Source organism: Lissotriton helveticus (assembly GCF_964261635.1).
Source record: "Lissotriton helveticus chromosome 1_1 unlocalized genomic scaffold, aLisHel1.1 SUPER_1_unloc_17, whole genome shotgun sequence".
Lineage (NCBI taxonomy): Eukaryota > Metazoa > Chordata > Amphibia > Caudata > Salamandridae > Lissotriton > Lissotriton helveticus.
Window position 1 is genome coordinate 2,004,277 of NW_027611656.1, and position 72,089 is coordinate 2,076,365.

Below are 72,089 nucleotides of genomic sequence, written 5' to 3' on the forward strand. Positions count from 1 at the left end.
GGAGGGTAAGACTATCACACTTGTGTCTATCTATGTCCCCCCGGCGCTGCAGGTGGACACGTTTCATGATTTGGGCCGGATGATCCTAACTCTACCCGTCGGCACCACGGTGCTGGGTGGGGATTTTAACGCAGTCATGGACGGGGAGCTAGATAGGCTCCCCTCCCGTTTGTTGTTGCCCTGTCGTAGGTGGTTGCCCGACTTTATTCCTGCGTTGGGGCTGGTAGACTGTTGGCGTCTCAGACACCAGAGCGCTATTGAGTACACTCACGCCTCAGCGGCGCATCACTCCCTTTCAAGGATTGATCACGTATTATTGCCAGCGGCGCAGGCGGCCATTGTTCGGGACGCAGCTCACTTGGCACGGGGGGTCTCAGACCACTCGCCGATCTGGCCGAGACGTCTTGGGCCTCTCTATCCTGTTCAGAGGTCACCCATCGCAGGACCCACCTACACTCGACTGAGGAGTCGTGGGTTTCTCCTGCATTTGCGGTCGAGATGGCGTCGAGAGATCTTGAAAAGCCTCCGCCGAGATCTTTGAAATCCGCTTGACAGGTCCAGTCGAATCGTATTGACAAGTACGCCGTTTCCAAGGGGTCCCCAGTTGATGCGAAACGAACCCCGTCAGGAGGTGCGGAAGGGGATCCGGACAGTGATGACCCCACCATGAAGGGCTTAATGGCTGCTATCACTGGGGTTCAATCTTCCTTGGGCAAGATGGACACAAAACTGGACACTGTCACTATTGAGGTGGGTATAATCAGGGCTGACCTCACCAAAACTACTGAGAAGGTCAAGAACCTTGAGATCAAGACGGGGAGTCTCCTCGAGGATGTTTCGGAGCTCCAGAAGGAAGTGCGTGATCTCCAGGCGGCCCGACTGAAATTAGATGAGAAGCTCGATGAGTATGAGGGCCGGGCGCGCCGCAACAATGTCTGTATCCTGGGGGTTCCGGAGCAGTCCGAGGGGGCGACCCCAGACCTATTTGTTGAGGATCTCATCCTAAACCTTCTCAAGCCTAAGGGCCTCAGCAATTTCTTCACCGTAGAGAGGGCACACAGGATCCCCGGCGGCCGTCCGAAGGTTGGGGCGCCTCCGCGTCCCATCATTGCACGGGTCCTGAATTTTCGGGACCTGGACGCTGTCCTGCAAACGGCGAGGTCCACGGGCCTGTTGGCCTACGAGAATGCTTCGTTGCTATTTTTCTGAACTTTACTCAGTCGGTTCAGAGACAACGGCAAGGGTTTCTGTCTATCAAACGGCGACTGAGGGACCGTGACATCAAGTACTCTATGATGTATCCGGCTCGTTTGAGGATTGAACACGATGGAAAAACTTGTTTTTTTTACACTCCTGAGGTGGCTGCGGACTGGCTGGATCGAATTGAGGGGTCGGGCCCGATCGGATAGTGAGGAACAGTGACTTGTTTTAGACTGTATCGGTGGCGCAGAGGGGTCTGGTGGGGGTTGTCCTAATTCCCCCCCCCCTGGACTATTTTTGTTCACGACTCTTTTTCGTGCCTTTACCGGATGGGGGGGACAGTGGTTGGTTTGGGGTGGTGGGGCAGGGCGGCCTGTTGTAAGGTCCTTCTCTGTTTTTCTACCTTTAGATAACTGTAGTTAGTTGGGGGCGACAGGCACACTGCGAGTTGGGGATGTGCATTAGCTGCATGCATGGGTGCAGGGCAGGGGGTTGGGGGTTTTTGCGTTTTGATTTGTTTGTTTTGTATGGCCAGGGATTGCTATGGGTGCACTTGGATCTCCTGTTTTTTTAATGATTTATGGCTTCCATTAGACAGGGCCTGGGGTTCTCTGCCCTCAGCTGGAATGTGAATGGTTTGGGTGACAAGATAAAGCGAACCATGGTGAGTCAGCTCATTAGACGACACATGCCAGACGTTGTATTGTTGCAAGAGACGCATCTCATGGAAAGGCGATGTATGGCGTTGCACAGGGGTGGTTACAAACTTGTCGCCCATGCTGGCTTTACATCTGGCTCTAGGGGTGTGGGCATCTTAGTGAGCAACTCCTTTCCCTTTGCGGTCCGTTCGACCTGGTCTGATAATCGCGGCCATTATGAGCTATATCGGGTCTTTGGGAGGGTAAGACTATCACACTTGTGTCTATCTATGTCCCCCCGGCGCTGCAGGTGGACACGTTTCGTGATTTGGGCCGGATGATCCTAACTCTACCCGTCGGCACCACGGTGCTGGGTGGGGATTTTAACGCAGTCATGGACGGGGAGCTAGATAGGCTCCCCTCCCGTTTGTTGTTGCCCTGTCGTAGGTGGTTGCCCGACTTTATTCCTGCGTTGGGGCTGGTAGACTGTTGGCGTCTCAGACACCAGAGCGCTATTGAGTACACTCACGCCTCAGCGGCGCATCACTCCCTTTCAAGGATTGATCACGTGTTATTGCCAGCGGCGCAGGCGGCCATTGTTCGGGACGCAGCTCACTTGGCACGGGGGGTCTCAGACCACTCGCCGATCTGGCCGAGACGTCTTGGGCCTCTCTATCTTGTTCAGAGGTCACCCATCGCAGGACCCACCTACACTCGACTGAGGAGTGGTGGGTTTCTCCTGCATTTGCGGTCGAGATGGCGTCGAGAGATCTTGAAAAGCCTCCGCCGAGATCTTTGAAATCCGCTTGACAGGTCCAGTCGAATCGTATTGACAAGTATGCCGTTTCCAAGGGGTCCCCAGTTGATGCGAAACGAACCCCGTCAGGAGGTGCGGAAGGGGATCCGGACAGTGATGACCCCACCATGAAGGGCTTAATGGCTGCTATCACTTGGGTTCAATCTTCCTTGGGCAAGATGGACACAAAACTGGACACTGTCACTATTGAGGTGGGTATAATCAGGGCTGACCTCACCAAAACTACTGAGAAGGTCAAGAACCTTGAGATCAAGACGGGGAGTCTCCTCGAGGATGTTTCGGAGCTCCAGAAGGAAGTGCGTGATCTCCAGGCGGCCCGACTGAAATTAGATGAGAAGCTCGATGAGTATGAGGGCCGGGCGCGCCGCAACAATGTCTGTATCCTGGGGGTTCCGGAGCAGTCCGAGGGGGCGACCCCAGACCTATTTGTTGAGGATCTCATCCTAAACCTTCTCAAGCCTAAGGGCCTCAGCAATTTCTTCACCGTAGAGAGGGCACACAGGATCCCCGGCGGCCGTCCGAAGGTTGGGGCGCCTCCGCGTCCCATCATTGCACGGGTCCTGAATTTTCGGGACCTGGACGCTGTCCTGCAAACGGCGAGGTCCACGGGCCTGTTGGCCTACGAGAATGCTTCGTTGCTATTTTTCTGAACTTTACTCAGTCGGTTCAGAGACAACGGCAAGGGTTTCTGTCTATCAAACGGCGACTGAGGGACCGTGACATCAAGTACTCTATGATGTATCCGGCTCGTTTGAGGATTGAACACGATGGAAAAACTTGTTTTTTTTACACTCCTGAGGTGGCTGCGGACTGGCTGGATCGAATTGAGGGGTCGGGCCCGATCGGATAGTGAGGAACAGTGACTTGTTTTAGACTGTATCGGTGGCGCAGAGGGGTCTGGTGGGGGTTGTCCTAATTCCCCCCCCCTGGACTATTTTTGTTCACGACTCTTTTTCGTGCCTTTACCGGATGGGGGGGACAGTGGTTGGTTTGGGGTGGTGGGGCAGGGCGGCCTGTTGTAAGGTCCTTCTCTGTTTTTCTACCTTTAGATAACTGTAGTTAGTTGGGGGCGACAGGCACACTGCGAGTTGGGGATGTGCATTAGCTGCATGCATGGGTGCAGGGCAGGGGGTTGGGGGTTTTTGCGTTTTGATTTGTTTGTTTTGTATGGCCAGGGATTGCTATGGGTGCACTTGGATCTCCTGTTTTTTTAATGATTTATGGCTTCCATTAGACAGGGCCTGGGGTTCTCTGCCCTCAGCTGGAATGTGAATGGTTTGGGTGACAAGATAAAGCGAACCATGGTGAGTCAGCTCATTAGACGACACATGCCAGACGTTGTATTGTTGCAAGAGACGCATCTCATGGAAAGGCGATGTATGGCGTTGCACAGGGGTGGTTACAAACTTGTCGCCCATGCTGGCTTTACATCTGGCTCTAGGGGTGTGGGCATCTTAGTGAGGAACTCCTTTCCCTTTGCGGTCCGTTCGACCTGGTCTGATAATCGCGGCCATTATGAGCTATATCGGGTCTTTGGGAGGGTAAGACTATCACACTTGTGTCTATCTATGTCCCCCCGGCGCTGCAGGTGGACACGTTTCGTGATTTGGGCCGGATGATCCTAACTCTACCCGTCGGCACCACGGTGCTGGGTGGGGATTTTAACGCAGTCATGGACGGGGAGCTAGATAGGCTCCCCTCCCGTTTGTTGTTGCCCTGTCGTAGGTGGTTGCCCGACTTTATTCCTGCGTTGGGGCTGGTAGACTGTTGGCGTCTCAGACACCAGAGCGCTATTGAGTACACTCACGCCTCAGCGGCGCATCACTCCCTTTCAAGGATTGATCACGTGTTATTGCCAGCGGCGCAGGCGGCCATTGTTCGGGACGCAGCTCACTTGGCACGGGGGTCTCAGACCACTCGCCGATCTGGCCGAGACGTCTTGGGCCTCTCTATCTTGTTCAGAGGTCACCCATCGCAGGACCCACCTACACTCGACTGAGGAGTGGTGGGTTTCTCCTGCATTTGCGGTCGAGATGGCGTCGAGAGATCTTGAAAAGCCTCCGCCGAGATCTTTGAAATCCGCTTGACAGGTCCAGTCGAATCGTATTGACAAGTACGCCGTTTCCAAGGGGTCCCCAGTTGATGCGAAACGAACCCCGTCAGGAGGTGCGGAAGGGGATCCGGACAGTGATGACCCCACCATGAAGGGCTTAATGGCTGCTATCACTGGGGTTCAATCTTCCTTGGGCAAGATGGACACAAAACTGGACACTGTCACTATTGAGGTGGGTATAATCAGGGCTGACCTCACCAAAACTACTGAGAAGGTCAAGAACCTTGAGATCAAGACGGGGAGTCTCCTCGAGGATGTTTCGGAGCTCCAGAAGGAAGTGCGTGATCTCCAGGCGGCCCGACTGAAATTCGATGAGAAGCTCGATGAGTATGAGGGCCGGGCGCGCCGCAACAATGTCTGTATCCTGGGGGTTCCGGAGCAGTCCGAGGGGGCGACCCCAGACCTATTTGTTGAGGATCTCATCCTAAACCTTCTCAAGCCTAAGGGCCTCAGCAATTTCTTCACCGTAGAGAGGGCACACAGGATCCCCGGCGGCCGTCCGAAGGTTGGGGCGCCTCCGCGTCCCATCATTGCACGGGTCCTGAATTTTCGGGACCTGGACGCTGTCCTGCAAACGGCGAGGTCCACGGGCCTGTTGGCCTACGAGAATGCTTCGTTGCTATTTTTCTGAACTTTACTCAGTCGGTTCAGAGACAACGGCAAGGGTTTCTGTCTATCAAACGGCGACTGAGGGACCGTGACATCAAGTACTCTATGATGTATCCGGCTCGTTTGAGGATTGAACACGATGGAAAAACTTGTTTTTTTTACACTCCTGAGGTGGCTGCGGACTGGCTGGATCGAATTGAGGGGTCGGGCCCGATCGGATAGTGAGGAACAGTGACTTGTTTTAGACTGTATCGGTGGCGCAGAGGGGTCTGGTGGGGGTTGTCCTAATTCCCCCCCCCCTGGACTATTTTTGTTCACGACTCTTTTTCGTGCCTTTACCGGATGGGGGGGACAGTGGTTGGTTTGGGGTGGTGGGGCAGGGCGGCCTGTTGTAAGGTCCTTCTCTGTTTTTCTACCTTTAGATAACTGTAGTTAGTTGGGGGCGACAGGCACACTGCGAGTTGGGGATGTGCATTAGCTGCATGCATGGGTGCAGGGCAGGGGGTTGGGGGTTTTTGCGTTTTGATTTGTTTGTTTTGTATGGCCAGGGATTGCTATGGGTGCACTTGGATCTCCTGTTTTTTTAATGATTTATGGCTTCCATTAGACAGGGCCTGGGGTTCTCTGCCCTCAGCTGGAATGTGAATGGTTTGGGTGACAAGATAAAGCGAACCATGGTGAGTCAGCTCATTAGACGACACATGCCAGACGTTGTATTGTTGCAAGAGACGCATCTCATGGAAAGGCGATGTATGGCGTTGCACAGGGGTGGTTACAAACTTGTCGCCCATGCTGGCTTTACATCTGGCTCTAGGGGTGTGGGCATCTTAGTGAGGAACTCCTTTCCCTTTGCGGTCCGTTCGACCTGGTCTGATAATCGCGGCCATTATGAGCTATATCGGGTCTTTGGGAGGGTAAGACTATCACACTTGTGTCTACCTATGTCCCCCCGGCGCTGCAGGTGGACACGTTTCGTGATTTGGGCCGGATGATCCTAACTCTACCCGTCGGCACCACGGTGCTGGGTGGGGATTTTAACGCAGTCATGGACGGGGAGCTAGATAGGCTCCCCTCCCGTTTGTTGTTGCCCTGTCGTAGGTGGTTGCCCGACTTTATTCCTGCGTTGGGGATGGTAGACTGTTGGCGTCTCAGACACCAGAGCGCTATTGAGTACACTCACGCCTCAGCGGCGCATCACTCCCTTTCAAGGATTGATCACGTGTTATTGCCAGCGGCGCAGGCGGCCATTGTTCGGGACGCAGCTCACTTGGCACGGGGGGTCTCAGACCACTCGCCGATCTGGCTTCGGCTGTGTATGGGACATGGTGATGTTGGAAGGATAGCCCCTATAAATGCATGGCGTCTGAAAGACCCTGTGGTAAAAAAGGAGCTGGTGCGGATTACAGATAGTTATTTCTGTGAAAATGAGGGATCAGTCACTTCGAGGTGCTCCCTTTAGGAAGCGTATATGACAGTCGTGAGAGGGGCGGTCCTCTCCCTTGTATCTGGGCAGAAAAAGAAGAGGGCGGAGTTGGATAGAGTGGAGGCGGAGCTCTTGGCCTTGGGTTGAGCTCCTGAGAGAACTAGGGGAGGTACTGGGGACCACTTTGCCGCTAGATCCCAAATTGGTCTATTGGGTATGACTAACAATGTGGACCTTGCCCGCCCACAGTTGATCTTTCTAGTTTTGGCTCTAGTGGTTGCCAAAAGGGATGTAGCACGGAGCTGGGGGGTGGCCACGTTGCAGCAGCTGGAGGAATGGAGACGAGGCATGGATCTCTACATGGCGGCTGAAATGCCCTAAAAAGTTTGGAAGAGTGTGGGGCAGATGGCGTACATATCATGGCTTGGATGGAGGGCTTTGAGCTGGCAGGGGCGCAGAGGTATTCTACAGGGGACAAGAGAGAGGGTGCCAAGAGCCTTTGTGATATTATGGGGGTGGATCAGGGATAAAATCGACGGGGGCTAGATGGGGCAGTGGAGAGTGGATTGTTCGTACCGATGAATCAAGGGGGGAAGGGGACGGAAGAGTGGGGTGTGTTGATTAATGCTGACATGCTGTTTGTGTTCATGTACAATAAAATGCAAATAAAAAGAATAAAACAAAACAAAAAAAAAGTAATGTGAAGCAGCGCATAGCACTGCTTCGCATTACTTCACACATTGGGACCTGCCAAGGGGGTGCATAGGCATTCCCGTGCAACCACCCAAGATTTCTCATGCTAAACCCATTTTACCAAATTCAGTGGATTGGGTTTAGCGTGAGAAAACTGCACCATTTTATACAAGACACAAGGAAGGAGAAATTAATTAATTTCTCCTTCCTTCTCTGACTTTGCATGCGTGCTGCACTGCGCAACATGCATACAAAGTGGGAAAAGCCTTCCTTCATGTCTGACATAGTATTTTGTACAGGAAGAGTGTCCTTCCTATACAAAACCGATGCTGGACTCACACACACACACCCTAGCGCTCTGGTGCTAAGGTGAGAGGGCAACAGAAAAGGTTTGGGTCCTATCTCTGACTAGCTTGGACCACTCCAATATTCCAAACAAAGAGTTGGCTAGTCAGGTTTTACTTGTTTTTTTATTTATTTTAACACACCCAGCCTGAAAGTACTGAGCGGTCAGTGTTTTGTTTCTAATTTATTTTCTTTAATTTCAAAAAATTTTAACATTTCTTTTTTGTATGTCATGAAAACAGACAGTCATCAAACAATAAAGAATGCATTCAGAAAACAATGTGCGCAATATATACAAGTGGTCAATATATACATCATCAATACAAAAGTTTCAAACACACCAAAAATTACATAGCAATAAGCAAATTAAATAAATGCGATGCCTAGATAAAGTTTTTTAACAAAAATAGGCACCAGTCCTTCAGATTTTATAACAGAAGACAAGCGGACAACACATTTCATGGAAACTGCCTGCCAGTCTTACTGAGCCAGTGATTAGATATTGTTATGGTTACACAACTAGGGACAGAGAGTGTGGTTTAATTTAAGTCTCTAGTGGCACCCTTCTTCTTTCTCCCTGGCTCGGGGTCAACGCGTTTTGAACCACAAAACGATTGAGGGTTCTCCTCAGGACACGGACTGGATATAGCCGTAGCTGTAAATAATCATAATGAAATCTGGTGTGAGTATTGGTTGCAAACACGATCTAATAGACTCAGAGACTCGAAAACAGGTGTTTATAACTACCTGAATGTAGTGTTCATAGTCACGATGTGTATGGGCAGCAGCCTCACAGGGCACTCATTATCTGCAAAGAAAATGATAGAGAATGGCCTATCACTACCGAGAACCATTGGCATCATGGGGAGCCATGGCTGGCTTGTTAAGAAGCATACCTGGTTCCTTTTGTGGCATCCATGATATTAATATGGAATGGGAGTGGAGAGGTTGCGTCGTGCCAAGTATCTGCAAGTGAATAAGTACAGCCGCGTATGAATCTATATTACCATAACACTGTATAGATGGAACACAACACTGCTGGTAGGCAGAAGGACATACCTGTTTTTAATACGAATGGTCGCGATGAGGGGCAATCTGACCGGTCGGTCCAGCAGTATTTTCAAAAGCGCTATTAATAAATTGAAGGGAAAGTATTTTAGTGAAGCGCAGAAACGCGCAAACACCCACCCCTAATCATCAGAATGGAGTGCAGTTAGGCGCGAGCGCACCATCGAGGTGGCGTGCTAGGGGGCTTGTACTTACTCGTAAAACGAGCGTTCTCCTCCACAAGGATCCCTCCGGCGTCTTGCATGCAAGTGACGGTTCAGGTAGTTTAGAGGCGATGGGCGGCCATATTGACTGGGCGTGACTGAGTGCAATGAATGCTGGTATTCGTAGTTCAATATCATCTCATATACGCTAAAAGAGTGGTGCGGTTAAAAAGAGGGCTGCCCTGCACGGACCAAGCGGAAAAGCGATCACAGACAAACTTAATATAGTGGACTCATATATTCGAGAAGGAATTCATTATTGCAGATTGCTTACTTCAGACAGTTCATTGAGCCCTGAGGTGGTTGTGTCAAATTTCAATATTAAGTAAGCTTCTTTTTGGGACAGTCGTATCTCAGGATCACCACTTCCGCCTTTGATTACTGACAGCACTGTCCATTTCAGATCGTTGGCAGAATGCTTGTATTGTAAGAAATGCGACACTAGTGGTGCTGTGAGGACTTTGTTGTTGATCCGGGAGCGGTGTTGTATGATCCTTTGTCGGACCTCTTGTGTTGTCTTCCCGATGTACACTTTGTCACATGGACACTGGATTGCATACACTGCGCTTTTAGTTTTACAGTTGGTGTGCTCTTCATGGCGCCAAAATCTTTTTCCATCGGAGAACAATGAACCTTCCATAGTGAGATTGCAGACGGAACATGTCCCACATTTTCGGTGTCCCTTTACAGGAGTCATACCGAAGATGGTGCTCTGGGTGTCCTTTTTCTTTTGGGGACGGGTCAATGTAATCAACTGTCCTATGCTGTGGTTCTTCTTGAGGGCGAATAGTGATGAACCCACCTCGGGCATGATTTCTTCCACCAGGTGCCAATTTTTTCGGATAATCTTCTGCAGGGGGTGGGTGTGAGGTCCAAACGTGGAAACACAAACCATTCGCTGTGTGGGCGATCTCTGCCTCTTTTCCAGTAGATGTTCCCTTGGGGTCCATCTGGCCCTTTTCATGGAATGCTGCAGCAGCTTGCGAGGATATCCTCTCTCTTGTAGTTTCTTTGTCAGCGCTTCACCATGTAGGTCAAAGTCTTGCACTCTTGAACAATTCCGTCTCACCCTCAGGAATTGCCCATAGGGCAGATTATTTTTAAGACTCCTGGGGTGGTAGCTCGTAAAGTGGAGAGCATTATTTTTGTCCGTTTTTTTCTGCAAAAGGGTACATGCCAGTCCATCTGGTGTTGTCTTGACTTCGACGTCCAAGAACGGTAAGGCTTTGGCATCATAGCAGAGACTGAACTTGATGCCTGGACTTCGGTTGTTGAGCCACCCGTGGAATTCCTCCAGGAGCTGTGGTGTACCACTCCAGATACACCACACGTCGTCTATATATCTTAGCCACTGGTGGATGTGGTCTTGATATGGGTTGTTGTTGTATACATATTTTTCTTCATATTGGCCCATGTATAGAATCGCCATTTCAGGAGCAAAAGGGCAGCCCATTGCTGAGCCCTTGATTTGTAAGAACATTTCCTCCTCAAACGTGAAAAAGTTTATTTTTAGCGCTAGAGATGCGAACGCGACAATCAAGTCGGTAGGCACTCGATGTGGGCGAGGCCTTTTCTCTAAGGAAATTTCGATGACATCGAGTCCATTCTGTTGCGGAATTTGGGTGTACAAGGATGATACATCCATCGTGACCATCAACTGTTTATTTGGATCAAATTGCCGCCCTTCCACTTTGTTAATGAAATCCATTGTGTCCCTAAGGTATGATGGAACCTCAACTACCAGTGGTTTGAGGAACACGTCAACGAACTGAGAGATTGGTTCAAGGACCGAATCGCACCCGGACACGATGGGCCGTCCGGGAGGTTTTGTGGCGTCCTTATGTACTTTCGGTAGTATAAGTGGGGGACCCGGGGGTACTTTTTTACGAGGTATTCAGCTTCTTTGGGATCAAGTATCCCTTTTTCCTTGCGTCATGGACAAGTGTGGAGATTTCTTGTGTAATCTGGGAAGTGGGGTCTTGTGTGATTTGGCGATACCATTCCTGGGTTTACACGTGACTTCTACCTTCAGCTCTGTAGAGTTCCTTAGACCATAGAACAACAGCTCCTCCCTTATCTGCCGGTCTTATGATGGCATCTTGCTGGTTCTTCAATTCACGAATGGCTTCCTTCTAATCTTTTGTTAAGTTTGTAGGAACGAACTGACGTTGTCTTTCAAGTTGATTCAAAGACGACATGACCACACGCTCGAAGGTGATGATATTTTTGGAAGTGTTATGGTTGGGGGGGCAGACGTAGATTTGTTCCTCAGGCCAGAGGCCTCAGTTTGTAATTGATTTGGTGAATCCTTGAAGAACCATCTCAGGTGCACCTTTCTGAAGAATTCCAAAACTTCTAGCTTGATCTTAGTGAGGTCAGTGGCTGTCCCCGGTACAAATGACAGGCCAAATTCCAGTACTTCTTTTTCAGCTTTCGATAGTATCTTGTTGGACGGGTTGATAATGGGAGATTTGCTTATGACTTGTAATGATGTTTCCGTGTTGTCATTTCCCATTGGGGTTTGAATCTGGTACGCTTCTGCTGTTGGCCCTGTCCTAAAAAAGGCCTTTTATGGGGATTTCTGTTTGAAGGACCTTCTCCAGCGTCTGAATCTTCAGTGGATTCTGATGACGAAGTCTCCGAAAATGTTAGGAACTTCTTTCTTGACCGCCCCTGATAGGTGTTCAGATGCCTAGTAGAGTCAGAGCGTGTATAGAAGTCCTCTTTGAGATATAGGTAAACCGTCTCAAGGTTAAAGTTCTTCAGGTCTTTTTCGAATTTGGAAGTTTTGAAATTTATTGTGTGGTCCTTAAACGTGGACAGTTCCTTTTCAATTTTGTCCAGAAGAATTTTGGCTTCAGTTTCGGTGTGATTGTCTTTAATAGCTTGGAGTTGTTGTTCAATCTCTTTTTTGCATATTCGTTAGGCCGTTTCGACGGTATGGACCATCAGGTCTCTGCTGCATTTGGTACTTAAGCAGCTAAACCCCTTTCTGTATAACGGATCATCCGTAAAGATGAACGGGATGTTCTTGATCTGCAATCCCCAGGGTATTGTGCCAGCTTTTAGGTTGGCGAGTAAAAAGTGCCCATGAAGTTCAGTTCGGACATGTTTCTTTTGGAGTGTGTGTTTGATGCAGTGCCGCTGTAATCAGTGCCGGTGCAAGGGAAAGGGAAGGAGAGAGCCATATCTTTGAAAATATGGTGCTCTCCTGTTCCCTTCCTGTTGCGCCACGCAGCGCAGCCTTGCGGGGGGAGGGCTGCGCTGCATTGTATGAAGATTTGGTAAATCTCCCCCAAAATGTCTTTTACTACTAGTTAAACATTGTGAATTCTCATTCCATTATGTTTCAATTTAGTAATTTTAAATATCTTTACATCCAACAGAAAACAAGCCTTGAATGTATGAATTGACCATCAATAATGAAGCGAATGCTGTAAATCTTCAATAATAGCACAAATATTGAGCTACAGTATTCAGGAAAACATCAGCGCAGTCGGCGACAGAGGAACCTGCACACAAACTGACAGATCCTGGGTGAAGCATCAAGGGCAGTTCAGTGATTGCAAGAGGCTGAGCTGTGCACCTCTATGCCACAAGACGAAGAAATGACCTTAGGAAAATCAAGGCAACAACAATAACAAACCACCTCCTGTATAAACAAGTGTCAAATACTAACTTTGATCAATGTATCGGTATGATGTGATTACCGCAGTGCTCTATTTTGTAAAATGAAGACAAGCCATCATTCTGTGCTCTAGGTGAATTGTAAACTCTTTCTGGCCAAACCACAGTAACCAGAGAAGAGCACAACAGAGCGGAACCAGACAACTGACTGGTAAAGGAAAGACGAGTTCTTCTATCTACAATACAACAGACTGTCCTAATTTGCACCGGCCAGAAGGAAGATACATCTTTATCCGCAAGCGTGCATAGCCATAATCCAATCTAAAGGCACAATCACCTACAAAGACACCTAATACATATTAGGAGTGTGGCAAATATTTGGTGGGTATTGCATTTTATTGTTAAAACAGAAATCAAACGTGCTAAATACTGCACACATATAAAGTGTGTGAGAAAAACACCAGTGCTTGATCAGCGATGTCGGCCCATCAGGAAATGCAGTCATGGGATGTAGACAAATATATACCCGACCCACAGAGACTAACCAAGAAAGAAGAATCATACACATGCAGCGAGAGCTTTAGTTTGTCATCACTAATCAAGCTTCCTCAGCACACGTACACAGGACAAAAACAATTCAAGTGCATTGAATGTGTTAAGTGCTTTAGTCAGTTATCAACCCTACAGATACATCAGCGTACACACACGGGGGAAAAGCCATTCAAGTGCAGTGAATGTGCAAAGTGCTTTAGTCAGTTATCACACCTTCAAAGACATAATCAAACACACACAATGGAAAATTCATTTAAATGCAGTGAATGTGTGAAGAGCTTTAGTCGATTATCAAAGCTACGAAGTCATCAGCGAACACACACGGGGGAAAAACCCTATCATTGTAGTGAATGTGACCGTAGTTTTAGTGACTCTTCAGAAATAAGGTATCATCAGCTAACTCACACAGGAGAAAAACCATTCAAGTGCAATGCATGTCTAAATAGCTTTAGTCGATTATCAGTGCTACAAAGTCATCAGCGAACACACACAGGGAAAAAACCATTCAAGTGCAGTGAATGTGCAAAGTGCTTTAGTCGGTTATCAGACCTAAAAAGTCATCAGCGAATACACAAGGGGGAAAAACCCTATCATTGTAGTGAATGTGACAGTAGTTTTCACGTCTCTTCAGCATTAAGGTGTCATGAGCGAACTCACACAGTAGAAAAACCATTCAAGTGCAATGAATGTCTAAAGAGCTTTGGTCAATTATCAGTGCTACAAAGTCATTTACGAACACACACAGGGGAAAAACCATTCAACTGCAGTGAATGTGGGAAGAGCTTTCGTCACTTATCAAACCTCCAAACACATCAGCGAACACACACAGGGGAAAAACCATTCAACTGCAGTGAATGTGGAAAGAGCTTTCGTCACTTATCAAACCTCCAAACACATCAGCGAACACACACAGGGGAAAAACCCTATCATTGTAGTGAATGTGACAGTAGTTTTCGCAGCTCTTCAGCATTAAAGATTCATCAGCGAACTCACACCGGAGAAAAACCATTCAAGTGCAATGAATGTCTAAAGAGCTTTAGCCGATTATCACATCTACAAAGTCATCAGCAAACACACACAGGGGAAAAACCCTATCATTGTAGTGAATGTGACAATAGTTTTCGCAGCTCTTCAGCATTAAGGTACCATCAGCGAACTCACACAGGAGAACAACCATTCAAGTGCAATGAATGTCTAAAGAGCTTTAGTAAATTATCAGTGCTACAAAGTCATCTACGAACACACACAGGGGAAAAACCATTCAACTGCAGTGAATGTGGGAAGAGCTTTAGTCACTTATCAAACCTCCAAACACATCAGCGAACACACACAGGGGAAAAACCCTATCATTGTAGTGAATGTAACAGTACTTTTTGCGGCTCTTCAGCATTAAGGATTCATCAGCGAACTCACACAGGAGAAAAACCATTCAAGTGCAATGAATGTGTCAAGAGCTTTAGTCAATTATCAAACCTCCAAACACATCAGCGAACACACACAGGGGAAAAACCCTATCATTGTAGTGAATGTGACAGTAGTTTTTGCAGCTCTTCAGCATTAAGGTATCATCAGCGAACTCACACAGAAGAAAAACCATTCAAGTGCAATGAATGTCTAAAGAGCTTTAGTCAATTATCAAACCTCCAAACACATCAGCGAACACACACAGGGGAAAAACCCTATAATTGTAGTGAATGTGACAGTAGTTTTCGCAGCTCTTCAGCATTATGGTATCATCAGCGAACTCACACAGAAGAAAAACCATTCAAGTGCAATGAATGTCTAAAGAGCTTTAGTCAATTATCAAACCTCCAAATACATCAGCGAACACACACAGGGGAAAAACCCTATCATTGTAGTGAATGTGACAGTAGTTTTTGCAGCTCTTCAGCATTAAGGTATCATCAGCGAACTCACACAGAAGAAAAACCATTCAAGTGCAATGAATGTCTAAAGAGCTTTAGTCAATTATCAAACCTCCAAACACATCAGCGAACACACACAGGGGAAAAACCCTATAATTGTAGTGAATGTAACAGTAGTTTTTGCGGCTCTTCAGCATTAAGGATTCATCAGCGAACACACACAGGGGAAAAACCATTCAACTGCAGTGAATGTGGGAAGAGCTTTAGTCACTTATCAAACCTCCAAACACATCTGCGAACACACACAGGGGAAAAACCCTATAATTGTAGTGAATGTAACAGTAGTTTTCGCTGCTCTTCAGCATTAAGGATTCATCAGCGAACACACACAGGAGAAAAAAACATTCAAGTGCTGTGAATGTGCAAAGTGCTTTAGTCAGTTATCACACCTTCAAAGTCATCAGCGAACACACACGGGGGAAAAACTATTCTGCGGCAGTGAATGTGGGAAGAGCTTTAGTCACTTATCAAACCTCCAAACACATCAGCGAACACAGAGACTCCGCAAAGAACTTAAGAACATCAAAAATAATACTGACCCATCTGAGGACATAGACAAGAGCAGAACAGTGCAGTTACTGTGAGAGGAATGAATTACGGAAAAAGATTCAATTCAAATTATGTGGGACATTGAAATGCCAGGTGATAGAAGACCGGACTAGCAGTAAAGAAGGAAAACAGATAACAGTATTTACAGAATTATAAATGTGTTTGTTTTCAGTGATTGTTCACTTCCGTACACATAGCAAAGCAGCATGATGTACCAGGATACACAGTGGGAGGCTAGCACAATGTGGACTAAAAGAAAAGAAAAATTGTTAATTTTTATTTGGTGAAGAAGAGATACAAAGAAAAACATTCAATCGCACCTGACCACACATCTGTAAAAGCAACACTGAACAATACTGGGACTAACAACGATATTTTCAGCTAACTTGTCGGATTAGTGATAACACCTATAAACCAAACACACCCAGAGTGGACATGTTGTCAGGGCTCTGGAGATGGGAAACTTCATTGGTAAAATGTAGATATTACTATTAACAAATGCCACAGCAGCATATATAATGAACTAAAGTGAAGCACAGGTGTTCAAGAAATAACCTGCTTTGAGATATAAAAGAGCATATACCTTGTTTTTAAGTAATGTTTGCTGCATCTTTTACACTCTGTTATCGGTTGATGGATCAGCTCGTGCCTCGGGCCTTATAACTAAGTGTGACCCGTGGCTCCTCACCGACATGGCTCACCCTATTCATTTTGTAACTTGCCAAACTCTACTTTTTACCAGAATTGAGCCATTGTAAGCAGTCGACTCTGTTTGAAGAATGTGGTGAAATAGCGAAATCCCACATCAAAAGTATATATGTGACTGGACAATCAGTTGCACTCCCAGCAACTTGTCTTCCACACTGATTGTCCCTTGGTCTCAAATGTTCTGAAGGATTTGTCGTATGAATGCCAGAAGTGGCAGTGACATTCATGAAGCTAACGCTAACAGGAGTGTGTGGAAGATAGAGAGGGTGAGAGATAAAGAGAGCGAGAGAGACAAAGAAAGGGGGAGAAAAAGAAAGAGTAAAGGAAGGAGGGGGAACGGCAGGTAATATGTATTCACCTAAAAATAGAAGAAGCAGCCGAATACATGTCAATGTGTGACATCACCAGAGAAACAGGGTGAATACCTGTGAATTTATAGAATTATTTTTAATACCTATAGACCAATGTCATGCAAATAAACAGGGAACAAGTAAGGAAAATAGTGAGGGAGCCCATTATCATATGCAAATCACAATGACATCACATGTAGTGATGTCACAAGAAGTGATGTCAGGCCCTCATAATAATTTTCACGTGAAAGGTTGACGGCATGTTTTAAAAACAAAAAACAAGAAACATAAAATAATGTAAAAATAAGATTTGGTTTCAGTTTTTATTCATCATGTGTTTTTCCCACTATCAGTTTGTAACTAAACTCGGAATTGACTGAAAGTGTAAATATTTTTAAACAGATATGTGGAACTTGGAAATAAAAATTTTAAACAGTTTTCAGTGAATAAATAAAATGTGCTTTTAATTTGCGTTTGTTTCCTGACATTATTCTTTATCCAGCCCCCAAGCCCCAAACTGTTTCACATTTACAATGTATTAAGCAATAGAAGGGCTAATTTTGTCAAGTTCTCTGTTCCTCTCTTACACCACTCACACAAACAAACACTCAGAGGCCTGTGTCTGCAGTACTGGGGCACAAAGTAACAATTACCAGTTGCAGGCTAAGGGTCTAGGTGGAACTAAGTCCCGTTTCTAGATAATAGTAGGGGGGCCCCTTCAAACTGTGGCTACCCCAGACTTGTGCCATGCTGACTAAGCAATAGTGACTTTGAGTAATTTATAATGAATTGAAGTGAGAGAAAGAGAAGAAGAGAGCGAGGTGCAGGATATATTAAAGAAAATGAAAAAAAGAGACACAAGACTTTACCCTGTTCTGTGTACTAGCACTTTACGTAAACAAGCTCTGCTGTGCGTTGTGAACAGGCTGTCACCCCCCTTTGTATGTAAATGAGCTTCTGTGACCAAACACCCCAGGTTCCCATCTCTTCTAGCGTGGATGATAATGTGAGCACTGTAGGGTAATCGCAAAGAAGAGCTTTATTGAGAAACAATCGGCTTCCAGGTCACACAGCTGTGGTTATGTAGTTCTTTATTCGTTTTTTTTAAATTTACTTTAATTTGCAGCAATTCTCCTGGTTACTTTTTCTCAGTACTACGCTTCAGGTCGCTCATAGCTCTCCATCAGTTAAACGTGCGGTTTGATGTAGGATTTGTTGTTAGTGTCCCTAGACCATGTCCCAATCCATTTGTCCTTGATTTGTCGGCATGGATTTTGTCCACACACTGGTCTACGACGGGCCTTCTCAAGGTAGAAGGCGCTGTAAGAGGAATAATAAATCAGACATATATGAAATTGTATGTAAACAAATATGTGCCTTTCAGTTATCAGGCATCACCAGACTCACGTCTACACATGTAATTGAGCACCAGACTAAAGTGACTCCTCACTATATAAATATGTGCCATCAGTAATCGGGCTGATGGTTCCACTGATACGCATAGCAAATAAAGTTTCTGAGATTGCGCTCATTCGCCTAAATTTTAATTGCTGAAGTTTCACGCAGTTTCGCTGATGTGTACAGCTTATAAGGCTTGTGGATATTGCACACTGTAAGCAGATCACTGAAGTTCACCCTTAAGTAGTAACTAGGTCAAAACATAGTACATACATAACGCAAAATGTCACTGCCCCTCTTCTTTTTGACATCTCCAGGAGTTCCTCCTCTCTCATGGCTGAAGTGAAAGAACGTTTTCACACATTATGCTCGTGTCTGTGGCACTTCCTTAAGCACAGAGAGGAGAGCCCCATTGTTAATGCATTGTTTGGGCTCTGAGGGACAAGAATTCTTTGAACACCTTCCAGAACTCTCTGATAATGACTCTGCAACTCTTGATGAATATGAGATCTGCTTCAAAAAGTTGGACTTGCACCACCTCCCCAAAGTGAGTACTGTCCTTGAACGATATTACTTTGGGAAAAGGATGCAAAGCCAGGTTGAGTAGGTCGAACAGTACATGACTACCTTGCGCAAATTGGCTTCCACGTGCAATTTTGGTGCAGCTTTAGTGGAGCGGTTAAAAACTCAGTTCATGTTGGAATGCGCCCTCGACAAAACGAGAGACGCCCTGTGGCAAAAATACACGCCATCACTTCAAGAAGTGCTGACCATCACCAAAAGTCACGAGCATTCAAAAGGGTGTGTTGATATTATGCACAAAGACAGTTCAGGTGATAAAAAGGAGAATATTAATGTCAAGGTGCTGGTGGATAGATTAGTTGAACCCAAATTTAGCACCACTTCAAAGCTCTTTAACACAAAGAATTTTCAGAGGAAGTGCTTCAGGTGTGACAACTCTAGCCCTATGGCCAACTTTAACCTGTTGCGTGCATCAGACGGCCCCGGCCATCCGACGTCACAGTGGGAATGTGCGGAGGATGGCCGGGGGCCATCCGAACCGCGCCCACTCATTAATATAGCTGCACCGCGGCAAAATTCACGCTGCAGTCAACAGGTTAAAGACTGCCCAGGCTGGAAGGCCGTGTGCAAAACTTGTGAGAGAAAAGTTCACGTCTCAAAGAGCTGCAGAACGAGCAACAAGCATAAAAAATTAGGAAAGTTGATCTTTATTAAGAAGATTTGGAAGGAATCAATACTCTCCCAGTCACAGGAAATGCTAGTGATGGCCCTCAGGAGCTAGTTTTGACCAATGATGCTCCAGTGAGCATGCTCTTCAACTCTGGGGCCAAGATAACTCTAGTCCCAAAAACATGTTATGAGCGTAATCTGCTGGGCAAAGTCACCCTGTTGAAGCCAGACATTAGACCAATAAGTTAAGGTGGGGTGACTATTGAGCTGCTGGGTTATTTCTGGGGCACGTTTGACTACAAAGGGAGAGTCATCCCTGGTAAAATCTATGTCTTGATGAAAGGGGAGTCGCTCATAAGTTGGTCCCATCAACGTGATCTACATATCTGTCTTGATCCCAATGAGATCTGTCTGCCTAAAAGAATTACCACCAGTTAGGGTTGTTAGTAATGCTAATCGAGACTTGATCAAGGAATTCCCTGAAGTCTTTGCTAGTGAACTGGTTTGTCTCAAAAACTATGTACATTTGATAAAGGTCAAATCTAAACCTGTTCCAAAAACAGTTAAAGTCAGTCATACACCTATGTAAGTAAGGGGGAGCATCATTCAAGAAGTTGAAGCAACAGAGTGGGTCTCTCCTGTTGTTATGGCCTGCAAAGCAATGGGGAGGCCAGGTTCTGTGTCAGCTCGAGGGAGCTCAACAAAGCAAGGCATTTTTCTTCCTTGAACCTGACCTCTGCCTATCACCAGGCCAGCCTTCACTCCTCTTCAGAACATTCAGAATATTCACTCCTCTTCCCAGGACCTCACCTCTTGTGTAACACCCTTTGGTACCTTTAGATTTCCAAGAATGACTTTTAGACTGACTTCTGCAGCCTCAGTTTTTTCAGAGGGCAATGAAGGGCATTCTTGGAGCCCTTCAGGATGTCAAGGTGTACCCAGATGATGTGCTCATCTTTGGTGTGGATTTTGAGGAGCATAATGGGAGGCTGAGGTCAGTATTAAAGAAGTTATGTGAAGCTGACCCCACCATTTGGGCTGACAAGTGCGAATTTGGTGTCAAAGAAAGAGAGTACTTAGGGTATTTTGTGTCCGCTGCAGGCATCAAACCCAAAGACTCATTGCTAAACACCCTTTGTAATTTGTGCACCTCTTTGAACAAAGGAGAGTTTGTAAAGTTTCTGGGCATAGCTGAATTTGATCACAAGTTCGTTCTGAACTTTGGAGGGAAAAGCTCTTGTTTGAGGTCTCTCCTCTAGAAGGGAAGTACATTTGTTTGGTCCAAGTGCTGTGAGGAAGAGTTTGAGTGCATTAAGAAACATCTGAATGAAACACCTTGTCTATGAAGTTTTGACCCCAAAGGTATCTTATCTCATGACTGAGGCTAGCTTGAAGGGGTTAGGAGCAGTTCTTTTGCAGAAGGTTGATGTGGAGGTTAAAAGATTCTTTTCTTCTCTATGCCCTTGAGGGGTGCTGAATACAACTGTTCTGTTGTAGAGAAAGAAGCTTGGGGTGTTTTCTGGGTGGTGCACAAGCTGAGAAAGGTTTTGTGGGGGAAAAGGTTCAGAATTCTTACTGACCACAAACCTCTTAAGGAGGTCTTCTCCAAGAAAGGCATTGACTTTGTCTCCCATGGGATACGGAAGTGGGTTGTGGCTCTACAGTTCTGGCAGACTGTCTGTAAAGACTCGGGGTGAGGAGTGTGAAACGAAAGATGATGTTGAGTGGTTTAGAGGTGAAGAACTGGAAGAAGAAATTAATGTGTGTGATTAGTGAAGGGTTGATTTCCGAAAGAGAGTGGAGGGAACATCACATGATCGATTTACACTTGTAGAAAGTCCTGACCATGGTCATAGGTGGTTGGTGTGAGAAGGACTGTGAAGAGGTCCTCTAAGGCTTTTGGCGAGTTAGGGAGGATCTGGCAGTGGGGGGGTGGTCCCCTGATGCGTGATAGAAGGTTGGTTGTACCCCTTGAATTAAGAGATAAGCTAGTAAATGGGCATTGCCATTACAAAGGAAAGGATCAAGTAAGGATATTGGTGGTCTGCCATAGATGTACATGTAGAGAGGTTGGTGCGTGAATGTGCTGAATGTGTGCGTTGTGACACAATATTGAAGTGCAGGACGCAACCCATGGTTATTAGGGAACAGGCTACTGGTCGTGGTGGACATTTCTATGGATATTTTGGGACCTGTGAAGTTAAAGACTCTGGAACGTTATTTGAACATGTGTATTGATATGTTTTCCCATTGGCCTGATATCAAGGTGGTTCAATCCATAGAGTCTGGTGAAGTGATTGAGTTTCTAGAAGAGTTATTTGAACGTAAGTGTTTCTAGTTAACACTCATGTCAGACAATGGTGTTCAGTTCACAACCTTAGTCATGGAAGAGTTTCTGAGTTCCAGAGGGATCAAGCATAAGAACACGTCCCTGTACCATCCACAAAGCAATGGTGTGGTGGAAAGGTTTGTCAAGGTTGTTAAAGAGACTCTGCAGCAAGCTGTTACCTGTGGTGAACGTTGGAAGTTAGCCATGAGGAAGAAGGTTCACGAGTATAGGTTCACTTCTTATTCGTACACTGGTGAAACTCCCTCTTGTTGTTTATTTAAAGGATGGGTTCCCATCATGGAAGTCACTCTGTTGTGGGTAATGACCAAAAGGACCTTAGTGGATGAAAATGTGGGTTTTAGAACTGGGGGAAATGGCTTGTACCTTTCCCCAAATAGGGACCCTTGCTTCTAGTCAGAGTAAGGGGGCTACACTCCTAAAATAACCCCTGCTCAACCCTGTGTTAGCTTGGCATGAAATGAAATATCACTATTTGTAAAGCGCACAGCTACCTCCGAAGTGGTGTCCTGGCACAGGGGGCGCCGGGAAGATTAAGCGAGCTATTGCCCAGAGTACGTTTCTCAAGCAGCGTGACGTGGCTTTGCCCCCTGAGATTGTGAGGCCCCCAGTGGATCCCTGCAGTGACCCTCAGCCCCGGTGTGATCCCCGGAGGGATCCACCGTCGCTCCCCGAGCAGGAGGCGAAATAGACATTGAAACTGAACAGAGTCCTGACCTATTTTGGAGGCAGCACCGGATGACAAATGTTGAAAGCGGCAATGAGAGTGGATTTTTATTGAAAAAAAATAGACATTGAAACTGAACAGAGTCCTGACCTATATTGGGGCAGCACCGGATGACAAATGTTGAAAGCGGCAATGAGAGTGGATTTTTATTGAAAAGTAATGGATACATGTGTCACATTTCATAAAACGTACGTTCCGTTCCCCGATTGATATTGCTCTAGCTATCTCTGTGGTATTCCGTTTTGTTGTCTCTATATTTATATTAGATCCTTCTCCCCTCTCTTTGCTTATTGGGAAACATGGTGCTAACTAGAGGAAATTAAACTAAGGCCCCTGGTAGTGTGGGTAAACTGTTAGGTCCCATGGATGATTTTATCACCAAGGCTAACACATTCATCGACCAAAGTATCTCTTTGATGAGGGAAAGGGTTTCCTTGGACTTGGCGTTTGCTAAAAGATCTTCCATGGGTAATTTGGCAGATGCTAGAACCCCCGCCCCTGGTAATAATGAAGGGCAGAGGGTTCTTTGTGAGGGTAGGCGCAGTCTGCCTAACAATGTGGACTTGTCGGCCTCCCAGCTTTCTGACTCACAGATAAGCTCAGATCTTGAAAGAACACCTGACCTATTACCCCAAACCCTTCCACAAATGACATCAGATGAAAGAATGCAGGCAAGGGGGAGGAGGGAGGGCGCAATAAGGAAAAGAAAGAACGATCCGAAAAATCCCATCCCTAATGCGACCGATAATACCCCTAGTACTCCACAGAATCCACCCCCTAGAGCAGAACAGTTAGTAGTTCCTGCGATGGTCCATCACCTCGATCACGACACGCCTACCCCTATTAACCTGGAATCGCCTATTCTTCTAACCTGCAGTAAGAAATTAATAGATAGCAACAATTCCCAGCTGCTAAATAAGATCGCTGAGCTTTTAAAACTCTCCTTTCAACCAGTAGAAGCAAAGTTAGCGTTATCCAAGCTTGTTAAGCTCCCACAGTACAATCAACCGTCAGGGGCTCAAAAATCAGGGGGAAATAATCACAACAAACAACCCTCCCTTAAGCCTGCAAACACCCTCTTGAAACCCGCAATTATTCAAAAGAATGTATCTCTAGCAGTAACATCTACTTTAACGAACAGTAAGAGCACAGTGAACCCATCTACCAATTCAGCCACGACTCTGTCACAGGGAAATGCCCTGTCAACAACAACACCAGTATTGAAGGCAGTGGCATCAAATAAAGCTACATCTAAAAACCCTGTGATTCAAAGTGTAGCCTCTAATTCCCCGGTCCCAGTTTCTAACAGAGACGCTCCCAGAGGACCTGCCGAGATTAGATTTCCAGTTGACTTGCCACCGGACGCTTCACCTTACGTAGTGGTAATGACTGGTGTGCCTGAGCTAGTGGACCACAAGGCTGAACCTATGTGGTCCTTGAAGAACAAGGCTCAACACTGGCTAAATTCTAATCGTCCCATTCATCCTACTTGGCATGGAAGGATTCTGACTGTATGTAGGACCCCATGGGTGGGAAAAGGTAGAAAAACGATCCCAGGAGATTGCATCGTGATTACTTTTGAAGATCCCCGAGTAGTAGATTATATCTGCTCTTGGGACCACACGAGTGCAAACGGAGGTATAGGTATTAAACCACTCTCTTTTTTCTACCCTTCAAGACAACCCAACAGCCTTTTTCATAATTATGATCCTCCCTGGGTTGCACCACCCCCTCGTCAGTTTGAATTCTCTAACACAAGACAATTTGGGGGCCCTTGTTATCGTGACTATGATAATTCTTGGCATTTAGTGGGTTCACGTTATCAGGGAGGAGGTTGGGAAGAATGGGGTCCACACACGCTGAGGACGACTCATAGAGAACCGCCCCGCTGGGACCCTTGGTATAGCATCCCGTTGAGAAATAGATTTAGCGGCCTTGAATTGGTCGACTGACCACCAATGGAAACTGAATCTATTAACTCTAATATTCCTCAGTCGACTCCTAAAATAAGAACACCTCCGGTAACAAATGAAGCTGCAGTAATAAAAGTTGACATACTGCCTATACCTATCTTCTTTTGGAACGTGGCGGGTTTACGTCCAAAGATAGAGGATGGGACGGCCTTGCATTTTTTAGAGCCATGTAAAATAATTTGCCTCCAAGAGACATGGTCCACAACAGAGCTTCCTCTCTTGGGGTACAAAACATATTTTATCCCAGCTGTTCGTAGCTCAATAGGGAGACCGAAAGGAGGGCTAATAACATACATTGCAAACACCTTGAATCACCTAAAAGTGTTCAATGTCCGCTCCGACCCAAATTTTCAAATTCTCTCCCTTTCCTTTACGAATAAGGAGTCTATCCTCTTGGTCAACTCCTATAATAACTTAGAGGATGACCAATTTCTGATTCTTTTACGTAATGTTCAGGAGAGATTAATTCAACTCTATCGGTTGAAGGATGGACAAGGGGCAAATCATCTTCTATGGGGAGGAGATTTTAACGCCCATCCATGCCCACAGGCTAAATCAAACTGCTGCGGGATAGTGGATGAATTTGATGCTCCATTAGTACACTTTGCTCACACTAAGGTGGGGAATGCTATGAACAATCTGCTCTCTGACTTGGATCTTGTAATAGCCAACAGTTCAAGTTCAGATCAAAATGCCCTCCATTCGACCTATGTGGGCAGGGGACATCAAACGACAGTTGATTACATCTTCCTGTCACCTGGATTGTTACATATAGCTAGAGCTTTCCAGGTGATCGCCAATTCACTTAGTGACCATTTTGCGCTGAGGATGGACCTCCACTTAATTGATTACAGGCCCCAAAATACAGCAATAGCAAAAACTCTTGCCCAGAATAAACTAGATCTGGGCAAACACAATGGCTACACATTAAAATGGGGAAAAATTAATCCAAATGAAATTATAAAAAAACTGGTTGATGTGGCATATACCAATATAATTAAATGTTTAGATTTATCGGTAAACCATGAAGAAGTCCTAAACAATTTTAGTCAAATATTAGAGAAAATCAAGGGATTACTCACCGCAAAACCTACATCTAAGAACCCTATTAAGAAAGGTTGGTTCAATCATAGTTGCACCATAGCCCTTACCAAATTAAAATCCGCCCTACATAATAAAACCAGAGACGCGGGACAGATCCAACTCCTTAGGCGTCAATACGGAAGGGAACGTAAACTGAGAACTCAAGAACTGAAACAGAAACTCTGGGAAGACCTGCACACGAGTGCTGTTTCTAAAAACAGTGAGGCCTTTTGGCGAACTGTTAGATCTCCCTATCTCACTGATAATAATAGCCCTAAGATCGAAGTGGCTATAGATGAAGAAACATGGGTGGCCCACTTCACCAACATTTTCAAAAACAATTCAACTATAGCCGGGTCAATTAACATACTTCCAACAGTAGAATATCCAATCCCGCTGCATTTTGACATTTCCGATTTACTAGTGGCTTTAGAAACAAGTAAGAATGGGAAAGCCCCAGGACCAGATGGGGTCCCAGTGGACCTTTTTAAACACAACTTGGACCTCTGGGCCCCTATTCTTACTAGAGTGTGTACAGCAGCTGCAAATGTGGGACTGCTAAATTCCTGGACCAAGTCCATCATGGTCCCCATTTTTAAAAAAGGGGACCGCCAGGATGTGAAATGCTACCGCCCCATCTCATTGCTGGACTCACTGGGCAAGGTTGTCGGGAGAGTAATACTTGAGCGACTTCAGCAATGGACGGAGGAGAGGGGCATTATTTCCGATCTCCAGTTCGGTTTTCGAGAGGGGTTCGGAACGGTAGAGCAGGCCCTTAACCTCAGTCTGATTCTGGGCAAATATACACAGGCAAAGAAGAACATGGTTTATATGGTCTATGTAGACCTGTCCGCAGCTTTTGATTGCGTTTCGCATGCAAAACTATGGACGGTCTTAAGGCAAATGGGAGTGGATCCCCCCCTTTTAGATTTTTTGAGGGAACTTTACTCTAGAGCTTCGGCAAGAGTGCGATTTGGCCTGAACGGGGAGTTGACGGCATCTTTTGGAGTAGAGCGTGGAGTCAGGCAGGGGTGTGTCCTGGCCCCCTTTCTCTTCTCATTGTACACCAACGGTTTGGCATGAGAGATGTTGAGGGGGCCCAGGACCTCCCACGTGTAAAACAACGCTTGATTCCCCGCCCTGCTCTATGCGGACGATGCCGTCATTCTCGCGCGTACTCCGCAAGAACTACATAATTCTCTGAATAGATACACGGCTTTCATGGGCGGTCTGGACTTACAAGTGAACGTCAAAAAAACGTTTGTCATGATAACAGGTACTATGAAAAAATGAGTTAAAGACATCTATCTCGATAACCAAAAACTCGAGGTAACTGCCCAGTACCCATACCTTGGAATTATGATAGACGAGAGACTGTCATGGAGGCCAGCAGTAGAGGCAAGATGCCATCTGTTTAGAAGATCCATAGCGGCTCTGATGAGCTTCTCCCAGAGATTGGGGAGGAGGGCACCAGCGGAGCTACTGAAAATCTACAGTGCCAAGTGCCAGGCCATTGCCTTGTATGGAGCGGGCGTTTGGGGCCACATAGATACCAGTGCCCTCCAGGTAGCAGAAAACACTTTCCTAAGATTTCTTTTAGCCACCCCGAGAGGCACTTCAATCTATACTTCTCATCTGGAATTAGGAATCCCTTACCTTGTGGATTTGCTCAAGATCCAACCATTGATGCTGTGGCGCCGCGTTTGGACCTCGGTCAAAAACGCGCTGACACAGTCGATCGTAGCTGATACAATGGCTCTTGATCAGTCCTCAAAAGTAAAGTGGCTTTGCTACATTAGAAATTTCCTTAAATGTAAATGTAAATGTAGTATACTTGTAAAGCGCACAGCTGCCCCAGCAACGGGGCGTCCCGGCGCTGTATAACTCTGGGGAACCCGTCCTGGCTTTCCCTGTGGGATGGTCCCTTGCTGGGAGTCCCCAAGGTGGAGCCAGGCATCCCCGGAATTGGTGGGGCTGTTGTGGAGATTAGGCAAGCTAATGCCCAGAGTTGCCGAGTGGAACCCCTGATTAGAGTAAGCACCGAAGCGAGAATTATCGAGTCCGCTGACCAAGGTCCACGACCCTGCCGCGTCGGGAATTGAACCCTGGTCCCAGGCTGACTTCTGCCCTCGGGCCTGCCGCCTCTAACCAGTGAGCCACACTACTCCACGCTAAAGACCTCGGTCTTGAGAAATACTATTTCCAACCTGAGACCATTGTTGACCTTCCTAAGAGAGCCCTAAAGCAACTAGCCCTCAGACACTTGGAGACATTGAGATTGACTTCTGAGTCGTCAAAACCTTCGGTTCTTCATGCGAACCCGGTACAGACCACACATTGTATCCAGTCATACCTAACACTTCAGTTTACTACTTACGAGGGAATGTTAATGACAAGATTCAGATTGGATATTTTTTTAGACTGGTAGCATTCCCCGTTAGTAACAGTTGGGACTCAATTCTCCCTCTATGTCCCTGTGATGGGGAATCAAACCATTCTAACTACATGTTATCATGTTCTGTTTATTCCATCATCCACATAGGAAAATGTGGCTACTACCTATACTGAGGCGCTGGGGACTTAGACAATGTCATCCTGCAATGCTTCGCCTCCAGATGCTGGAATCTGAATTTGTTTGTTACATTGTTCTTAACTTTTTGAAATGCATTAAGAAGCACAGGAAAAACCTGTAAAAATCACTTTGGAATTAGTTTTAGCCCAATTAACTGAAATGATTTGATATCCTTTAAAAAAAATTTATAAATTGTTTATGTATGAATTTCTTTGGAACTTACTTTTGTAACTTGTATTTCTGTGCAAATATTCAAATTGTATTTTTAAATGTTCCTTTTATGGTTTTCCTTTGCGAAAAGCCGAATAAAGAAATGTATATATATTGCCCAGAGTCACATGATGCTGGGCTAACCAGGGATCAACTGTGAACCCGGTAGTCCTGAGTTAGGCATCCTGGCCTCTACGTGTGTAGCAAAGGAGGGGTAAAGGAATTGGATCAAATGTTGATCCTAAGGCTCAAATTACCATTCCAGAAAAGTAGAATGGAAGGTCCAACCTGAGTCAGAGCCCCAAGTAACAATGACTGACAAAAAGGGGACTCAGTTGTTCCTTGGTGAAGAGTTATATGGTCAAGGAGGGAAGAAGGTTAATAGGAGGGTAGTGCTCAGTGGAGGGCTACCCTGGGCATCCCATTAGTTGGAATGAATGGCCTCACACACTCTTGCAAGTGTCATGCTTCATCATCGGCCGTTGCTCCTCGTTGGACAGGCGGTGCAATGTCCAACGGGCTCACCTCTAGGAGGGGCTCTTTGTCGGAGATCTTTTTTCCAACAGCCTGTGGGTGAAGTGCAAGTGAGGGGCCAGGTGAGGGGTGGATAGTGTAGGTGGGTGCGTTAAAATATAGCACGGGATACCGGAGATCAGTTTATTCTGGTGGTTCCCATACTATAAGTAAAACCAGTGGGTAGCCTATGATCGCCAGAAGTTAGGTTCCGTATCACGATCTAGGACTACAAAGCGTTCTGTGAGGTCGACATGTTTCTCGCTTTTGCAATTATGCTGCGATTCTTCAGGACCTAATATAATTATACATCTATCACAAGGGAAGACCTAATAAAGTGTCAACCTATAAACATTATATTTTCTGTTGTACTACCTGGTTAAGACTGCTCTTGCCTAGAGGAGACAAAAGAGAGAGTTACCAAAATACACAGACAACAATTTCCCATTCTTGACCGTGAACACACTGTGGTTGTGTGAAGAGAAGTGACTCTGTGGCTGTGACATTCTGTGAGCAGTGACCATTTAGTATCAACTTAATTCACGTATACCACATGTCACCTCTTTCATAATTCAAATTAAAATAAGCATAAAAATCAAATTAAAACATGATAGCAGCAGTTTCTTCATGGTGTCTACTTCGTAAAACCACTGTGGGTTACTTAGTTACTCACCTACAGGTCAAGGAGTACAGGTGTCAACAGTACCCGGTAGGTGTGACTTCAAGGGGGAGAGCCAATAGGGATTTAATGGCTATAAGGAAGACAAAGGCACGTAATTCCAGTTTTGTCAGGGGTCCCCAAACGCCAAAACAACTCATGGTTCTAGAATTGGAGATGGTGTTTCTTTTGTGCTTAATGTTTCACGCTAATAGTATTAGACATGCCATTGTAGGGACACTCTTATACATTCATTCTTCCATTCGATAATATGCAGCTTGTTTGGTCAATGCATTCTCTAATTTATGCGGAGGCCTCAGTGTTGTTTTAGCCATGTTCTATTAAATGTTAGCTATGGTTACAGGATATAGGTAAAAACGTCCAAAGTGCAGCATTCACACACTTAGTTCTGTATGCATATGCCAGGGTCACCGATAGTGTAAAAGACACAACCGTGTGTTGGTTGTAATGTCGCCCGTTCCCTTCTATAGCTAGATTGGGGATTCAGAGGCAGTCGTGCTCGTGCGTTATCGGTAAGGAAACGCCAGCACTAACTTCAGCAACGCCGGGCAAGCACACAAGTATCCTGGTGTTGGGGCGAGCGAAACAATCTCGCTGCGCTCCCAGCAGACGGTAAAACGCACGCGCCGCTCACTTACTTCTCGAAGCCTTGGTCAGAGCTAGTACGCCTACCCATCGCTACCGGTGTCCGGATAGTAACGGGTTCCCGGTACTCGAATGGTTATATCGGAAGTTTGGGACGTCACCAGCGCGTCTGGTGTATCACGTGATTAGTGGTGCTAGCGTGGTCGCCATCTTAGAAGGTGCAGTCCAGGTGTATCATCGATTAACCAACCAGGGGTGCATCAAAATAAAGGGTGTTAGTACAATTACACTGTAAGCGAGGAGAGTCAACAGTGTAAAAGACAACTAGAGTTGTGGTCAGAACCCATTATATTGGACGTAGCCAAAGCGCCTGGTATATCGTGTGAAGACCGACGTTAGCATGAGCGCCATCTTGGAGAGGGGAATCAAACCCATTGAGTTTATAGACAATGATGGATTAATATGCATTCCTGTATATAACCCAATGGAACTCATCGTATATTAAGCAATATTTACAGAAGCATGGTCAGCGAGTGTCCCTTCATTGTGAATTGCACACTGTTCTTACAGTGGTCAATCAGACTATTGGAGCTGGTTCCAGACTAGACGTTGTTAAAGTCTAAAAAGGAGGTAGGATGCATACAGGAGGGCATGGGAATTTGAATCCACCATACCTAGGACATAGAGGAGTGGTATTGCATCAATGAAGTCATAGGCTGCTCCATGGGATATCCTCGTTGAGTCCCTGCTTATCTGAGGATAACCTATGTATCCACCGCTGTTCCTTTTGGAATAGATCCTGTTTTGATCTTTTATTGGGGATTTCAAGGATGAGCCACCTTATGGAGTCGGCAGTGTGGTTGTGTTCCAGAAAGTGTCGACACATCTTGGTGTTGGATTTCTTACATCGTATATTGCTTCGGTGTTCCGATATACGAATCTTGACCGGTCGGGTGGTCATGCCCACATATTGTAATTCACAAGGGCACCTAATAAGGTAGATGCAATTGGAGGAGTTACAATTGGTATGGTTACGAATTTCCCAGGTGAATGTCTCTGTTAAGTTGATAGACTTGGTGACATTAGTGAAGGGGCAGACACTGCAGGAACCACATGGGTAGTGTCCCTTAACTGGAGGGAGTTGCCAAAGTGTGTTCTGTCTGCGGACTGTACTTTGTTTTGGTCTGGTGTGGACCAAAATGTCTTTTATATTACTGGACCTTTTAAAGGCAAACCTTGGGGTCTCAAGAGTCAGCTCTCCTGTGTTGAGAATTTGCCAGTGTCTCTTGACAATTCTCTTAATGTCATTAGAGATAGGTGTAAAGGTTGTCACACAAGTCAAAGGATTGGTATCTTGTGTGGTTCTGATATTATCCTCCAGGAGTGTCTCTCTATTGTTGTTCTGTGCCCGCTTCCGTGCTTTGTAAATCTCCCTAGTGGGGTAACCTCTTTCTTTCAAATTTCGTGAAAGAATACTAGACTCATTCATGTAGTCGGTGAGGTTGGTGCAATTGCGCCTAACCCGCAGAAATTGCCCAAAGGGAAGGTTCAATCTCAAGGCTCTTGGATGATGGCTTGAGAAGAGTAATAAGCTGTTCCGGTCCGTGGGCTTCCGATACATTGTGGTGCTGATCTTACCCCCTTCCAATCTGATGGTAAGGTCCAGAAATGCTATCCTGGAGTCTGAGGCAGTGATTGTGAAGGTCAGGAAATTATTCAAGGTATTCAACCACGTGAAAAACTCTAGGTACTGGTGTGATGTCCCTGTCCAGAGTATGAGGATGTCATCAATGAACCTCCTCCATAGTATGATGTTGGAGTGATAAGGGTTCATTGGTCCATTGATGTATTGTTCTTCAAAATCTGCCATGTACAGGCAGGCCACCGAAGGGGCAAAAGTACTGCCCATGGACATGCCCTGGGTCTGTTGATAATACTGTCCTTTGAACTCAAAGAAGTTCTCTGTCAGGGCAAGTTCAGCACATTCCATAATAAATGAAGGTGGTGTTGCTGATGTCCATACTTCCATACTGAGAGTCCTCTCTATCACCCCGAGTGTGGCCCTCTGTGGGATATTCGTATAGAGGGCCTCCACATCTAGGGTGATGAGGAAGTCAATCTGAATGTCCTCCTGCAGGTTGTCAAGGAGGCGTAAGACATCTTTGGTGTCTTGAACATAGGAAGGGATTCTCTTCACTAGCGGCTGCAGGAAGTAGTCACAGAATTGTGATAAAGGTTCCAAGATAGAGCCTATCCCTGAGACAATCGGGCGTCCGGGTACTGGTGTTATCCCTTTGTGAATTTTAGGGAGGGTGTAAAAATATGGTACCCTTGGATCCTTTTTCACAAGAAATTCCACCTCTTTTTTGGTGATCCACTCTTGGCACTCTGCAGATTCCACCAATCCTGTAATGGTGGTTTTAAGTCGTGCAGTGGGGTCAGTTGGGATAGGAGTGTAGTAGCGTCTATCCCCGAGTTGTCTTAGGCATTCTATTTCATAGTCTTTAGTGTCCATTAAGACTGTTGCTCCACCCTTATCTGCCTGTTTGATAGTGATGGTTTCATCATTGCCCAAAGAATTGAGTATCTGTGTCTCCATATTGGACAGAATATGGTATTTCTTACATGGTCTCAGGGCCCCAATGTCCTTGAGCACAGCCTGCTCATATGTTAGGACTTCGTTGGGTATCATCCCACTATGTGGTGTAAAAGTTGATGGATTGTGGAGACCTGAGTCAGAACGTATCTCAACGGCTTTATCATCGAAGAAAGCTCTCAGTCTGACTTTCCTGAAGAATTTTTGAATTTCACAAGTCAATTCAAAGTTGTCTATTTTTGGGGTGGGTACAAAGCCCAATCCTTTCTGGAGGACTTTTTCTTCTGGTATTGTAAGTTGGCGTGATGATAAGTTCACAACCAAACTCACTTCCTTCCTGTCCTGCTCCTCGTTTCCATCCCTAGGGTTTGTGTGTCCTCCCACTGGACCCTCCCTAAAATTCTTAGAGGGAGTGTGTAAAGCATTTGTGAATACATACAGCAATACAGTGAAAACACTACAGATGGACACCACATAGGATTTATAAAAAATAGTATTCTTTATATAGACTTAATACAAGACTCAAAAGACAAAAATCCACAATACCGTAATCAGAAATAAGATGATAGAAGTAGCTCAAAAATAGATTATTCACAGGGGGCGTGGCCAGCTGTATGGCGGTGTAGGACGTGCTTTCACCGAGCTCCGGCTGAAAGCTCCAACCTGTGGTAAATATTTTAGTAATTTACCTTGATCGGAATTTCTAGACAATATAAATAAGTTTAAGTATGAAGAGCAGAGTCCGTGGTGGTTCGAATTCAGGGTCTTTATTCAGTAACTCGAGTTAAGGGAGAGCTCCGTCACCTGAGGAGGATCGGAAGAATCTCTAACTTTATTATCAAAACACATTGTATTTATACCCGGAAAAGAGAAAGGAGCTTCCCTTTAATGCAGACACGTGTCATATGTTGCAATAAAACAGAAGTCATGACTAGGAAACAAGGCTGCGCCATGAAAGGAGGAAACATGGCAGAGGAGATGAGGCTGCGTCATGATTAAAATGAGGAAGCACAAGAGAAGCAGAAATGTGGAGAAGTAACACTAGGCTGGTTCCTTAGATAAGGGAGAGGTGGTGGTGACAGGATGTCTGTTTGTCGTGTTTCAGCATTCGGGGGCTCTTCTTCTCGGAATTGGTCGTCGTGGTTTAGCATTCGGGGGCTCTTCTTCTCGGAATTGGTCGTCGTGGTTTAGCAGAACGGGGCCTATTTCTTGGAATCGGCCTGATTATAGGGAAACGGTTACAAATGGGGGGGGTCTTGTTCTCGGCATCGGCTTGACCGCAAAAATGTACGGTTTGAGTGAGGAAGCTGGTTCTCGGAATCGCCCTGACCATAAGGATGTAACTTTGAATTTTCGGGGAAGGAGAGTGCGTGATCGGTTCTTGCTTGTGTGTCAATCCACTCAGGGGCCCCCACGGACCCCTGCCCCCACCACATCTTCAACAGAGCCGCCAACACCATCGCACCCATGCTCCGCCAAACCATCAACCGCTCCCTGGCGACCGCCTCATTCCCCGACGACTGGAAACACGCCGAGGTCAACCCCCTCCTAAAGAAACCCTCAGCGGACCCCACCGACCTCAATAACTACAGACCCATCTCCCTGCTCCCGTTCCAAGCGAAAGTCATCGAGAAAGCCATCAACAGCCAACTCGCCACATTCATTGAAGAACACAACATCCTCGACTCCTCCCAATCCGGCTTCAGAAAAAACCACAGTACGGAAACCGCCCTCCTCGCCGCAACAGACGACATCCGCACCTTACTGGACAAAGGAGAAACAGTAGCCCTCATCCTCCTCGACCTATCAGCGGCGTTCGACACAGTCTCCCACCGCACCCTAATACGCAGACTCTACGATGCAGGAATCCAGGACAAGGCCCTCGACTGGATCTGCTCCTTCCTCTCCAGCAGGACGCAGCGGGTCAGACTCCCCCCTTTCCTCTCGGACCCCACACCTATCACCTGCGGAGTCCCCCAGGGCTCCTCCCTCAGCCCGACGCTCTTCAACGTCTACATGGCTCCACTTGCCCCCATCGTCAGAACCTACGGACTCAACATCGTGTCATATGCAGACGACACCCAGCTCATCCTCTCCCTATCCAATGAGCCCAACACCGCCAGACGCAACTTTCGAGAAGGCATGGAAGCCGTCGCCAAATGGATGAAAAACAGCTGCCTACAACTAAACACCAACAAAACAGAAGTACTCATCATGGGCCCAAACCCCGACGCCTGGAGTGACACCTGGTGGCCCACCGCCCTCGGAAACCCGCCAACCCCCACAGACAACGCACGCAACCTGGGAATCATCCTGGACTCCGAGCTCAAAATGGACCGCCAGATCAACTCTGTCTCATCTTCCTGCTTCCACACCCTCCGCCTCCTTCGTAAGACCTTCAAATGGATCCCCCTCGAACACCGAAAGACAGTCACTCACGCCCTGGTCACCAGCAGACTCGACTACGGTAACGCACTCTACGCCGGAATAAACAAAAACCTCATCCGCAAGCTGCAGAACATCCAGAACGCCGCCGCAAGACTGGTCCTCAACCTGCCAAAACACTGCCACATCTCCCAGCACCTGCGCACACTCCACTGGCTCCCCGTCGAGGCGAGAATCACCTTTAAGATGCTCACCCACGCACACAAGGCCCTCCACGGCACCGGACCAGCATACCTGAACAGCCGACTCAAATTCCACGCACCCCAAAGGACCCTACAATCAGCCCAGCTTTCCTACGCTGTGGTCCCCCGCACCAGAAAGACCAGATCGGGAGGCCGCTCCTTCTCCTTCCTCGCGGCCAAAGCATGGAACGCCCTTCCGCTCCACCTCAGACAGACAACATCGCTCCCCATCTTCGCAAGAAACCTCAAAACCTGGCTCTTCGACAGACCCCCTCCTTGATGGAATGGAACCTGCACCCCCCCAACCCCCCCCACCCCTAGCGCCTTGAGACCCTTACGGGTGAGTAGTCGCGCTTTAACAAACTCCTGATTGATTGATTGATTGTGTGCTCGTGTGCTCGTGTTCCGGCATGATGAGCTCGGGGACGTGACTGGAAAGGGTGTATGATGGGACATAACCTACGAGAAATAATCATTTTCCACATTCCCTCCTCGTCCCATAATATACCCTTCTAAAATTCTTTTCCTTTTCTAATCCACTTCTATACTCATTAGGCCGTTTACTTGTTCCTGTAACATGATTCTTTCCTTTTCTTTCTTTCTGGACTGGGTTTTGGGAATGCAGGTAGTGGTACAGAAACTACAGAGTGCTGGACCGCACTGAATACAGAGGCAGCAGGTGAGAAGGAAGGCTAGAGCAAGACCTATAACTGTAAGCGCCTTCCATCCCCGTGAGGACAGGAGGCCCCAGAGCCAACCCGTCAGGGACCAGGCACCAGTGTCTGCATCTAGTTTCCTGGAAAGTATATGAAGGCGGAAAATAGCAGAATACACCGAGGTTGCATTATCTGGGATAAATATACAGCAGCTGGACCCGATCAGTTCACATACGCCACCACGGTCAGCCAATACGATGTCTAGGACCATACGGTTCTGTAACATCATGAGTCTGTCGGCAGCCATCTCAGCGGTGATGTTACTTAATGCACCAGCTGCTTCTTTTATGGCTCCCTGGACTACACGAGTCAGTTGTCTTATGTGGCGGCTATTGATCATAGGCCCCCAGAATGGGATGACTCCTTTAAAGAAGTCGCCGGCCTCTTGGTCCGCTGAATCTTCAGCGTCTATGGCCCCCCTTCGCCGTCTCTTAATTACGGTCGGAGGGTCACTGAGATGGTAATCTGCTGGGGCGGTGTAGGTAGGGGGAAGGAAAAATGCAATGTAGCATTTTCCGGAACAGCCTTGAGGTAGCCAAGTGCGTGCGGGAGGTCCACAGATAAAGTAGGTGTTGGGGGCAGTGGCCATCGTTGGGAAATTTGGATCAGGTAGGGGGTATGTCTTGTTACATTCACTATCTCCCATTTTCTGACCCTTGCCCTTTCCTCTTACGCAGAATAGGCCCTCATGGGGCACGGCCCATCCTCCCTGTTCTGTCTGTCTCTTCTGGACTGAAAATGTCTCCCTAAAGGAGGTAGTGTCATTAACCACTTCAGCGCTAATGACAAGGGTAACTCGTCATGGACTTTCCATTGATTTCAATGGAAAGTCAATGGAAGCTCATCAGGTGCCTTAGCAGCCAAGTGGTTAAAGAGGGAATAACTGGTGTTTTCACTATTGTCTGCTCGTCCCCATTTTGCTGTAAAAGTTACCATTCTTTCGACGGCTCGTATTGTTTTTGTTTTTATCTCGTTCCAGGTACTAGCGTTCTTGATCTGGGTCTCAGGAATGTTTCTAACAGAGGCAGAAAATATCATAGAGAGTGCATAGGTAGATCCAGCATAGCCAAAAGGGAGAGGAATAAAAGGCATTCCTCCGTGCACGGAATGTGGCATTAAACCACAGACCCAACAATTGGTCTGGTTAATCACCAATTGATGTTGGTGGAGTGTGGAGATGAACGTGTTATTGAAGAACTCTTTTCTTCTGTTCTTGAGATGTGGGAGAAGGTCTACGTGTGAATGCATAGCGGTGTTGTTCAAAGGTGTGGGGGAAGATGGTGGGAAAGCTAGATGAAGGAACCAACCTAGACAGGCCATGATGCAGAAAATAAGAATCATGATAGAAAGGGAAAAGGAAACTTTGTTCTGTAACAATTTCGCACAATGAGTCTTTATCTTCATGATTTCGGCTGCTTAGTCTGAGTAAAATATGCACCAGTGACCGGACACTTCCCAGCAACCGCTTCACCAAGCGTCCGTCTTGGGCTTAAATAGCCACTGGCAGGCCGAGGTCAGGTGCAATGTCTCAAGTCTGTTTTGGATAAGATCGCAGCCGCGATTTGTACTCTTCTTTTGGACAAAAGTTCTGGAAGGGGTGAAATAAAGTCTGTCATTTCAGTGTCTTTAAAGTCTGATGTTTTAGTGTCTCTGGTCTCGGGATCAGCAACAGCGTCCGAAGGAGTTGGTCCGTAGAAGGGTTTGCAATGGCTCACGTGGAGCCATCCTTTCCGTCTCTCGACTTTGACGGCGGTCCTCGTCGACAGCAGCACCAGCTTGGGAGACGTCCACCTTCTTTCCAGAGGGCTGGTTCGGTCAAAATTTCTGACAAGCACCCATTGGCCAGGCTGAAGGGAGTGCTCCCCGGGCGTGGTCTTGTCTGGAAAAGCTGCAGCCACCTGTGAACGGCAAGAATGTAGTGCAGACATCAAAGAAGCCAGGTAATCTGTCAGTACATTTGCATCAATGTCAATTAGCTTTTTAGGAGATGGCACACCCCAGATATTCGGAGGCCTCCCAAACGTGATCTCATAAGGGGACAGACCCGTCCGGGAATGTGCCACCATTCACATGTAGAAGAGGGCAACCGGAAGGGCTGTAACCCAATCTATTTGCTTGTCAGCGCATATTTTTGCCAACTTCGTTTTTAATGTCTGGTTATGTCGTTCTACTAGGCCTGCTGCTTGGGGATGTCGGACACAGTGAAATTTCCAGGTGTATCCTAACAGTAAGGAGACAGCCTCCATTAATTTAGAGGAGAATGGTTGTCCGTTGTCAGAGTATATAACTCTTGGCAACCCATATCGAGGGAAAATTCCCTTACCAATTGCTTGGCAGTCATCTGGGCACCATAGTCTGGGACAGGATATGCTTCAGTCCATCGGGTTAAGGTACAGACTACTACGAGGACATACTTATGTCCCCGACATCTCTCCATCTATATGTAGTCCATTTGGAGGACTTCGAAGGGATGATCTGGAGGATGGAACCCTCCTTGTTCAACTGATATACTTTTCCCTGGATTGAACTGACAGCAAATCATACAGGTTCGTACTTTTTGTTTGGCTGCTGCACGCAGATGCTTGTTGTGCCATATCAAATTCAGACTGTCTAACATTCCTTTCTCTCCTAGATGTGCAGGACCATGGGCAGTTTCTATCATTACGGGATCCATTAGGTCAGGGAGAAACCATTTGGACTTGTCCTTTGTTACCCAACCTTGATCTGTGTGTGAACCTCCCTCTTCCTCCCATTTTCTCTTTTCGGTCTCTGTGGCTCGGTTTTGGATGTCTACTACATCTTTGGTGGGATCGATAACTGGACAGATAGTTCTAATGGTGGTTTCGGTATTTAGTGTTTTTGTCTGAGCAGCATGTTTAGCTGTGGCGTCTGCCAGAGCATTACCTCTAGTGATAGAGTCTATGACCTTGGTGTGTGCTTTACATTTCAGTATGGCTACTTCTGTGGATCTGTGTATTTCTTCTAGTAGCTGGAGGATAAGATCTCCATGTTGGATCTTGGTTCAATGAGAGGTTAGGAAACCTCTCTCTTTCCAAAGGATGCCAAAGTTGTGGACTACCCCGAATGCGTATTGCGAATCGGTGTAGATGTTGACTCGTCTTCCTTTGGACCATTCACATGCTTTGGGTAAGAGCTATTAGTTCTGCTGCTTGTGCTGAATGTACGGATATTCTGGCTGCTAAAAGGACTGTGTTTTCTGTCGTGACAGCATAGGCTGCTGAAAGTTCGCCTGATTGGAGGCGCATGCAGGAACCGTCTACAAATAGTGTGTGTTCTGGTGTACTTAGAGGGACATCTGTAAGATCAGATCGGGGTTTTGTGACTAGTTCGACTACCTCTAAGCAGTCATGAATCTGATTGTCAACTGGAACAGTAGGCAGTAGCGTAGCTGGGTTGAGGATATTGCATCTTTTGATGATGATGTGGGGTTGGAACAGAGTGACTTCATAACCTGTGAGGCAAGCTATGGTCAAGTGTTGTGTCTGTGTCCTATTCAAGAGTAATTCTACTGCATGTGGAACTTGCACTTCAAGAGAGTGTCCTAGTACTATGGAATCACTTTATCGTATTGCTAGAGCTGTAGCTGCGACAGACTTCAAACAGGTAGGCAAACCTTGTGCAACAGGGTCAAGAGTGCTAGAAAAATAAGCACAGGGACGATGTTTGTTGGCTTGTGTTTGTGTGAGTACTGACAAGGCTGTACCTTCCCGTTCTGTGACAAAGAGGACAAAAGGTTTGGCATAATCAGGTGTAGCTAGGACAGGTGCAGAGCATAATGCTTGTTTGAGGGTGTCAAAAGCAAAAGTATGATCAGGTGTCCATGGCAATGGGGAAGAGGTTGTGATCGATAGCTGTATCAGGGGTTTGGCCAAGTATGCAAACTGGGGAATCCATTGTCTACAGTAGGACGTGTGGCCAATAAAGGCACGGACTTCTTTCTGTGTCTTGGGGACAGGAATGTTAAAAATGAGTTGAATTCTTTCAGGTGTGAGTGCCCTACCCTCCTTTGACAGCAGGTGTCCTAGGTAGGCCACCTGCTGTAAACACAATTGTAATTTTGAGGGTGACACCTTGTGGCCATGTTGTGCAAATGTTGGAGGAGGTATATAGATGACGTCCTAGTCATCTGGGAAGGTGACCGACAATCTGCTGAAGATTTCCAAATCTGGCTGAACAATCAAAACGCCTTCCTCAAATTCACAAGTACCATATCGGCCAACCTACTGGTCTTCCTAGATTTTAATATCTATGCAGAAGATGGGGGTTTAAAAACCACCACCCATTTCAAGCCAACATCCAGAAATTGTCTGTTAAGATACGACAGTTTTCACCCCAGGCACCTGCGTGAAAACTTGCCGTTTGGGCAATTTTTACGTCTCAGACGTAATTGCACAGATGTGTCCAATTTCAAATCACAGGCAGAAGACCTGAGTGAGAAGCTAAAACAACGAGAGTACCCCAGGAGAATTATTGCCAAAGCATTAAAAAGGGCCAAGAATAACAACAGAGAGGCCCTACTGGAGGATCGAACAAAAGAACCCAATGAGAACAAACAACCGATATGTGTGACAACTTTCAACACCATGTCCAATGAAGTATCAAAGATTGTCAATAAACATTGGAGGATACTAACATGTGGAAACCTGAACTTTGAAAAACCTATGTTTGCTCACCGAAGGGGACGAAACCTGAGAGACATGTTGGTACACACAAGACCTAAACCAACAACAGCAGTCACGCAACCGTCTGTTGACATCCAGGGTCATTTCCCCTGCGGAAACTGCAGTAGCTGCCACCTGACCAAAAAAAGTAAAAAACTTTCCTTCCGTAATGGAACAACCTGGGAGCAAAGGAAATTTTCCAATTGTAATTCCAAAAACGTGGTCTACCTGATAAAGTGCCCCTGCAACCTTGAATATGTAGGTATGACCACGAGGGCCATAAAAACAAGAATGAATGAACACAAGAGCAACGTGCGCTGTAAGAAGAGCACAACAAAAATGACAACACACTACCTAACAGCAGGACACTGTGTAAATGACCTCAATTGGTCAATTATAGAGCAACTACCCTCTGGAGCCGGGCTCTTCCAGAAAGAACAAAGATGGGTTTTCAGGCTTGGAACCCATTTAATTGGGCTTAATGACGATGTGCCATGGACCCAATTAACCAATAATCAGTAACATTTTTGATGCAATCGTTTTTGCCAAAAACCAATATCTCAGAAACAAAGCACTTAACTTAATTTACAATGAGCATATCAAAAAACCCAGCGCTGTCACCATTAATACAGTTAATTATCCGCAGAGATTCATACACAGTACTTGAAGGACCGCTAAACTCCAAATGCGCATGCGCGATAAACACTGCCTATTCAGTAGTGCCAGAACCCAACGCGCATGCGCTAGAAACGCTATCCTGCGCATGCGCGAAACAACACCTTCCATGCGCGTGCAGGGGTAAATAACGAGACGCTATTTTCATGTTATTCCATGACGGACAGAGAAGCATGATGTATGGCTAATTAGCGGACACTCCGTACATGGGCATCCATCAATTAACATGGAGCGGAACACCCATGTTAGGCAACACAGATGCTTCCGCCCAATTACAAAACAGGGTATAAATAGCATGTCTACTCGTCCACCACTTCACAATCAGCGGAGCAGCGTGTGGGGGTAGACGGTGTCCAAAGCGTCCTGTCATTGTGAGTATTCCATAGATCGACTTGAAAAGACCATCCTTCTAACATCTGAGTGAGTAAGAATGATTTATTAAAACCTGCATCATTCCTCCCAACAGATTGCAATAATAGCAACACCCCAGACGTCCCATTTTGCTCATGAAGCCCGCAAGCAAGCTTCATAAGTATGACCAACAATAACTCCTAGTACCAACTATGTGTGTTCTATGTTGTATGTGTTGTGAGTCCTTTTTCCTTCCACAGGCTTTAAAACAAGCATTTTGGTGAGGTTCCAGGTGACTGCACCTGCTTGAACTACCCGCTACAAGGGTAACCAATGTTGTTTTCTCCCTTTTTTGTCTTTCTACAGGTCATTGTACTTGTAGCAGACCGCTGTAGGCACACTTAGCCTATTTTTCACTTTTCTGTATAATACACTTTTTATTTAAAAAAAACACGTGAGTAAAGTGGGGAGGTCGTGCGCCCGTCCTGAAGAAGGAGCTTGACTCCGAAACATGTCGACAACGCACACCAGAGGTCCTGTTCCCTAATATAACAGCCCTGACCTCACACTGCACTTCTTTTTAATAATACCAGCCAGAGTTCAGAATAACATTTTTTTCCTTCAACTCAAGCGCCAGGTATTTTTTAACTGTTTTTCACCACATCCCACCACTCACTTAAATTAAATACACCCCACACACCTAACACCACACATAGTCATTACTATTAGTGCTCCCGCGTAGTCGTAGGTCGTAGCACGCCGCGTCCCGATAGAGGGGTGCGAAGACCCCGATGATGAAGCATGACACCAAGGGGCCTTTTGGTGTGTGAGGGGTATTTTACAAAACACTGAGTGCTTCAACTCTTGTCGATCACTCTCTTCCCTTCCAATTTTCATGTTGGATTCTCTGTGTTTACCCATGTTGTGCAAGGAACATTAGGACAATTCGTGAGGCTTGCTCACATTCTGGTCGGAGCGTGCGTTGATCAGCAAATCGTCAGCATATTGTAACAATGTCGTATTGGTGGGCATAACAATGTCGTCTAACTGTCTTTTAAGTGCCTGACTGTAGATACTGGGACTTTCTGTATATCCTTGGGGAGCTCTTGTGAAACAGAAGCTACGACCTTGTAAGGAGAATCCGAATAGGTACTGACTGTCTTGGTGGATGGGTACACTGAAGAAAGCATTCTTCAGGTCGATTACAGTAAAATGTGTGGCCTCAGGGTCTATAGCTGTTAACAGATTACTGATGTCTGAGACCACGGGGTATTGTGGTACTACACATTTATTGAGTTCACGTAAGTCAACCACGAGTCTGTAGACTGGTGGCGCACCATCATCAGTTTTCTTTCAGACTGGCAGAACTGGCGAGTTACATATGTTGGAAGGTACCTCTCTGACTACTCCTTTCTGTATCGAGTCATCAATAATCTGGATAAGAGCTTGTTCTGCATCTGGAGGTAACTTGTATTGACGGACACGGGGTAGGACAACGCCTTCCTTCAATATCACTAGGTGTGGTGTAATATCCATGAATCCTACATCTGTTGGATCAGTAGCCCATACTGTAACAGCAATGTCTCTTAGTCTGACATCTAGTTCTCGTGTGGTGAAATGACCTTTAAAATCTCGGAGGAATAGTCGGACTCCTTCCGGTGAACAACATATTATAGCACCTAGTTCTTTTAGTGTCTGAATGCCAAGGAGATTTTCGGGACAGGACTTTGTAAGCACCAAATCGGTGGAAGTTGTAAGAGAACCAACTTTAAGTGATATTGGTTCAGAAACTTTGTTGATGACAGGTGTACCAGAAAAACCCAAGGAAATACTATTTGAGCCTGAGAGGGGTGTCTTGGGAACTTCGTTGTGCTGCACTGTCGTCCTACTAACCCCGGTGTCGATCAGAAATATTGCTACTTTACCTAGGAGTTTAGCATGTACATAGGGACCCTCTGGGTCAACCGGGACTGGTATCAGTGGACAACTATCGTGTTCCTCCCAGCTGTCTCATAAAATCATAGGGAATTCAGGATAGGATGACACTGGGTACTGGTAGAGTTGGGTGGCAGGTTTAGCATCAGTTGGAGGAGCTGATGTGGGTCGAGGGGGATAGTTACGAGGTTGTGTCTTCCCAGTGGCAATATTATGTTGTAATACTGGACAGTCACGCACAAAATGACCTGGCTTTTTACAATAATTGCAAGTAACTTTTTCCTGTGACACTTGGGGTTGTTTAGGGGTCTGTTGGATCGTATTAGTTTGTGCTACCAATACCTTCATTTTAGTATCTTTTGTCCTTTTTCCTTTTCTTGTTCTTGTTCGTCCCTAATTCTATTTTGGTGATATTGGAGCATCTGAAGCGCTTGTGAAGGGGAGCTTGCTTGCCAAGTACTCTCTACTTTCAGTACTCTATTTCTGATCATGGGCAAGGCATTTTCTACGAGTTTGGAGACAAATATTCGACTATAGGCGTCTCCACCTGAGGAGAGGCCGCTGTTGATGAGAAAACATTTCTCTAACCTTGTATAATAGTCCCCTATATCCTCATCTGGTTTCTGTTTACATGCAGAGATAGCATCCCAATCTTCTTTCTTAGAGGTCAGTAACTGGGATAGTATTTTAGGGAGAAGGCGAGGGAGTTCCTGAACTAGAGGTCCCAAGCCTTGTCCAGGATTACGAGTGGTGTCTTCTTTCTCTAAATCTGCCCATGTTACCTTTTTCCCTTCAACCTCCCAATCCTTTCCTTTTAGCTTGTCATACGTTCCTTGAGGTAGAAGGACTTTGAGGAGAATATTGAGGTCTTTATAAGTAAAGGAACCCATATGAAGAATGTCCTTGAGTTCCCTATGGAAACCCAAAGGGCCTTTTTCATGAGAAGGGACCATTTTCTTCATCTCTAGTATTTCTAGTTTTGTCAAGGGAGTGTACACAAACGTTTGTTTCAACTTTCCTTCGGAATCTGCAACGGGGTGTACTTCTCGGAGGGGGAACTGTCCTTGGTCATAGTGATGGGGATTTGTATCATAACTGTCTGTAAGGCATTGGATATATCGCTGTCGTAGTTCAAGGAAGATATTAAGGAATTCTTGTCCCCTGGCCACCCACCTCCCTTCTAAACAGTCTCGTAAGAGAGGATGTAGCCTTTTTGGTGGGCAACCAGTATCTTCGTACATTGTAATGAGGCGTTGAACCATATAGATGCTAGCTTTCCTTTGAGATGCTAGAGGGATCGATAAAAACATTTGAGCAACTATATCAGGGCCATATATGGAGTATTGAGATACACAATGGGTGCTTGATCTAGCAAGTTATATTTCTTGGGTGGTGAGTGGAGGCTCGTCGTCCATCCAATCATCTAGAGCTTCTTGTGTTCGTTGGAACAACCTATCTGTAGGGGCTGACAATTTCTTAGTTTTAAGTTTGAATTGTCCTTTATTCTGAGAACTAGGGATACAGGAATGTACTGCACCGTGAAAAGAAGTTCCTTCTTCCCTGTCTTTGTTTGTACTCTCATTCTCTGTTTCTCGGGTAGGGGCATCTTTTCGATGGGAATCAGAAACCTTGCTCGTGAAGAGTGGAATAAAGAGATCCATTTCTTTTATTTTATTGTAATTTCCTGCAACTACTGCTTGATCTAGTTGTAGTAAATCATCAGGAACTCTTTTTCCTGTGCTAGCTATCATTCTGATAAAACAAGTGATCATGAATCGTGAGAGGCATTTTCTATGTGCTATGGGTCTATTTTTAATAGCTTCCTGTAGGGCTTCTAAATTTTCTCCTGTTCGGAGAGCTTCGTAAATTTTGTTTAGGCAATTGGTGACATTCGGTACCTCCCATATACCTTCTAGAGCCTCTCGTAGGCGAATGGAGATATCTGCTTGTGAACCTTCCCCTGGGGTTGGGTCATAATCGCACTCTAACATAGGTAAAACACTACCTGAAGTGTCAGGGATGGGTTCCATCTGAGTAACTATTCGTCTGGCTGTTATCTGATTAGTATAAGCAGGAGGAGGTTCCATTAAATAGGTGGTGATAAAATCATCGGGTACAGAAGGAACCTTAGGACGTGGAGGTGCCGTAGGGGTACTAGAGTCTGAGCTAACCTCGGACCCTATCTTTGGTGAGAGGACAGGATATATACCCGTCACTGAGGCCGAGACCTCTCTTTTCTTTTGTTCAAAACAAATGTCATCATTCTGATCCTGTAACTTTTTCATCTTACTTTCTTCTGACATTCTCTTTGCTTTCTCCACTTTCCCTTGCTCTTTCTGTTCCCTTTCGATGGGCTTCTTTTCTCCATATATCAACGCTCTCTAACATCGAGGGTCTTGCCTTCTTTTCCCAACACTTTTTCTCGATTGCCATAATACAATTCAAATCCCATGTACCACTCTTTGGCCATCTGATCGCAATGTCTAAATCTTTAGTGTAACCTTCCCAAAGATCCAAATACAAGATGGCACCAATTCCATACTTCGTATACATGAAGTAACCAGGAGTATCCTTCGGGGGGACTGGTACAGATTGTTCCAGTAACCCTTTCCGGGTACCCAGTTTACACAGTTTAGAGAACAAAGGCATTGTATTAGATACAAATAAAATTTACACTTGAAAAAACTAGATATACTCTGAGTATCAGAGTACAAACATACCGTTTTCTAGAAACCTAGAACCCGTCTTTACTGTGCTTTGAAAGATCAGAACCCGTCTTGACCGTGCTCTGAAAATCAGAACCCGTCTTGATACACCCCCAGCAGTACTCACCGAGGTGCAGAGAACTTGAAGATCTTGAAGATCTGGACACTTGATTACGCAGCGCTCGTGGACCGGGACTGGTCGGGTTTCAGACGACCTCGGGCTCTGGGTCGAGACTTCCGCTGTCGTCCTCACCACCTTGTATGGATGCTCAGATCTTGGTGCAGCCTCTCTCGGACACGAAGGTGTTCATGCAGGAACACCCTGCAGTGTGCACGTAGAAATCCGTCGATGTCTTGAAGAGACCGGTTTAGGTCCGCATCACCGGCGTGTGGGGAGAAAGGGAAGTTCCTGTTCGGGCGCCAATTTGCTGTGGTAAATATTTTAGTAATTTACCTTGATCGGAATTTCTAGACAATATCAATAAGTTTAAGTATGAAGAGCAGAGTCCGTGGTGGTTCGAATTCAGGGTCTTTATTCAGTATCTCGAATTAAGCGAGAGCTCCGTCACCTGAGGAGGATCGGAAGAATCTCTAACTTTAGTATCAAAACCCATTGTATTTATACCCGGAAAAGAGGAAGGAGCTTCCCTTTAATGCAGGCACGTGTCATATGTTGCAATAAAACAGAAGTCATGACTAGGAAACAAGGCTGCGTCATGAAAGGAGGAAACATGGCAGAGGAGATGAGGCTGCGTCATGATTAAAATGAGGAAGCACAAGAGAAGCAGAAATGTGGAGAAGTAACACTAGGCTGGTTCCTTAGATAAGGGAGAGGTGGTCGTGACAGGATGTCTGTTTGTCGTGTTTCAGCATTCGGGGGCTCTTCTTCTCGGAATTGGTCGTCGTGGTTTAGCATTCGGGGGCTCTTCTTGGAATTTGTCGTCGTGGTTTAGCAGAACGGGGCCTATTTCTCGGAATCAGCCTGATTATAGGGAAATGGTTACAAATGGGGGGGGAGTCTTGTTCTCGGCATGTACGGTTTGAGTGAGGAAGCTGGTTCTCGGAATCGCCCTGACCATAAGGATGTAACTTTTAATTTTCGGGGAAGGAGAGTGCGTGATCGGTTCTTGCTTGTGTGCTCGTTTGCTCATGTTCCGGCATGATTGGCTCGGGGACGTGACTGGAAAGGGTGTATGATGGGACATAACCTATGAGAAATAATCCTTTTCCACAATCCGACGATGATTCTGGCACCCTGAGGGCCCGGAGAATACCTGTGAGACATCTGGGATCGTCCTGAGCTGTGTGGATGCGACGAGGGGTCACTAAGCTGCTGCAATCTAGCGCTACAGCCCGTTACCCAGACCGGCTCTGACCTGGGGGAAGAGTCAAGATGGTGCCATGCGCCTTAACGGGTGCCCAACCCATTTCTACTTTTATTTAGGATTTCGAGGGTGCCCACCCCTCGATATTGCCCCTGAGAAGTCACTGCCCTCGCGCCGCAAACAGGAAGTCAGGCACCGTAGTGCCTGACGATGGGCGGGACTTCTGGTTTTCAAAGGAAGTCCTGCCCGCCGCCGCGCTGGGATTGGCCGGTGCCCGGCCGGAAGAGGGGACTGCTGCCCCGGAGCCACGAAGGCTCCACATTAAGTCCCGGTCCCGAGATGGGGGACCAGGTGAAGAGCGGGCGAAGCGGGTGCATTGAGAAGGCGGGGCTCCCACCCAAGGAAGAGGAGCCTCCCCCAGCAGCCCAGTGAGTCAGGGCTGGGCCGGGGGACGTGGGGGCATTTCTGTTACCTCTGCCCGTGGGCGCAGATGGACTTTGGAGGCGCCGGTGCGAGGCACTGCGTCAGAGCGGCCCCGTGTGTCAGTAGGCCGCTCTAACGATTAGAGGGGCCCGTGTTCTTGCCCCTGAGGGCCCACTTATTTTGAGAGCCTAGAAGAGCTCCCCGAGAGGCAAAGTCATTCCTAGAGCCTAGAGGGCTCCAACCTTTTGGGTGCACAATTGTTTAAGAGCCTAGAGGGTTCCCATGGGCGCAATCTGTATTTCTAGAGCCTAGAAGGCTCCCACTTGGCACAGTTTTGCTCCTAAGGGCCAGTGAGGGCCCATGCCACCGTTTACAGATCCCAGCTGCCCAGCAAGTAGTGGGCAGCTGCACCGTTTAGGTTTTTTTTCCTAGGGACATATCTCTGGACTCAGGAGTGATTCGCACTCCTTCGCCCCTACCTTGGCCTCCACAGATGCGCAGCACTTAGTGCCAGCTGCAGCGTGCTTGTCCTCAGCTGCCCAGCAAGTAGTTGGTGACAAAGCGGTACAAAAGAGGGTGGTGATGGACGGAGCATCTGAACCAATCAAACACTCACACCCAGTCAAGAGATCTGGGTTTAATCCATCACCGTTCTTTAGCCCACTCTGCCACCCCAGTTCAGATATGGCCATATGCAAATCAGTCTGACCCTGTGCCTCATGGGAACAGTCCAGCCCAAACTGTCAAGCCATGCCTTTACTGGACCGGAATCAAGCTTCCTAGGACCGGTTTCTGGCATTCCAGCCATCTTCAGCCAGGCTTGCTTGAATCCAGTGGCAAAGTGAGCAAGGCACTCACGTCTGAGCATACCCTGCTAACTTATGGCGACAAAGCGGTACAAAAGGGGGTGGCGATGGACGGAGCATCTGAACCAATCAAACACTCACACCCAGTCAGGAGATCTGGGTTTAATCCATCACCGTTCTTTAGCCCACTCTGCCACCCCATTTCAGACATGGCCATATGCAAATCAGTCTGACCCTGTGCATGATGGGACCAGTCTAGCCCGAACTGCCAAGCCATGCCTTCCCTGGACCGGAACCAAGCTTCCTAGGACCGGTTTCTGGCATTCCAGCCGTCTTCAGCCAGGCTTGCCTCCGAGATAGGCCATGACTGCTCGTGCCAAGCTACCAAGGGGGTGAGCAGGGGTTGTCTTGGCAGGTGACTTCCTTGCCCTGACTAGAGTGGTGGTTTCTGCCTGGCTTTGGCTCAAGTCTTAGCCAACCAGAAACCCCATTTCTAACATTGGTTATCAGTGGTGGGAAATTGACTTGTGTTTGCGCAGTACCACATCGACAACTGGCTCCACTACAAAACTCTGCATTTTAGATAGTCACATGGAAGGGGATTATTGTTTTTAAGTTGGTTCTAAATGTAATTCTTTCGGAAATGTGTTTCTTGTGCACTGTGAGTTAGGTGTCACTAGCTCGGGAGGGTAGATCATCCCCTAAGTGCAGTGTGACTATTCTGGATTCCCCAGGAAGGGTGGGATCCAGTGGTGTCAGCATAAGTGTGTCCAGTGCATGTGTTCCACGTCCCGTTCCCAGAGTATGGTACCTGGTGCTCAGTAAGAGGGGTGCAGTTTGAGATTCATGGACAGTAGATACTGTCTCACCGGTCTGGGGGGGTGTGGATGAATGGTGTGTTGCACTGAATAAATGAGTGTGAGTTCTCTGGGATAGGGAGCTTGCTGAATGATTGGGTGTGAGTTCTCTGAGATAGGGAGCTTGCTGAATACTTTGTGAATTGTGTACTCCTGTGTTAGCTCAGACACCTAGGTTCATTGTGTTAAATTTTTCTCGAGAACGTCCACCAAAGTGGAGCCTGCTTTTGATTTCTGTGGTCTGTTAAGATACAGTATGTTAGATTTGGTAAGGTTCTGTGAAGAGGGATACATAGAGGTAAGAGTGATTCCTAAAGGAGTGGCTGATGTGTCTTCCAGCCCAGCGTGGTGGAAGAGGTTCAGAGTAGCCCTACTAGGTCCCGGTGTAGGGGCTCACGACCTGTCTCAGAGGAGAAGGAGTGGGTGGGACTGCGTGTATCCAGGTGCCCGAAACCCAGTCTCTGGGCCTTAATTGTTTCTTAAGGGAACATCAGGTCGGGGCCTAGGCTGTACTAATAGGCCACTTGAAGAGGATCTCCCAGTGTCTGGAGAACGTGGAACATCTGTAAGCAGGGTTCCAGCCGTTCTGGTGTCTGGCAGTACCACTCCAGTTGGGAAGGTGCAGAAGTCCAGATGGAGGGGTGCGAGGGGGATAGGCTCCCCAGTGGAAGAACCAGTGGGGCAGGGGCCACATGAAGGGTTGTGTCGCCGGGGAGTGACCATGGTGATGCCACTTCTCTCCTGGATAACAGGCAGACTTGTTACACGACACATTAGTTATGTGTCACCCTCAAGGAAGTCCTGGTGCACCAGGCATCTGACCAAAGGGTACGTCCCTCGGTTGGGGAGCCAGTAGCCGGTGGTTCCGGATCTGGACGCAAGGGCAACTGTAAGTAGTGTCCTGCAATTACAAGAAGAAACTTCTGCCTGAAGAGAAGGAACTGGGTAAGCTGTATGGAGGAGTACTGTCCCTGACCTGAGGGATTGGCCTGCAGTGGTTGCCTTGCTGCTGAAGGAGAAGAGAAAGTCTTAGACTTTATTTTCAACTTGTAGAAGTCCTGGTGCGCCAGGCATCTAACCAAAGTGTAGCATCTCTAGGTTGGGGTGCCAGGTTCAGGTGTTTGCCTGTCTTGGACAGCAGGGCGACTGTAGCCAGTGTCCTGGCTGGTTTGTCTTCTAGGGGTACCACTCCAGTGGCGAGGATGCAGACCTATGGAAGGGGGTCAGAGGGAGTCTGACCCCTGTGCATCCGGTGAATTTGGATCCCAGGTGGTAGACCAGTGGAGGGAGAGAGGTCCTAAACTGGTGGGAGAGTTGTGTTCTGGAGGGTGCTTCTCCTGGGAGAGTGCGCAACCCCAGAAGTAGAGGTAGGGTGGGGCATTCTTGCCTGTGACCTCTGGTCAGCCTGAGGGTGCGGTCCCTAGGTTGAAGGATCAGTGGTAGTTTGGAACTACACTGAGAAAGGGAGTGGAGAATGGCTATTGTATGCTAGGGGTTACCACCCCCCACTCTGGATTGGCACGGACCAGTGGTATCTGGGTGGCCTAGGACCGGGTCCTAGCTGTGGACAACTAAGGAGTAGCAGTGGGGTAACCTAGTTGGGCCTGAATATTTTTTTTTTTTTTTTATGTGTGCTTGTCTTGTGGAACAACGGGGAGTAGAACCGTAGGGTGTCCCTGCAGTATGGGCCCACGTCCGTGTTCTATCGCCCAAAGCAGGGAAGTCCATCACAGTGGTGATTGGTCTGCCCTGTGTTTTGGCTGGAAGGGGGTTGTGTTGGACTTGGCCCTTCTGGCAGGTTCACCCCTGAACTTTTTGCATTGAACTCTTTTAATGACAGAGGTATTAGTACTGATTGGCTCGGTTATGACCTTTGCCCACCACCATCTCAGTATATGTTGCTGTCACTCGAACACCTATGATGCTCGTTCTGTTTCCGACTTTTACCTCACCTATTAGCAGGGCTTGCCTATTTGCTTTGGCATGATCTTATGCCTTTTTGCATACTGATTTTGCTCTTTTCGGGCCTAAAAGGCCTATGCTCGAGCGATGCCATGTTCTTTTCTGACACCCTTTTGCTGAGCCTCTTCAGGTGAAAGGCAATGTTTTAGTTTTCCTGTGTTGTTCGCTAGCAGTGAATCAGAGAGTACCGGTTCTTATCGGTGGAATGTGCTCTCTTCGCACGGAGCCATAACAAACGTTTGGCCAGCTGCTGTTGTGTGCTTGGTACGAGCTGGTACAGGAATCCTATGAGAACTGTAGGCGGGTTCTTCCAGAAGCTTCGAGAAAGAGACACATTCTATATTAGTGAAAGTGGGTCCAAGTGAGGGTGAGATGATGCTGGTCTGGCTGTTTGGCGGTCTGGTGAAACATCACGGTGCAGACGTGCTGTCGTGTTTGTGAAACAGAGAGTCCTGACCCAACCAGAGAGGGAAAGAGAGACAGACCCTTATAAAGATGCCTACGAATATGGTGAGGTGTTCCATGCATGTCTAATTTTATCTAACTATACCTGGTGATGAAGGTTACCAGAGAGAGAGAAGAGATGAGTTTGTGAGTTACTGAAATCGACGGGAGAGAGATGAATCTCCCAGACAGAGGTCATTGCAAGGGAGAGAGAGAGAGAAGAGTACAGTGACCGCAGAAACAGGAACGAAAGGGGAAGGTCTACGGAATGGAGAACGAGAGATGAACGAGAGAAATCTCCTGATCGGAGATCACAATCTTGCAGGAGTGGAAGGAATCCATTTTACAAGGAAAAAGTGTACGAGCAAGATGTGCTGCTGTAGCTGTTACACTGGGACACTGAATTTGATCCTGCCGGATTCTGCAATTGGGAGCCAGTTTTGCTGAAGGAAATTCAACTTTGTGGAATCACTGCGAGACTCAGGGATCCGCGCACGACCAACGCAGCGCACCTGGTGTCTCTTCCCGCCCTCTGCTCCTCCTATTTAGTCACACCCCTTAACGCTCAGCGGGACGCGAGCGGGAAGCCGGACGAAGCCCGGACAAAGGGCGGACAGTCTGAGACAGTCCGAGACTGACCGTGACTGGACTGGGCCAGGATTCTTATCCGTTGCTTCCGTTGCCTTCCTGCGGCACTTTGACCGTAAGACTTATTGTTGTTAACTCCCTTGCGTATTGTTGGCGTTGTCTTCTATTGTTAATTGCTAATTGAGGTACTATTCGACTCTCCCGTATAACTGTGGTACCAACCTATTGAGTCCAATATGTCTAAACAGAAGTCTTCTTCTGCTACCAACACTATAGACAACTACCTAGTGCAGGTAGTCAGTTAAATAAATAGCTCTAGAAGGATATCACTGGGCTTGAGCTCCACCCCCTTAATCCCCACAGAGTACTCCCTATTAGATGCGAACCAGGTCGAAGTCCCGATACAGGTACATTGTAATGATACTCTTGATAATGTATTCACTCAGGAAAATAACCCGATCAAACCACCTCCACCGCTATTAACTTGGTTAGTGATTCCTTAGATCAATCTAACATGACCCCAGATAAATCCTCTCCCCCCTCCCCTGTGTCCGTTCCAGCAACTAGAGCAGTTAGAGCATGCAGAAAGGGCCAGAGCAAACGCGGTGGGCTGCGCTCTAGTAGGAAAAGGATTGCCTCCCCTCTTAAAACCATGCCCACAAAAGATAAAACTGGGGAGCTCGGTGGGAATGTGTCACTGGAGGATGATCAAATTAAAATACTTGTGAGCATAATTGATTCCAAGTTTTAAAGTATTGTTAAACCGCTGATAACCAAAATTGATCACCTAACAGCAGAGGTAATTAGGCTTAGGGGTATTATAAACCAGACAGTGGAAAAGGTTGGCAACAATCCAACTTCAGCCCCAAGTTGAGCCGATCTCACAGAAAATGCACCAGGTGACGGGATAGAAGGCAGGGAAAAAGAGGCCCCAATTCCCCGAACACCCCATTACTGTGCACCCAATGATAACCAGGGAATTTATATCGAAGCTCTGCAACCCAAACCCACTAGCATAGGTATTGAGAAAGGCCCGGTCCAACTTATTGTAGAGGCTTCCCCCCTAGTTTTGGTCCTGGCCAATGTACCCTCTTTAAAGCCGGGTCAAATAGAATCCACTGCTTCTCCGATTAGCAAAGCTTATCACTGGCTATCTAATAATATGGTGATATCCCCTTGGGGTAAACAGCAATTAGCAGAGGAAATCACCATGGCAAGAAGGGTGGACTGGATAGGGAACGGTGCTAAAAAATTCAAAGGTGACTGTGTAGTCTTGCATTTTCTAAACCCAGAAGTACTTCCTGAGGTTTTGAGGAATCTTCTTCCTCCAAAACGTAGGAGCACAGACATTGTTCCGTTAACTTTTGATTTTTTTTATCATGGCAGTAAAATAGGGAACCCGAGTATCCTAAAGACCAAGTGGAACTTGGTGTCACACAAGTGGGGGTAGGGTCCCCCAACCTAGTGAATGGGAAATTAATCTAGAAAATCGATTTGGGGCACTGTCAAACCTGAACGAATGTGATTGACTCAAACTGGCCGATAGAGTAGTGCTCAATGAATCAGCGGAGTCAAAACACATAGATATCCCCACAGAGAAGGAGCACTGTCTGACATATGCTATTTCGTCGTTTTTGGGGAAAGGGTAGAGGAAGCACCCACTCTAAGTAGTAGAAACACGAATAGACTTCGGGGGCCACAGTTAGACCCTTTTTTAGTGGAATCAGCTCCTGACCCGGTTGTATCCACGCTTGAACCCCCATGTTACAATAATAATTATCTAGATCTAGAAAAAGGGTGGGGGGACGATTTACAAGGTTCTTCCCTTCCTCAGGTCTCCCTAGACGTAGTGGTGGATAGAATAGTAGAGACAGGATTGACCTTCCTTTCCTGGAACATTGCTGGAATCACCAACAAGTTGATATCTCCCGAATGGTGTACATTTATAGATCAATTTGACATCTTACTATTCCAGGAAACATGGTCTGTGACCCCAATACTCCATCAAGGGTATCTTAATTTTTATATTCCAGCTACAAAGAACCCTAAGGGTCGACCGGTAGGGGGACTGATAATCTGGGTTCGACTAAATTTATGCTGTAGAATCCATCAAAGGAGCTCTCCACTAGCCGATATATTGTCAATTACTCTTACCTGGGCCAATGGTTGTGGGATGGTCATTTTTAATATCTACGCCAGGGGAATAGCGGGTGGTAAAACATCAAAAGTAATAACCGCTCTGGACCATGAGCTTGAAGTTCTCCCAACATATCTGCCTTTTATTGTAGGGGGCGATGTTAATACCACTTTCGAACCTCTTGGCCAAGAAGATCAAATTTTAACAGAAGAAGAGGACAGCAAGTGGGGTATCCCGCAGTTAGAACTTCCTGTAGCTCATAGATGGACAGCGGTGGCCATCCAAATGAAGGCCCTATGTTTGGCAAGAGGACTTAGAGCAGCAAACGGACGAACTCCATCAGATCGACAGGGGAACAAAACATTTGATAAATCTCCAGTCGAATAGATTATATCCTAGTGGATGTCAGATTATGGCATAGGTTGATCGATATGGCAGTCAAAACCCGAATAGAGAGTGATCACAACCCTCTCTGCATGGTTCTCAGAGCAAATGCAGGGTCAAGAAAACCAATCCTAGGGGGTGGTAAAACCACCCTAGATATTGTATCCTCGAACAACCAGCGCCACATTAAATGGGGTAGCCTTATTGAGAACATGGAGAGACTAGAGGACCTTAAAAAAGCTGTGCTAGAAGAAGTGGCTGAGATTAACTCACACGTTAACAAGCAAAATTTCCCTGAAATTATGCTTCATGCCCACACAACCTTTTTTTACAAAGCTTCAGGAGTTTTTTAAGAAGGAGAACAAACCAGGAAATGTCCAGAATAAAAAGCCCAAATTAGGATGATATGACAAGACCTGTAGAGAAGCTTGTGAGAACCTTAGTATAGAACTCAGAAACAAGAATATTTTAGGGGTGAAAATAGCGAGGGATACCTACAGGAAGGTACAAAAAGAGGCTAAGAAAAAGTGGGATGAGGCCCACTGGCGTGATTTGAAATCCGCCTGTGACGCAAGAAATCAGAGTCAATTTTGGGCCCTGGTTAAATGGGATAGAGGAGGGGTGGCTCAACCCAGCACAAAACCAATGGGTAGATTTTTTCAGACCACAATACGCGTGTGTGCCAATTGAAGGGGAATATACTTTACCCCCCACAGTTTTCTACCAAGGCCAGCTATTCACCATAAAAGATGTTAGTACAGCGTTGGATTGCGTGACAAGGGGCCGTGCCCCAGGAATAGATGCCATACCAACAGATGTGTTCTTAAGTGATCTCCCATCCTGGTGCCAGTACTTTGTGTGGTTAGCAAACTCTGTGGCCAGAGGTGCACCTATACCTACCTCTTGGATGGGCGCAGAAATAATTCCAGTTTTTAAAAAGGGAAATAAATCACTAACCAGCAACTATAGACCTATTAGTCTTATAGACTCTGCCCAAAAAATTATAGGTCATTTAATACAAAATAAATTACAAACCTGGATCGATGAAAACGATATTTTATCCCCTTACCAAGCCGGGTTTCGTCCCTGCACAAGCTCAGTTGACCAGGTCTTCTTTTTTATAGCTCTTTACTGGAGGAATGTGTTGCTCACCAATGGAACTCTTTACGCGGTATTTGTAGATCTAAAATCAGCCTTTGATCTAGTTCCTCGTTCCAAGCTTTGGGGGGTACTTGCTGAAGCTGGGATGACCCTGGAACTTCTGACGCTACTCGTCCGCTTACATGAGAACAATTATGCTAGAATCAGGTGGGGTGCTCAGGGCGAGGTGACTGACACATTCCCTGTCGAACGTGGGGTTCGGCAGGGGTGTGTCTTGGCACCGACACTGTTCTCTATCTACATCAACGGGATTGTAAACCATCTAAGCCGTTCCCCCACCGATGCACCGATCTTGGCTGGAGCGCGTGTGCCTGTTCTTATGTTTGCGGACGACACGCTCATAGTCTCCCGAACACCTAGTGGGCTCCAGAAGGCAGTTAACGCCTTCGGAGAGTTCTGTAAAGCACATGGACTTTAGATAAATACATCTAAAACCAAGTTCATGTGCTTAAACCAGAGGAATACCTTCAGGGGTTCAATACAATTTAATGGTATCCCATTGGAACAGGTTGAAGCCTTCACATACCTGGGAATAAACCTCCAACGTAACTTGAGCTGGAAAAAACATATTGATATGGCCGTGTTAAAGTTTCATCAACTGGCAGGATTAGTGGCTCACAAACATAAAATTTCATTGACCAAGCCCATTACCCCCGCCCTAGAAATTTACAACATGAAGGTAATCAGTGCCTCCCTATACGGTTCGGAACTTTGGGGTTTCTCCAACCTGAAACAGCTAACATTGGTGGAAAATAGTTTTCTCTGCCGTTTGATTGGGGTTCCCCAAAGCACCCCCACCATAGCACTGGCATATGATCTGGGTAAGAAAAATATCAAGGACTTGCCACGGTTGCGTCCGCTACTATACTGGAGACGCCTTATGACCACCCCTGAACTTGTGCACTTTGCAAATGCCCTAAAGGACATCATAAGGGCAGACCGCTTCCATACGATCTTATGGTTAAATGAAATTAGAGGTTTGCTTAGCAAGCTGGAATTAGACCATCTGTGGAATTCTCCCAATGTTGAAAGTTTCCCACCAAAGGCTACATTAAAAAACATGTATTGGGAAATGGTATGGACATCTACCCAATGTACAGGCTCTAATACAAACCTAACAGGACGCTACTTGAACATTAAATCTGTACCATCATGCAAGCCTTACTGGGACATTATCGAAAGGCCACTTGACAGAAAACTATAGTTTCAGTTTAGAATTGGGACGCTTCCTACAAAGGTGTTTACTCGTAAATGGTCGACTATCCAGGACGATAAATGTCCCCATTGTAAAGATTTGAATACGGCCCATATACTGTTTGTCTGCCCCTTATATGTTAATCCACGACGTAAATGGATAAAACCAGTGTGCCTAAATCTAGGAACACGAAGGTGCACAGAGGCGCTGGGAATATTGGAATCAGACTGTATACCTCATTTAGCGATTGCTGTCGCAAAATTCCTAGGTTGGTCATGGAAACGCGCAGAGAAGTGCAGGCGCAACCGATACATCGGAGAAAGTTGCAGGGTGGTCCTAATAGTCCCCATGGGATAGCTCTTGACAGCTTAGACGACTTCACACAACAAGAGATCAATGATATCCTAGACAGATTTTGCCAGAAATCTGGTGAGAGTTTGCTTACATGGATGGTCCGAATTTTTTATTTGGGTGCCGCAGGTATAATGTTAGACCGCGGAGATGCAGTGAAATTCTGCACATTAAGCACAGACCCAACTATTCAAGAACATTTTAGATGTTACGAAGATGATGAGCAAGTCAGTCTGTTATAACTAGCCGTGACCGGTTGTAGTCATAAATAACCAACTGAATCAGATTGGCCAGTGAATGAGAAACCATCGTATACGTTGAGGGATGCGACACAGAGATTAAAGGAAGAGGTGATGAAAGCCTCTATTTTCCTAGGTGCTGCACACAGACTAATGGAAGGATTGCTTAATACTTCTGTGAGAAATAAGATCATTCGTACCGCTCCTCCTGCTTACAAGCAGGTGATGATGGCACTGTTAATAAATCAGACAGGGAACACCCTAGCCAAAGTGATTGAAGCAGTTCGAGAGTTAGGTGAGTTAGGAGAATGGATGAAAGTAGACAGACCATCTAGACCTGAAGTCCGTACAGACAATAACCGACTAAGTAGATGAGATATGTTCTTGCCCTACTTAAGGATGGGGTGAGTGTAGCAGAAATCGATGGGGAACCGACTGCTAAATTGTGGTACATGTTTCAAAAACGAGGCTTAGACAGAAAGGAAGGGAGCAGAAAAGTTAACAAACAGAACCAGATGGGACTGGTGATGAAGGTTACCAGAGAGAGAGAAGAGATGAGTTTGTGAGTTACTGAAATCGACGGGAGAGAGATGAATCTCCCAGACAGAGGTCATTGCAAGGGAGAGAGGGAGAGAAGAGTACAGTGACCGCAGAAACAGGAACGAAAGGGGAAGGTCTACGGAATGGAGAACGAGAGATGAACGAGAGAAATCTCCTGATCGGAGATCACAATCTTGCAGGAGTGGAAGGAATCCATTTTACAAGGAAAAAGTGTACGAGCAAGATGTGCTGCTGTAGCTGTTACACTGGGACACTGAATTTGATTCTGCCGGATTCTGCAATTGGGAGCCAGTTTTGCTGAAGGAAATTCAACTTTGTGGAATCACTGCTGCTTACATACAGGGGCCGGGACTGCGAGACCCAGGGATCCGCGCACGACCAACGCAGCGCACCTGATGTCTCTTCCCGCCCCCTGCTCCTCCCTGTTTCATCGGCCATTTACAGCTCGCGGCTCCCGCTTCGCGGGAGCCGCTCGTAGCTGTTACACTGGGACACTGAATTTGATCCTGCCGGATTCTGCAATTGGGAGCCAGTTTTGCTGAAGGAAATTCAACTTTGTGGAATCACTGCTGCTTACATACAGGGGCCGGGACTGCGAGACCCAGGGATCCGCGCACGACCAACGCAGCGCACGTGGTATCTCTTCCCGCCCTCTGCTCCTCCTATTTAGTCACACCCCTTAACGCTCAGCGGGACGCGAGCGGGAAGCCGGACGAAGCCCGGACAAAGGGCGGACAGTCTGAGACAGTCCGAGACTGACCGTGACTGGACTGGGCCAGGATTCTTATCCGTTGCTTCCGTTGCCTTCCTGCGGCACTTTGACCGTAAGACTTATTGTTGTTAACTCCCTTGCGTATTGTTGGCATTGTCTTCTATTGTTAATTGCTACTTGAGGTACTATTCGACTCTCCCGTATAACTGTGGTACCAACCTATTGAGTCCAATATGTCTAAACAGAAGTCTTCTTCTGCTACCAACACTATAGACAACTACCTAGTGCAGGTAGTCAGTTAAATAAATAGCTCTAGAAGGATATCACTGGGCTTGAGCTCCACCCCCTTAATCCCCACAGAGTACTCCCTATTAGATGCGAACCAGGTCGAAGTCCCGATACAGGTACATTGTATTGATACTCTTGATAATGTATTCACTCAGGAAAATAACCCGATCAAACCACCTCCACCGCTATTAACTTGGTTAGTGATTCCTTAGATCAATCTAACATGACCCCAGATAAATCCTCTCCCCCCTCCCCTGTGTCCGTTCCAGCAACTAGAGCAGTTAGAGCATGCAGAAAGGGCCAGAGGAAACGCGGTGGGCTGCGCTCTAGTAGGAAAAGGATTGCCTCCCCTCTTAAAACCATGCCCACAAAAGATAAAACTGGGGAGCTCGGTGGGAATGTGTCACTGAAGGATGATCAAATTAAAATACTTGTGAGCATAATTGATTCCAAGTTTAAAATTATTGTTAAACCGCTGATAACCAAAATTGATCACCTAACAGCAGAGGTAATTAGGCTTAGGGGTATTATAAACCAGACAGTGGAAAAGGTTGGCAACAATCCAACTTCAGCCCCAAGTAGAGCCGATCTCACAGAAAATGCATCAGGTGACGGGATAGAAGGCAGGGAAAAAGAGGCCCCAATTCCCCGAACACCCCATTACTGTGCACCCAATGAAAACTAGGGAATTAATATCGAAGCTCTGCAACCCAAACCCACTAGCATAGGTATTGAGAAAGGCCCGGTCCAACTTATTGTAGAGGCTTCCCCCCTAGTTTTGGTCCTGGCCAATGTACCCTCTTTAAAGCCGGGTCAAATAGAATCCACTGCTTCTCCGATTAGCAAAGCTTATCACTGGCTATCTAATAATATGGTGATATCCCCTTGGGGTAAACAGCAATTAGCAGAGGAAATCACCATGGCAAGAAGGGTGGACTGGATAGGGAACGGTGCTAAAAAATTCAAAGGTGACTGTGTAGTCTTGCATTTTCTAAACCCAGAAGTACTTCCTGAGGTTTTGAGGAATCTTCTTCCTCCACAACGTAGGAGCACAGACATTGTTCCGTTAACTTTGGATTTTTTTTATCATGGCAGTAAAATAGGGAACCCGAGTATCCTAAAGACCAAGTGGAACTTGGTGTCACACAAGTGGGGTAGGGTCCCCCAACCTAGTGAATGGGAAATTAATCTAGAAAATCGATTTGGGGCACTGTCAAACCTGAACGAATGTGATTGACTCAAACTGGCCGATAGAGTAGTGCTCAATGAATCAGCGGAGTCAAAACACATAGATATCCCCACAGAGAAGGAGCACTGTCTGACATATGCTATTTCGTCGTTTTTGGGGAAAGGGTAGAGGAAGCACCTACTCTAAGTAGTAGAAACACGAATAGACTTCTGGGGCCACAGTTAGACCCTTTTTTAGTGGAATCAGCTCCTGACCCGGTTGTATCCACGCTTGAACCCCCATGTTACAATAATAATTATCTAGATCTAGAAAAAGGGTGGGGGGACGATTTACAAGGTTCTTCCCTTCCTCAGGTCTCCCTAGACGTAGTGGTGGATAGAATAGTAGAGACAGGATTGACCTTCCTTTCCTGGAACATTGCTGGAATCACCAACAAGTTGATATCTCCCGAATGGTGTACATTTATAGATCAATTTGACATCTTACTATTCCAGGAAACATGGTCTGTGACCCCAATACTCCATCAAGGGTATCTTAATTTTTTATATTCCAGCTACAAAGAACCCTAAGGGTCGACCGGTAGGGGGACTGATAATCTGGGTTCGACAAAATTTATGCTGTAGAATCCATCAAAGGAGCTCTCCACTAGCCGATATATTGTCAATTACTCTTACCTGGGCCAATGGTTGTGGGATATCTACGCCAGGGGAATAGCGGGTGGTAAAACATCAGAAGTAATAACCGCTCTGGACCATGAGCTTGAAGTTCTCCCAACATATCTGCCTTTTATTGTAGGGGGCGATGTTAATACCACTTTCGAACCTCTTGGCCAAGAAGATCAAATTTTAACAGAAGAAGAGGACAGCAAGTGGGGTATCCCGCAGTTAGAACTTCCTGTAGCTCATAGATGGACAGCGGTGGCCATCCAAATGAAGGCCCTATGTTTGGCAAGAGGACTTAGAGCAGCAAAAGGACGAACTCCATCAGATCGACAGGGGAACAAAACATTTGATGAATCTCCAGTCGAATAGATTATATCCTAGTGGATGTCAGATTATGGCATAGGTTGATCGATATGGCAGTCAAAACCCGAATAGAGAGTGATCACAACCCTCTCTGCATGGTTCTCAGAGCAAATGCAGGGTCAAGAAAACCAATCCTAGGGGGTGGTAAAACCACCCTAGATATTGTATCCTCGAACAACCAGCGCCACATTAAATGGGGTAGCCTTATTGAGAACATGGAGAGACTAGAGGACCTTAAAAAGCTGTGCTATAAGAAGTGGCTGAGATTAACTCACACGTTAACAAGCAAAATTTCCCTGAAATTATGCTTCATACCCACACAACCTTTTTTACAAAGCTTCAGGAGTTTTTTTAAGAAGGAGAACAAACCAGGAAATGTCCAGAATAAAAAGCTCAAATTAGGATGGTATGACAAGACCTGTAGAGAAGCTTGTGAGAACCTTAGTATAGAACTCAGAAACAAGAATATTTTAGGGGTGAGAATAGCGAGGGATACCTACAGGAAGGTACAAAAAGAGGCTAAGAAAAGAGGGATGAGGCCCATTGGCGTGATTTGAAATCCGCCTGTGACGCAAGAAATCAGAGTCAATTTTGGGCCCTGGTTAAATGGGATAGAGGAGGGGTGGCTCAACCCAGCACAAAACCAATGGGTAGATTTTTTCAGACCACAATACGCGTGTGTGCCAATTGAAGGGGAATATACTTTACCACCCACAGTTTCCTACCAAGGCCAGCTATTCACCATAAAAGATGTTAGTATTGCATGACAAGGGGCCGTGCCCCAGGAATAGATGCCATACCAGCAGATGTGTTCTTAAGTGATCGCCCATCCTGGTGCCAGTACTTTGTGTGGTTAGCAAACTCTGTGGCCAGAGGTGCACCTGTACCTACCTCTTGGATGGGCGCAGAAATAATTCCAGTTTTTAAAAAGGGAAATAAATCACTACCCAGCAACTATAGACCTATTAGTCTTATAGACTCTGCCCAAAAAATTATAGGTCATTTAATACAAAATAAATTACAAACCTGGATCGATGAAAACGATATTTTATCCCCTTACCAAGCCGGGTTTCGTCCCTGCACAAGCTCAGTTGACCAGGTCTTCTTTTTTATAGCTCTTTACTGGAGGAATGTGTTGCTCACCAATGGAACTCTTTACGCGGTATTTGTAGATCTAAAATCAGCCTTTGATCTAGTTCCTCGTTCCAAGCTTTGGGGGGTACTTGCTGAAGCTGGGATGACCCTGGAACTTCTGACGCTACTCGTCCGCTTACATGAGAACAATTATGCTAGAATCAGGTGGGGTGCTCAGGGCGAGGTGACTGACACATTCCCTGTCGAACGTGGGGTTCGGCAGGGGTGTGTCTTGGCACCGACACTGTTCTCTATCTACATCAACGGGATTGTAAACCATCTAAGCCGTTCCCCCACCGATGCACCGATCTTGGCTGGAGCGCGTGTGCCTGTTCTTATGTTTGCGTACGACACGCTCATAGTCTCCCGAACACCTAGTGGGCTCCAGAAGGCAGTTAACGCCTTCGGAGAGTTCTGTAAAGCACATGGACTTGAGATAAATACATCTAAAACCAAGTTCATGTGCTTAAACCAGAGGAATACCTTCAGGGGTTCAATAAAATTTAATGGTATCCCAATGGAACAGGTTGAAGCCTTCACATACCTGGGAATAAACCTCCAACGTAACCTGAGCTGGAAAAAACATATTGATATGGCCGTGTTAAAGTTTCATCAACTGGCAGGATTAGTGGCTCACAAACATAAAATTTCATTGACCAAGCCCATTACCCCCGCCCTAGAAATTTACAACATGAAGGTAATCAGTGCCTCCCTATATGGTTCGGAACTTTGGGGTTTCTCCAACCTGAAACAGCTAACATTGGTGGAAAATAGTTTTCTCCGCCGTTTGATTGGGGTTCCCCAAAGCAACCCCACCATAGCACTGGCATATGATCTGGGTAAGAAAAATATCAAGGACTTGCCACGGTTACGTCCGCTACTATACTGGAGACGCCTTATGACCACCCCTGAACTTGTGCACTTTGCAAATGCCCTAAAGGACATCATAAGGGCAGACCGCTTCCATACGATCTTATGGTTAAATGAAATTAGAGGTTTGCTTAGCAAGCTGGAATTAGACCATCTGTGGAATTCTCCCAATGTTGAAAGTTTTCCACCAAAGGCTACATTAAAAAACATGTATTGGGAAATGGTATGGACATCTACCCAATGTACAGGCTCTAATACAAACCTAACAGGACGCTACTTGAACATTAAATCTGTACCATCATGCAAGCCTTACTGGGACATTATCGAAAGGCCACTTAACAGAAAACTATACTTTCAGTTTAGAATTGGGACGCTTCCTACAAAGGTGTTTACTCGTAAATGGTCGACTATCCAGGACGATAAATGTCCCCATTGTAAAGATTTGAATACGGCCCATATACTGTTTGTCTGCCCCTTATATGTTAATCCACGACGTAAATGGATAAAAGCAGTGTGCCTAAATCTAGGAACACGAAGGTGCACAGAGGCGCTGGGAATATTGGAATCAGACTGTACACCTCATTTAGCGATTGCTGTCGCAAAATTCCTAGGTTGTTCATGGATTATACGCACCTCTACTTTACAACAGCTAGACACCGATTAAAGATATCTTCGATATGGTTGTTTGTCAGGATTTTATGTAGCTAATCTCGTAAAAGACAGCATTATGTTTAATAAGTTTCTTAAAAATTGTTGATTTTAATTTTGTTGTAGTATTTATTGTGTATGTAAGAATGCAAACTGCTTTTATGACTGCTGTCGAATAAAGCTTTGAAATTTGAAATTTGAATTTGATGTGCTGCTGCCTAAACGATATGAGAGTCTTTATCCTAATTTATCGTGGGCATCTGACAAAAGCAAAACGGATTAGGAAATAGGTCAAGCTCCAGTACAAAATTGGGCTCGTAGAGATTATAGGCCATATGTAGACACCGTAATGTACAACGGGCCCGAGCATTGGTAGATACGGAAGCGGAGGCCACTTTGATATATGGAAATCTCATGAAATTCAAAGGACAATATTTTACTATCACCGCATTGGGTGGTAAAGAGACCCCAGCAGTGCAAACTAATCTTCAGTTGAGAATCAGTAAAATACCAAAAAGAGAATATAGTGTATTAGTGGTGCCCCTTTCTGAGAATATAATTGGAATTGATATTTTAAAGGGAATGACTTTACATCTGAGTGATGGTTATTACCAATTTGGCTTGAAGAGTTATGTTTCGACTAAACCTGTGAGAGTAGGATGTTTAAAATTTCCTCCTGTAAAATTACCTCAAGCGACTAAGATTATTTCAATGAAACAGTATCGAATCCCAGGTGGGCATGATGAAATCAGTGCTACTATTCAAGACTTGATGGATGCCAGGGTTTTAATTCCGGTCACTTCTGCCTGGAACAATCCCGTGTGGCCCGTGCGCAAGAGTGATAACTCTTGGCGTATGAGAGTTGATTACCGTGAATTGAATAAACATACACCTACTTTGACTGTTGCTGTGCCAGACACTGTTACTTTAATAGAGAGAATCCAAAAACACCCAGGGACATGGTACGCAGCTATTGACATTGCTAATGCTTTCTTTTCTATTCCTATTGCTCCTGAATGTCAGGAACAATTCAGTTTTACATGGAATGGCCGACAACTGACGTTTCAAAGTTTGCCCCAGGGCTACTTACATAGTCCGACAATCTGTCAACGGCTGGTGGCTGAGCACTTAGACGAGGTACCGTTAAGTTCAGGAGTGCAAGTTTGTCATTATATTGATGACATCATGATTCAAGGCGAGACGCAGGAACAGATTCAATCTCAGTTCGATCAAATTGTAACCCATTTGCAGAACAGAGGATGGGAGATTAATCCTGACAAATTGCAAGGTCCAGCACAAAGTGTGAAATTCTTAGGCATTCAATGGCATGAGGGAAATCGAGAAGTGATTTCACAGGTGAAGCAGAAAATTAAGAAGTGCGCAGTACCGCGAAATGGAAAAGAAGCTCAGAGATTCATTGGTGTGTTAACCTCCCAAAAGTTTTCCAATGATGCGGGCTTTATTTATAATTTAGCCTCACGCATTGGAAAAAAAACCGTGGATCTTCTTTTGGAAGTTTTTAGGAGCAAGTGTTTACCGATCCTTACTCACGGGGCTGGTATTTGGGGGTTTTCCAACAGCCTTGCTCTGCAGACAGAATCGAGTTTTGAGACGTTTCTTAGGTTTACTCCTGCTTGCGCTACATATATTGTTCATCAGGAGTTGGGGGGTTCAGTATGGTGAAGAACATGTTAAACTGACCCCCTTGGTCTTAATTAGAACTTTTTATAGAGACCCTTGTGGGTATCAGAGCGCTTTACAGTAAAAGAGTTATGTCATATATAAAAGATATGAAGGATCAAGATACATAAACATAAGAGTGAAAGCAAAAAGCAAATCAAACAGGATGCAGAGCAGGAGAGGCCTGATGAGTCAAGATAGTACAATAAGCCTAAGTAAGTCAAATATATAAAACATCAGCCGAGCAGAAAAAAAGCAAAGCAATGAGGTATGTATAAGACATCAACTGTGCAGAAAAAAAGCAAAGCAATGAGGTACGTAGCAAGGGCGGACTGTTGAAGCACGGTAATATCCATTATCTTGGTTAGATTGACAAGTTTGCTGAAGTGTATGGAAGTTCTCGTGGAAATATGGTACTTTGTTTAAGTGAATTTTGCCATAAGGATGCTTTTTACTTCCAATTTGAAGGGTGAGGTGGAGGGGTTCAGTCTTGTTTCCGGGGGAAGGGCATTCCAAATCCTGGGTGCCATTCCTGAAAAGAATCGTTTATAAGTTTTTCTCTTGTTGAATTTTTGTGGCTTCAGGAGGAGGTTTTCCGCACTTCTTGTGGACCTTATCCCACCAAATATTGTGAGTTTTTGTGTGAGATAGCTGGGTGCATTGTGATGTAAGGCCTTATGCGTCATACATGGTATTTTCAGGTGAATTCTGGCTTCAAAGGTCAGCCAGTTTAGAGATTTTAGGCCAGGGGAGATGTGGGTCCTTCTTTTCGAGCCAGTGTTGAGTCTCGCTGCTGCATTGGTAGAGGCTCTTAGGGGAGATGTAGTGGCTTTGGGGAGACCGTATAGCGAGACACTACCATAGTCCAGCCGAGGTAGGACTAGAGCTTGAACCGCATCTTGAAGTCATTGGCAGGCAGGAATGGTTTCAGCTTCCTTAGTGTATTAATCTGAAAGTTTGCTCCCTTCGTTGCATTACTAATGTGTTTCTGCATATTGAGGGTGCAATCCAGAGTTATACCCATTGATTTCGCTGAATCCCCAATGGTTGGTTGGTCGTTGAATGCTGTAAGGTGTTTGATCCAATTGTGCATTATGGGGACTTTAGCGGGTAGGGCAACTAGGAGGAATTCAGTTTTTAAAGCATTCAATTTGAGGTGATTCTCTGCTAACCATGTTTGGGTGGTCTTAAAAGTGCTAGTAAGCAAGTTGATCTCGTCAAGGGTATTGATCTTAAGGTACAGTTGGGTATCGTCAGCGTACATGTGAAATTGCATGTTGGACGCTTGTAGCAGATCGGCGATCCTGAAAGACCCGTTTTTGAGTGTGTGAATTAATTTGCTGACTGAGTGTGTACATCAAATGCTTAACACTGTCCTCTGATACTGCCTTACTGCTCGACCAAGGTACCACTTTAGAGAGTAAGGTTCTATCTAACTTTAACCTCTGCCTACCCCTGCAGACCCTTGGACTCTATACACACTGTACCTCACTTTGGTGCAGTATACAGAGCCAGTTTCTTACACTACCTCACTATATGTCTCTCCCAATTTACATGTGATGTTGTTGTCCAGTGGAAAGTGCAAGCTACTTCTGGGTAAACTTTTACAACGCGGGAGTTACACACCCAGATGAGGGCAATATAACTCTGCTGGAGTCTGTACTTAAGGATAGCATCTTGAAGGGTCAGAGTTATCACTACATTTTTTAACAGGGGATTTTAACACTCATGTGTGGGGACATCATGCAAGGAGGAGTGGAAGCTATGGGCTGTGCACGACAAGCAGGCTTACACATGGAACATATTCCCCAGGGTATTGAGATTAACTCCATCTTGCTTGAAATTGATCTAACATCTGTAATGAATAAGCTGCCTCCGGGGAAAATAGATACTACTCCCACCTTTATTGGGAGAGGGTGTGAGACCTTTATTGATTTCACCTTTGTATCAACCCCCTTTTACTCTCTGGTTACCAATTTTTGTGTGCAGGCGAGTGAATGTAGTGTCCACAACCCCATTTGTGTCTCAGCAGGCTGGTCCCGAACACTCAGACACACCAAGGTGGGCGGGGGGGCTGGTGTCCCTCTTAAAGCGGTGGAAGCGGGAAAGAGCGTAACGTTGGGGTGTATTGTCCTAGAGCTACTCCACGAGTCCCCTTTAACTCGCAGCGAGTTTGCCACCTGTTTCGATGATGAGGCAAGTGCTCCGGACATCATGGGTGCATTTGGATCCATGTCTACTGTCATAAGGAAGTTACTACGGGCCCCGGGTGTGGGCCGTAAGCAACCAGGTCCACGATGGTTTGACTTGCGTGCTCCCAGGCTTCCAGGAACCTGAGACAGGCTTTGGGTGTTAAGCCCTGAGACCGGGTGGCAGTCAAAGGCCTACGAAGAGCATATAAGGCTGCTCTAGCAACTCGCAAGTCTCGCCTGAAGGAGGAGGCCTGGATCGATTTAGTGGAGGCTAGTACACTGCACAATAGCTCAAAGTTCTGGGCATTATTAACAGCCCATTTCTATCTGGAAATAATGCAAATTTTCTAGATGCCCATATCACAGAGGACAATTGGGTACATAATTTCGAGGGTATCTTCCAGTCGGATACCCCTCCAATTGAGGGGCAGGAAAGAGTGGAAGGCAAGTCGGAACTTATTTTCACCATGAAAGAGGTGAGAGGTGGTATTCTGGGTCTATCTAGAAACAAGGCCCCCGCGCCAGATGGAATCTTGCCAGATGTCTACATTGCCCACATAGAAACCTGGGTGCCTGTCCTCAGAGCTGTTATCAATGCTGCAGTCCAGGTTGGCCGCCCAGATTCTTGGGCTTTATGTTATGTTATGTTATAAGGAATTTATAAAGCGCGTGTACACCAAAGGTTTCATGGCGCTACTCTGAACTGGTCGAGGCCAAATAGAGGTATTAGTCATGTGCTTGTTCGAATAGCCATGTTTTAAGCAGCTTTCTGAAACGCAATAGTTCTGTGCAGAACCGGATCTCCTGGGGGAACGAGTTCCACAATTGTGGAGCCAGGTATGCGAATCCACAGCCTCCAAGTCGTTTCCGTTTGAATTTAGGGGTAGCTAGTAGGTGAAGATGTTTGGAACGAAGATCACGGGTAGGAGTGTACCTGGATAATAGGTTGTTGACAAATATGGGGTTCTGACTATTTAATGATTTAAAGATTAAGCAGCCTGTCCTAAAGGCGGACCGTTGAGGCAATGGGAGCCAGTGTAGCTTTTTTAAGAGAGGTCTGGCAGATTGCCACCTGGGTTGCTGGTGGATCAATCTTGCTGCCTGATTCTGCACCATCTGGAGTCGCTTATTCAGACAGAGTGGCATCTCCAAAGAGATCGAATTGGCATAATCCAGGTGGGACAGTACCAGACCTATCACCACCTGTATTAGTGCTGCATGGGTAAGCAAGTGGCGGATCTTTCTGATCTTACGCAATTGAAAGAAACAGGTTGATACCACTGCAGCTAAATGTGTTTTTAGTGATAAGTCTCTGTCTATAGTCGCCAGAAGGCTTTTTCAGAGGTAGAGAGCTTAGGGGGGCCTGAGTTCTGCTGGCCAATAGTGTGGGCCCCAGAAGATCTGGCTTCCCCCTATCAGTAGCACCTCAGTCTTACCTGGCTTAAGTTTCAGGTGATTGTAGTCCATCCAAAGACCGATGTGTAACATAGTTTCCTGAAAGTTGGTATTTGAATTGGGCGAGTTGTCTATGGTGAATGTGAGCTGAAGATCATCCGCATAGTTGAATGTAGTCACATTCCTGTCTTTTAGGGACTTAATTAGGGGGAGGAGGTACAGATTGAACAGGTGGGGGATAGAGAGGAGCCCTGTGGGACCCCACACGTAGTGGTTAACTTAGGTGCTATGAAATTGGCCAGGTGTACTGCTTGAGTGCGGCCCTCTAAAAAGGATTCGATCCAGTGAAAGGCAGGGCCCTGGATACCAGCCTGTCTGACACGGTCCCTCAGTATCATGTGGTCGACCGTGTCAAACGCGGCGGATAAATCCAGGAGCACCAGGGCCTGAGGGATACCTAAATCTGCTTTACTACGTAGGTCGTCCAATACTGCCAGTATCACTGACTCCATAGAGTGGGCAGGACGAAATCCTGCCTGCCTGTTATTTAAAAAGGGAGATCGGGACAGTACCTATTGTTATAGGCCCATTTCTCTTCTGGACTCTTTGGTGAAGGTGGTGGGCCGCATGGTACTTGACACACTTGTATCCTGGGTTGATGAAAACACCATTTTTTTTCGGATATCCAAAACAGCTTTCGCCCAGGTCGTTCCACTGTGGAACAGTGTTTAAACCTGTACATGGTTCTGAACAAATACACTGTGGCTCGTTCCAGCCCCATATACCTAGCCTTCATGGACCAGTCCTCAGCATTCGACTGTGTCAATAGGTCCAAGCTGTGGCGGTTGATGTCCTCCATTGGCATTGACAGTAACATAATTTTATTTCTGAGGGATCTTCACCGTGATTCAACCGCGGTTGTCCGCTATTCAATGGACCCGAAAGTGTCCAGTCAGCTTGACATCAAGAGAGGGATGCGTCATGGATGCATTTTAGCACCCTTTCTTTTTAACCTATATATTAATTTCTTAGAGAAGGCCCTTTTGGTTACAAATGTGGATTGTCCCCAGGTAGGCAAGCATAGCCTATCAGTCCTTCTATACGCAGACGATGCAGTCCTCTTGGCGAGGACAGCTAGGGGCCTACAACTTCTCGTAAAGCAAAGCAGTTCACTTTTAAACTCGGACTTTTGTCAATACCGAAGAATAGGGGTGGCCGGAATTTGCGTAATCGCATTATGCAAATCTCCGCAAAACGGTAAAATATCTACGGGAGCACGCAGAAATTCCACGAACACGCAGAATTGGTTGTTTGCGTTGCTTTTTTACTGTTCGCAATCACTGTTTGCGCACTCGGAGGGGGGTAAATATCTCACGAACACGCATTTTGAGAACGCGAACAAGCAAATAATTTCGCGGAACGCAGAATTTTGGGCATTTTCGCGTTCTCTGTGGAATGCGAAATTACCCAAATTCTGCCAGCGGAACGGAATTTACCACCCAGGCCTACCGAAGACCAATGTTTTCTCTTATTTGGGAGTTGTGTTTAACGATTTCTTGAGTTGGTGCCTTTTGCTTACTTGGAAGAAAGGGGATCTAGTGAAAGCATTTGCAGCTGTTTTTAACTTTGCCAGCAGAGTGGGAGGGAAGCCAATAGGGCCTCATTTGAAGATATATGAAGCCAAATATATCTCAAAGGTTTGTTATGGGAGTGAGATATTGGGCCACATTGTGGTAGGGGCAGTGCAAAGTGCTGAAAACTCTTTCCTGCGATGGGCGTTTCAGTCCCACAAAGCACCCCATTTTATGTCGTGCACGAAGAGTTGGGGATGCCTTTCCTCTCAGATGTACTGACTTTCCGTCCCCTATCTTTGTGCTTAATATTTGGGCTAGGCAAGAAAATACACTTCGCAAAGATGTCCTATGGGAATGCCTTTCACGTGACCATGTCTCAAGCATCCGATGGCTCCAGTATATAAGAGGAAAATGTGACGTTATCCCGCAAACTATTTTCCCGCATACCATGACTCCGCATTTTTAACAACGCAGGTCAAACTACTCCGCAATACCATCACTCCGCATTCTTTTTGACCTCATATAACTTTACCACGCATGCCTTTACAACGCAAATGCATGTGT

General features: G+C 46.2%; 1 pseudogene; it reads left to right on the forward strand.

The window, feature by feature from the left end:
- The first annotated feature begins 12,991 nt into the window (after positions 1 to 12,991).
- Positions 12,992 to 17,291, forward strand: LOC144805637 (uncharacterized; annotated as a pseudogene).
- Positions 17,292 to 72,089: the final 54,798 nt, after the last annotated feature.